This window comes from Coffea arabica, chromosome 9e (genome assembly GCF_036785885.1).
Source record: "Coffea arabica cultivar ET-39 chromosome 9e, Coffea Arabica ET-39 HiFi, whole genome shotgun sequence".
Taxonomy (NCBI): domain Eukaryota; kingdom Viridiplantae; phylum Streptophyta; class Magnoliopsida; order Gentianales; family Rubiaceae; genus Coffea; species Coffea arabica.
This window is the reverse complement of record NC_092327.1, coordinates 34511918-34581253: the sequence shown is the minus strand read 5'-3', so window position 1 is coordinate 34581253 and position 69336 is coordinate 34511918. Positions and strand designations below refer to the sequence as shown.

The window sequence follows — 69336 nt, the reverse complement described above, 5'->3', positions numbered from 1 at the left end:
GTAACACACTATTTTGCCTTTGTTTTCTACCCCGTGTAAAATGGGACACAAGTTTTTTTTGTTATTTATGATGTCATTTTTAAAATTTTTTGGATTCCTCATTTTTTCAAAAACAAATTTTTCATATATAATGTTACAATAATACATAAATAAAAACAATCTAAAAGCAATACATCTATACAATATATCAAAAACAATTTCAAATATACAAAAAAAAAAATACATTACCACCACCACCATCACCAACCACCAAAAGCACACCACTACCCGCCGCCCCTTCCCCCTCTCTCCTCCCTCTCCTTCTTCCTCATCCTCCTTCATCTCCTTCCCTTTTTCCTCTCTTTCTTCCTCCACCTTCTTCCTCCACCCTTCTCTTCCCTCCTCCTCCCCTCCCCTCCTCCTTCCTCTCCATGTGTTTCTCGCTGTCCCCTCCCCCTCTCCCATCGAGACCAAATTTGGTCGCGGGCGGCATCCATCTTCTGGTTGCGACTCACGATTAGAGAGGACTGGAGGGGGGGGGGTGGTGGGAGAGGGTGGGGAGGAGGGAGGAGAGAAGGGATGGTGGGTAGTGATGGATAGTTGTAAGATTTTATAAAATTTTAAAAATATCACATTAAAATTTTTAATTTTAAAAATATCTCAAATTATATTTTCAAACACACCTCAAAAACCCCATTAAAAACATCTATAATAAAAGTTTTTCAATTATATTATTCCAGCAAAATATTTCAAAAACACCTTCAAAACAGTTAATTCAAACGAAGTCTTAATTTCTATCGTCATGAAATACTTCTCACAACAATATAATGTAACAAAATTAAACCGTAAATTCATAGTAACTTCTATATTGACTTTCACACTGTTTTAATTATTAATTCTTTGTCTCGTTTGCAATTTGAATTATTTTTATTTTTTGACAATATTTAGAAAAAAATTAAACCATCATAGTAACTTCTATATTGACTTTCATACTTTTTTTAATTATTAGCTCTTTCTCTCTTTTGCAATTTGAATTATTTTTTATTTTTTGACAATATTCAAGACAAATTAAACACTTATAATTTTCAGTGCTCAGTTGCTTTTTTAGCAGTTTTTTGAACCGTTACTTATAACTGAAATTCAACATTCCATTTCATCACCACTGCCGCCACCAGCAGAGTCACATGCTCCGCCAACGGCGGCGCCACCGCTACGGTGCCCACATTTGTGCCTTATTAGCAGCCGTCCTTCTCCTCCTCTCCGTCACTCTCCTCTACAGTCGGATCAACTTCTTCCAGTCCCACTCCACTGGTCCACACCAGCACTCCTATTCCCAGTACGACGGCGTCTCGCTAACCGACAACCCCCTCGTCGAAGATTCCACCGACTCTCTTGATCATGCCTCGAATTCTGACGACCTCATCGACGAGCAGGATGACGCCGTTTTGAACACCAAATATAGCAACAGTAATGGTGATGATTTCCTCTTAGGTGGAGAATCGGAAGAAGATGTGGAGGACGAGGACGACGACGTCGTTTCAGGTCAAAATGATAAGTCTAAGTCTTCTTCTTCTTCTTCTTCTTCATCTTCGCTTTACTATTTTGATCATCAGAACGGCGTCGTTAGGAGAGGGTTTAATAAGAAATCAATTGAGGAATGGGAAGATTATGTTAGTTTTGAATCTAAGCTGGGGTTAGAATTAGGGTTTAGTAATCGGGGATCTAAGACTGCATTTGGATCGGATGATATTCCTGTTGATGAAAAAACGAGGAAAAAGTTAACTGAGGTTAAGGGAATTGAGGATGCATTATTGTTGAAGGGCTCAAAGTTGAGGGAAGGGTGGGGTGAATGGTTTGATAAAAAGAGTGATTTCTTGAGGAGGGATCGGATGTTTAAGTCAAATTTGGAGGCCGTAAATCCGATGAATAATCCGATTTTGCAGGACCCGGATATGCCAGGGGTAACAGTGTTAACTAGAGGGGATAAGCTTGTACAGAAGGGTATGTTGAATGAGTTCAAAAGAGTGCCATTTTTGGTTAAGAAGCCATTGGCATTTGAGAACAAGCAGACCGTTGAGAAAGACGAGAATGTTGAGGTACAGAAAGATGAAATGAAGAAAATCAAGATGAACAAGCGAAAAACTTTGGATAATGCTAATAGTCAGAGTAGTTATACACGGAAGAACGAGATTAAGAATAATGGTAGCGGTAATCATGGTTACATTGTGAAAAAAGTTGATAATAGGAAGGATTTGAATGGGAACGGTGAGAAGAGGGAGGGAAAGAATGTGAAAAATGAGTTTTCAGGGCTGGTGTTTGCGGATGGAAGAAGATGGGGGTACTATCCGGGGTTGGATTCTAGATTGTCGTTTAATAATTTTATGGATGCCTTTTTTAGGAAAGGGAAGTGTAATTTGAGAGTTTTTATGGTATGGAATTCTCCCCCTTGGATGTTTAGTATACGTTACCAGAGGGGGCTTGAGAGCGTTTTGTATCATCATCCAGATGCATGCGTGGTAGTGTTTTCTGAGACGCTTGAGTTGAATTTCTTCAGTAGCTTTGTGGAGGATGGGTAAGTCTTTTTTGTTTTCTCTTTTTCCTTTAGTGGGATGAGGATGTTGCTTTTGTTCTCTAATTGGAAGAATCAGTTCATTTGCTTGGTTTTTGACAGGCCTCTTTCTTTTGCAGCTCTGGTTAACCATGTTTTGTCCTTTTTTTTTATGTTCTTTGTAGTTTTTAGAGAACACACTTGATTATATGACTCTATAAAGCATATTTCGTTGCGTCATGATTGCTCTTGGTTTTGAAAGATTTTGTTTTGGTGCACATTTGTCATATGCCTTGTACCATTTGAGGTGAAAACAAAAGATGCTTGACAACTTTGCTATCCCCTGTTTTGCAGTTTCAAGGTGGCTGTCGTCTTGCCAAATCTTGATGAGCTACTTCAAGATACACCAACACATATATTTGCCTCTGTCTGGTATGAATGGAAGAAGACAAAATATTATCCTATACATTACAGTGAACTCATCAGGCTTGCTGCTCTGTACAAGTAAGCAAAATTTAGTAGCAGAATATTTTCAAGGCCAAAGCAGTATGAATCATTTGAAATACTTATTCTGGAACCAAATTTTTTAAAAAACAAGAATTGATTGGAGAATAACTCATGACAAGTGTTACAGGTAAGAAAGTTTGGTCTGAATTTAAGAAAATTCAGAAAGAGAAACATCCAGTGAAGTTAATCTGATACACTGACTATATTCTAAACTATGAAATTTTAGTCTTTTTTGGAAAATTAACTGTGCTAAAGCATCAGTGAGCGTACAATCAAAGTGGCAGAAAGTTTGACCTCTGCAAAATGAAACAATAAATTTATCTTTGTGATTGCTTTTACATAATACACTGACAATTTTCTATTAGTGTAAAGTTTCTCTAATTCAACCTTTGTGTATTGCAGGTATGGTGGTATTTATCTTGACTCTGATGTTATAGTGCTGAAAAAGTTATCATTACTTAATTGTACTGTTGGCCTGGAAGACGAGCAAAAGGAGAACACTTTGAGTGGTGCAGTAATGGCCTTCAGAAAGCACAGGTACATCAGTATTATTACAAAGCTTTTTACTACATTTTTAATGATATAGTTTTTTTTAAACTATATGGCATCTTTTAAGGAAATTTTTTTGTAGCAATTATAAATATAACTAAGTGCATCTAGGTTTTAAAAAAAATACCATTCATAAAGTTTTCCTTCTTAGCCTGTGGATGTTCAATAGTTAGATTTTGTGCTCCTACAGTGCTTAATAAGCTGGAAGGAAACTATTAAGAACATTTGCTATCTTGATTCCATAAACTGTGTCTCAGAACTAGCTAGGACTCACTTATACAGGGTTGCACTTTCTGATCCAGGATTGAGTATTGATGTGTAGAAAGATGAAGGAAGAAATTAATCAAAATCTTTTTGGTATATAATCAGTAGGCATGTAGTAAGTCTTAGATAAACTGCGTAGAGCTTCAAAGAAATCACTCCATGTATTTATTGTCCCACTGAAGGCATTCTGTTTATGGGCTAAGGTGGATAAAGATGCTTGTTTGAATACTGGTATTGGGAGAACTCTGAAGTTAGCAGAAAACTGATTGCCAGGAAAATTGTTTTTTATTAGTAGCTCAATGTTGTTTGGCATGAAATACCATTGGAGTACACGATTAAGAAGTCTTTTTTCAAACTTGGAGAATGATATTAAAGATGATCACCTTATATATGATTTTATACCTTAATTTAGAATGTTGATGTGAGGACCAAAGAGTGCTCGAGTACAAAGGTAGACTTGGAAGAAAATGACTTATCATGAGTTTCTAGGACTTAGTTTGCGTAGTTTCTTATAAATCTGACTTGTATATCTCATAGAAGTTACATTTGATTTATGTCTATTTGGATGTGAACTTGGAATGCTTTGACATTATATCTTTGCATGTTGTGGATGTTAGAAAATTTACATTTCTATAATTTTCTGTGTATCCTGTTTTAGTGTTGACTCTCTTTGTTTCTTTTGATTTTGTGCTTATTTGCAGTCCATTTATAATGGAGTGCTTGACAGAGTTCTATGCATCATATGATGATACCCAGTTGAGATGGAATGGAGCTGATCTTTTAACTAGAGTTGCTCTCAACTTTTCTAGTAACAAGAATCCCCTTGATAAAAGGATGGAGCTCAGAGTGCTACCTTCTTTTGTTTTCTTTCCTATCAGTCGAAGTAACATTTCAAGGTAAAAATTTATGAAAAGCTCTATGCTTGTTACGTTTGCAGGTAACCTGTCTTTCATTTGAAATATCATTGCTCAGAGTACTCTGGTGGTTCGGGCATCATATCTTACCAATTTGTTTTTGAAGCACTCATGCCAAGTTGTGCTAGACTGTTTTGGGTACACCTTTTTCAGTGCAATTCTCTTACAATCAATTTGCAAACCTATCCTTTTGTGCTTGGATTTCAACTTGAAGATTCAGGGCCTCTTTCTTATTGCTTAAAATGAGCTGATTCTAGCTCTTTCTAAGCTAGAGGGTTTTTAATTTGACTGTTGACTTCTATTCGTCATGATTCTAAGCTGAAATAAGCAGCTCTAAAGGTGCTTTTAAAGCAGCTTTTGGCTTTTAAAACTTTTATAGGGGAATATTTTTTTAGGTGGCTTTGAGGTTGCTTAAGCAAGCAAGATCAAGAACAGATGTGTTTCTTTTAAAGTTTTGTGGGTTTAAAGGATCTTGATGCTTAATCGCTAAGTTGAATTTAGTACCTTGAGGGGAATTGGAATTATCTTAAACACTTAAAATGGGGGAAAGAAAATGAAGTTTGTATTTGGTTTTGCTGTGACCGCCAGAGTATATGCATGCATATCTAAACATTTGCCACTTGTAAGTTATGTAAGTTTATATAATCAGCTGATATTAATGAGATTTGAAAGTGTTTTTGCAAGTAAATACTTTCAATACCAAAGTCAAAATTCAGCCGAGTGTGAGTCTAGTATTTTATACCAGTTAAACTCCATTCTACATGTCAATCTGATAACTAACACTATTGTGATAAAAATATCAGCATACCAGTAATCTTCTCGAGAAAAAAGGAAAGAAGAGAAAACCCAGGTAATGAGAAAGGGAAAAAAGGAAAAAATAAAAGAGAAGAGATGATACCTTTCTGTTATGTTGAGAAATAGATAGGGATTTTTTTTTTCAAATGTGCCTTTTACCCTCAAAATCCACAAAATCTTGATGTTTGTATTTTGACCAAATGTGTAAACAGAAGAAGGTCTCGTTTATTTCCCCTCCCTCTCATGTGAAGGGAAGGGAAGAAGGATAAGAAGTAGTTGATGGTTTTAGATGTCTCCATTTCTTTCCTTTTGTAGTTCATCTAAAACTCAAAATAAGTTTTATTTTTCTCTTTAAATCTTTATTTTTCTTCCCATCCAAATCAAGCAAAAAGGCTGGAAATGGTATTCATAAATAATGATCTGCTACTTTATATGATGGATTTCCAGTTACTGATATTTTTTTGGAACAAAAGAAGTAAAATTTGGTGAGCTATTTATTGTTAAATAATATGATGATGATCTGCCGCAAATATTCAAGTATTAGAGGTTCAACGGTCTGTCTTGGGGTCTTGTTACTTTACTAATATCTGAGTGATGATGTCTATAGACTATAGCTATTGTATATGGCCTACAAATCATGGATTCATGGGATATTTCCACCACCACAAATGGTGGCAGGAGAATCCTGGAAATTAATCTCTGAGAAGTTGACCTGAATTGGAATTACCAGTCAATTGTCTCACTACTACCAGTCAAATTTGTGGGCACTGTATATGGTGCCCTGAAAGTCATCTTTCAGGAAAATCTGCTGATTGCCAGATCCAAATCACTTTCTTAATCTATTCTTTTTCATTGCCCCCACTTTTCTCTTTTCTGCTTTCATTGTCTGAAACTTAACAATAGACAGTCTAACTCTTTCTTCTTCAAGGTAAGGTCTGTGTAGATTCTAAAACCATATTTATTGTAACTTTTCTTGAATAGGTACTTTTCTGCTCCAGCAACAGATACGGAAAGAACTGAACAAGATTTTCTGTTGAACAAGATTTTGGACAAGTCAGTTACAGTACATTATTGGAATAGTTTGACTTCTTCTCTGATTCCAGAGCCTGAGAGCCTTGTTTCCAGGCTAATTAATCAGCCTTGTATCCGTTGCTCTGATGTATTATAGTTTTATATACAAGATCACATGTTTCCAAGAACTGCCCTTCCAACTGAAACTGATATGAAGAAGCTTAGTTCTGCACTTGCTGACCCTCTCTTTACATGGAAAATGGAGGAACCGAGAAGAGTTTGATCAATGAGATTATGCATTTGGTTGTGCATTGGGGTTGCTTGCTGCTATGGGTATGGACTGGGTCACAAGCTTATACTGCAGATTGATTTTGAAGATTGAAGAACGCGGATCTCTACTAGGAATCAGAAATTTCTCACTGTTGAGGTTCGGAGGGCATGCAGTTTTTTATTGCAGTTTCTTGGTTAAGATATACAGAAGCCGTGCTTGCAGATCCGAGCGCCTAATGTCTTGTGGTATGAGGAATCTCTCATTTATTCTTTTAAATTAGAAACTATTAGTTGGCTCTGCATGTTAGTCATTTTTCTTTTTCATTATATTCAAATGGTCCTCTGACCTCCAGATGGCAAGAAAGTTGATTTCTTGATATTCTTTTGCAAATAAAGTAGATGTCTAAACATGAATGTGATGTAGTTTGTTACACAAACACGCAACGAAGGGACCTAATACAGTTGGTCTCATCAATTCTCATGCTATAATAACCAAGGAAAAGTGCCAAATTAAGTGCTTACTTTACCACATAATTACCATGAGAACTTTGAAGCTGCATCCTAATTCTTTTGAGCGTGGAAAGAACATCTTGCATGTTCTTTCTAGCATTGGGTGATGTTTCTGTGCAGTCCAAAGCCAACTCCATAAGTGATGACACAGAACGCATCTTAGCATCAAAATTTTCTTCTTCTGGTTTTAGCATGTTAGAGTCTAAAACCTGCAAAAGTCCACTTGGAAAAGAATCTATGATCCATTGCCTCAGGGTTATAGCTCCAGCAAACATGTCATCACTAGGTTTTACTCGAGTGAAAGTCTCCATCAACATGATACCATAACTATAAACATCACATTTAGTGGACACTAACCCTTCCAATCCATGCTCTGCAAAATCCAATTTCAATGTTAAGAGCAAATATATAATCTTTTTGTCAAGAATGTCGTATTCTGAGCAAAGAAGAAAAGATTTTTGTCGAAGGAACGAGTAAATTTGAAGCGCGGAAGAAGATGAATCGCAAAAAAAAAAAAAGGGTTTTACCCGGTGCAATGTATCCTATTGTCGCGATTGTTTTGGTATGTGTGATTCCATCTTCTGCACCCAATAATTTTGCAATACCAAAATCACATACATGTCCTACCATATCTTCATCAAGCAAAACATTGCTAGGCTTCACATCACAGTGCACCACTGAGGTAGAATAACCATTATGGAGGTAATCCAATGCAGATGCCACATCTATCATTATATCTAGCCTCTGAAAGATGTCTAGGAAGTAGTTGTGAGAATACAACCATTTTTCAAGGCTGCCATTAGGCATGTACTCCAGTACTAGGGCTTTGAAGTCCATGTCCTGGTTGGAGCAACTAGTGATGACTTTTGTTAAATTTCGGTGACGAATGTTGCGTACTACTTCACATTCTGTATCAAAGGTCTTGAGTGCTCCTGCTAGTTTCATGTTAAATACTTTTACAGCCACAGGAGTACCATCAGGCAGTGTACCTTTGTAGACAGAGCTGTAACCCCCAATACCAAGCAGGTTGCTTTCACTGAATCCGTCAGTAATTTTTTCAAGTTCATAATAGGAAATCCTTTGATGTGCTGTTGCAGGTGATGGATCAGTTTCAACTGCTTTTTCCTTTTTCTTTTGCCATCTTGCAATTAGAAATCCCAGAGCTGATACAAGAATTAGAGATGAAATCCCAAGGATGATATATATGATCGAAAAGAATCTTTTCCTTCTCCTGTGGGGAGAAATCATAGGGCAGGGAAGCACTTGAAACTGAGGAGCACCACATAGTGCACCATTAGACAAAAAAGACTGATTTGTGAAGTTTTGGAAAGGACCACCTGTAGGAATTTGCCCACTTAGTTGATTGAAGGAGATATTAAATTGTCTGAGGTACTTGAGATCCTCGAGTGACTGGGGAATCATTCCAGTAAGCTTGTTATGAGACAAATCTAATCCTTCCAAGCTTACCACCTTACCTAGTGTATTTGGAATAGGCCCTTCCAGGTTATTCTGGGCTAAGGAGAGATTGATCAGGTTCTGAAGGACACCTATAGATTGTGGAATATTTCCAGAGAAGTTATTGCTGGACAAATCAATTTCTATTACAGCCTTTAAGTTTCCAATTTCAGGAGGTAGAAATCCGCTAAGTGAATTTGAGGATGCATCAAATCTCAGAAGATCTTTAAGCCTCCATAATCTTGGAGGCAAACTTGAGCTGAAACTGTTAGAAGCTAGAGTAAGATGTCTCAAGGAAGAAATATTTCCTATACAGGATGGCACAGCACCCGAGATTTGATTCCCTCTGAGACCTATTGCGCCAAGCTTTTGTAAGCTGCAGATATTGTCTGGCACTGATCCTGTTATCTTCTTGTTGTCTAAATACAACTGTTGAAGGCTTTGTAAACCATCAATGGTACTCGGAATGGTACCAACCAAATTGTTGTCAGATAGACTTAACAAGGAAACCCTAGTCAGATTACCGATTTGGTCTGGAATAGTACCCCTGATATTACATCCAGAGGAATAAAAAATTTGGAGAGAGGTAGAAAAATTACCAATGGAGGCTGGAAGTGTACCATTTAAAGGATTCTCGCCAATCACAAGTTCTGTCAGATTTCTGCATTTTGTCAAAGAAGTAAGAAATACGAGTTCTGAAGATGAAGATTCAATCATCAAATTGTTACCCCCCAAGCTCAGAAGATTAAGTGATCCTAAATTTCCAAGTGCATTGGGTATAGGACCACTGAAAATGTTATTTGAGAGGTCCAAAATGGTGAGCTTTGAAGCATTTGAGATGGAAACAGGTATATTTCCACTAAGGTTATTCATTCCAAAGTGAAGTGTTTCAAGATTTGGCACTTTTTTGCCCATATCTGAAGGAAGATTACCAGATAGGGAATTTGCCACACATGTGAAGTCCTGAAGTGTTGAAATGTTGAAGACACTTGCCGGAATGGAACCACTTAAATTATCCCCATCTAATCCAAACACTTCTAGTCTTTGAAGGTTACCAATCTCAGTTGGTATTGTACCTGCCAGATTATCACAGTGCATAAACAGAAATAATTAACTACTCTGAAATTGTTCAAGCTCCAAGACCAAGAAAAAATGGATAATACTAGTAAAATAAAGCTGTCCCAGAGTGACATATTGTCATAATTCTTTATCTGACTACTCACATCAAGAATTAGCTGTTAAATAGAGTAAGAAAACTATATAAAAGAAACGATTACATGAGGAGAAAGTGAAAACTTTCAAGCATGCAAATGTCGCAAACTGAAATCGGGCAGGGGGAAGCAAAATTACCTTCCAAATTGTTACCCCCAAGATGTAACAGTGTCAGCAGAGTTAAATTCCCAATTTCTCTTGGTATGGTTCCACTAAATTCATTGCGGGACAGTGATAGAACTTGAAGCTGTGAACATTTTCCTATACTAGGTGGTATGAGGCCTTCTAGTTCATTGCTTGAAAGATAAAGCCCTTCAAGCTTTGGAAGATTATAGCAAAAATCTACTGGAAGATCACCGGACAGATCATTGCCCGAAAGGGCCAAGTTTTCCAGCAAGGAAAGATTGAACACATGTGGTGGTATAGGACCTGTAAACTGGTTACCTTCCAGGTTTAAAAATGTTAAGGAATGAAGATCACCTATTTCTTCTGGAATGCTCCCTTGTAGGAAATTCCTGTTCAAGGCTAGCTCCTCAATTTTAGTTAGATTAGAGAGTGAGGCTGGTATGCTACCTGAAAAGCTGTTACGCGAGAGGTGCAAGAATTGAAGTTCAGGCAAGGAACTGAAGACAGATGGTGGAATCTTCCCACTAAAATTGTTACGCCTTAAATCAAGAAGCTTCAACCTGCGCAACAAAGCTAGCTGTCCAGGCAGATTTCCCGAAAAACTGTTGTTACTGAGATCAAGATAACTGAGAAAAGAGAGGTTTCCCAGGTCTGCGGGGATGCTTCCAGTGAGGCCCATGTTGGAAATATCCAGGGATGTGACTCTGGAATGCCTTGAACCGCAAGTGACACCAATCCAGCTGCAGACAGATGATGCTGCAGACCAGTTTTTCTCTAGGAAAACATTGTTAGAGCTAAAAGAAATATGCGATTTTAACACCAGAAGTGCAGATTGATCAGAGGTATTTGTTAAAGCAGATGTAACACAATGAACAGACAAGAATGCAGCAAACAAGAGGATTCTGGCTCTACCCATTGAAGATTTTTAGTTGGAATGTGCGGCTTCTCTAAACCTAACAAAGTGGGCATGACAGAAATATGAATGGGAAATGAAGAAACTCTGAATCAATGATCAATCTTTTTTGTTTTGTAGTATAATAAAGTTGCTTTTCTGGGATTTGTTTAGTGGATATTTAGCTCATCAGCTTTGTCCTTTGCAGTGAAAGTCCATTCTTGAAACAAGATTGCTTCCCCATCCCGCCCACCACAGGCCCCCGCCCCTCCCCCAAGGGGCCGCCGCCTGCAGAGGTACGTACATTAAAGAAGCAACCTTTGGATAAAGTTTAATCTTCAAACTCTTTTAACAAAAACTTATGCATTGGCATTGAAAGAGACCATGCATGTTAATGTTTTCACCAAATTTCCCTCGAATTTGGGGCGAAAGAGGCAAATTCATCCATAACTCCGTAGACAAGTAGATTAAAGCATAAAAAATCAAAATACATGTCCACAGGCAGACACGGTTCAGTTGAATGCAGATGTATTTGTTACATAATCTAGTGTATATTTATATCACTTTGTTATAAGCCAGAATTATGCTTTTATATACTGAACCTCATAAGAAATATTACTAAATATATAAGCATACACTAATTTCTATAAGAAGTACCATCTAAAACAGATTGGTTTTAACCATATGCACCTTTACAGGTATGCTTATTTTTCACCATTTTGCTGCTAAAAGTGTACAAGCTGCATTGTTCTTCACTTTTAGTTCTCCAAATAATCAGTGATCATATCCCTCCTTCAATCTCAGTCCACTGAGGCTGCACAAGTTGATAGTAAACAAGTTTACCAGGGTATAATCATGATAAAGCATTTGGCTTTTAACAAATGGACAGGAATCTTAAAACCAAAGCCATGAGGTCATCTTAATCCGATTAATATTTATGAGGTAGCTGTTGGTCCTCTTTGCACACAATCATTGAGTTATCAAATGTCTTTCAACTTGTTATGCTTCGTTTTCATTGTGATGTCAAAGTTTTCGGTTTTGTGGTTCATAAGCTGCCAGTCTTATTGTGTATGGTCAATGCTGGTGATAACTTATAACATTGGAATCCATACCCCAGGCGTATTGCTACATTAAAGTTTGGTCCCATATTTACCAGTCTTTTTCTTTTTTTGGGGATAATTTCAAAAACCTTTCTTGAGGCTTTTGATGATTGTGACCACCTCCTCTATGGTTTGAAAATTTACACTTACCTCAGTTGATGCTATGAAAAAATTATGATAGCCTTCACAAATTTTAAGTGAAAATGAGTTTAAATGAGAAAAGTGAAAATTCTTTTTTGGTAATACTTCTTTATCCTAAAACTCTAACGTCATCTAGTCTACTACATTATGCTTCGCTCTCAATTTTTCTGACTAGAGTTATTAATCAATTTATAAAATTTCGACCAACCAATTAGGGAGGTATTTGTTAAAATAAGTATCATAAAAAATTACTTAACCAAAAAATATTTCCAAAGTGCCAAAAAGAATGCTTTCAAAACATAGCTTAAATTTTCCTACAAAAAACTAACTTGAAATTTTCACCTAAAGGATAATGGTGGCAGTTGACTTTTTAACATTTAATTTGTTTTACATATGAGAGAGGAGCAATATTGGATATTCATTGGATTTTTTTTTTTGCTTACACCATCAACGGTTAAGGGAGGTTTCAGTAATTTTTCAAACCTCAGAAGAGGTGGTTACAATTATCAGGAACTTCAAAGGAGGTTTCTGAAATTATCCCTATATTTTTTTTTTCCCTAGAAAAGATCATGCATACATTATGTGCTAATAAGTTGTCATGTAAAATACATGTAATTTCTCAGAAAAGGTACAAATGTACATTATATGTTCATTTTGGGAGAAAATTATTTTATTTTGGATATGTTGAGAATCAAAATGCATTATGTCATGCATGGGGAAGTAAAAAAAAAAAAAGGACAAACTCAAAAGTATAAGTACCTTAGTGCAATTTTCCCTTGTTTTATCATTGCAGAATGCTAGTTGGATTAATACCTAATCTTTGTCACTTTTGGCTTTATCCTTAGCAAGAAGTTTTGGTCCACTGTTCCACACAATCTACAAATGCATGCGCATGGGCATGGTAGTATAATATAGAGGGGCTAATCTTTAGGTAACAACTAGCAATGTTCTTAAATTATTAAAACAGAAGTTATAATTGATACATCAACTAGCAGTAGGACTACTTTGGTATAAAGAAAAATGTTTTGGGACAATGGAGTTTACAAAAAAGTTTGAGGGATTTCCATGAGACTATGACAATTTAGTTTAGGATCCAAATTAAGAAATTTTAAAATAAAACTTGAGGGACCTCCATGAGAATTTAAAATTAATTTAGGTATTAGATGTACAAATTTTTATATAGTTATCACTAAAGGCAAAATATTGAAGTGAATTGATTATAGTTTTTTAGGAAAAGCAAAAACTTTAGACAATCAAGAATACAAAGGAGAAAAATATTAGCTAAATCATCTACACCATGTGGCAATATACTAATATCAATCAAAACCCACTAAATAATGTGGCGGGCCACTTCTTTTCTAACATTTATTAGACAAGACAAGAAATGGTCCATCGATATTAATTGGTATTGGGTGGTTGATACTAATGTATAATGTGACATGTATCACATGAGGTATGTGGTGCACCATAGGAGTGTAATCAAGTCGAGCCGCTCACGAGTAGCTTGCGAGCGGCTTGGTAAAAAGCTTGGCTCGAGCTCGAGCTACTCGTTACATTCAACGAGTCGAGTTCGAGCTCCAAAAATAAATACTTGAGTGCTCGACGAGCTTAATCGAGTTTTTATATTATATTTATATTATATATTTTGAAAAAAAAAATTTAGGTTTATTCCAAAACTCGAGTTCGAGCTCGAGTAGATCGGGCTTGATATTTACTCGAGCTCAAACGAGTCGAGTTCGAGTTTTATTTTATTTTATCGAGTCGGCTCGATAGTATCTCAAGTGCACCATATACTTTTTCAATTCAATACAAAGACTCGGACCTATTATGCATCCACTCCATACGCTCTCAACACGAAGTTTCGGAAAAAACAGGTGTGTGAATTCGAAAATTATATATATTTAAAAAACCTTATAAGTTATCTTACAAAAAAAATTTTAATCCAAGATTTGAACCTTGAACTTGAATGTAGGTTCTCTCCTGACCACTAAACTAAGAAGAATGTTAATTAAGAAGTAAAAGCCCCTGTTATAATTACTACAAGTGGAAAAATAATTGAATCAATTGTATCCAAGCACAAAGGACAAAAAGTAAAAAGGTTTTGGCATAATGATATGCATGGTTAAGAGAGGAAATTAATCTTACATATGGACAAAGTAATATCACAAAGAACCATAAAATTCAATCAAAAATAAATATGAAGAGTAGAAAGAACTATAATTTGTGATGGAAAAGTCAGGAGAGGGGTGGGGGGATAAAAATTTCTAGAGCTGAGACAAGATAAGGAGTTAAAGTAATTTTTTATATAAGGGAAGTGATATTTGCACTCCCTAATTAGCCTCTAGCAGTTCTTGAAGGCATATTATTTATTGAAGGAATTGGAGTGACAGAGATAATTAAGGAATGCGAATATCAGTTCCCTTTATAAAATTGTACAAGTCACGATGCAATATCTCAAAATTCGCCCTCCAACCCTCTTTAGATTGATCTATGAAAACTAACTTTGAAACTAGTACTCAATGAAAAAAAAAATTACAAAAAGGAATGAAAGTATGCAAAATCAGTCACTGTCAAAATGTTTCTAGAAAAGCTTCATTAGTGCGTAGAATTGTCTGTGGCATGGAAGATACTCAGGATGCAACAAGTTTTCCTACTTCAAACTCCTACCACAACTTCTTTTAAACTGGATTCTTATTTTTTTGAGCGCAGAAACGACATCTTGCATGTTAGTTCTTGCATCAGGTGATGTTTCAGTGCAGGCCAATGCTAGCTTCATCAGAGATATCACACACTCCAGCATCTTCTGGTTTCAGCAAATTGGAGTCTACAACCTGCATAATTGCACTTGGAAATGATGACTTAATCCAATGCCTGAGGGCCATGTCTCCAGAAAAAATGTCATCACTAGGTGGTCCCCTTCTGGTGAAAGTTTCCATCAACATGATTCCATAGCTATAAACATCACATTTGGTGGAAATCAGTCCTTCTAATCCAAACTCTGCATTAATGATTTCGAGTTTTCTTCAGACAATATATAACCTTAGAGCCCAGGAATAATGCTAAACCTATGGAAGACAACGAAAGATTTTTCAAAGCTGAGAAGGCAAAGGGAAGTTGGAAGTGAGGGAAGGTATTACCTGGTGCCATATAACCCATTGTGGCCAGAGTTTTTGTATGTGCAGTTCCATCTGGTTCTGCACCTAATAATTTGGCAATACCAAAATCAGAGACATGCCCTACCATATCTTCATCAAGCAGGACGTTGCTAGGCGTCACATCGCAATGCACCACTGGTGCATCATAACCGTTGTGAAGATAATCCAATGCAGAAGCTACATCCATCATTATATCTAGCCTTTGCAAGTTATCTAGGAAGTGGTCTTCCAAATATTACCATTTTTGGAGGCTTCCATTATGCATGTATTCCATCACCAATGCTCCAAACTTCATGTCTGGGGTGGAGCAACTAGTAATGACTTTGGATTGGTTCCGGTGGCAAAGATGGCCTAATACTTCACATTCTGTATCAAAAGTTTTAAGAGCTCCTCCAGATTTCAGGTTGAAAACGTTTACAGCCGAAACAGTCCATCTCTGAGAATACCTTTGTAAACCAAGCTATAGCTCCCAATGCCAAGCAAGTTGCTCTTACTGAATCCCTGCGTTATTTTCTCAAGTTCATTATAGGAGTTCGTTGCATGATTTATTGAAGGAATTGGCACAGTTTGAAGTGTAGTTCGCCTTCTCATTTTCCATCGTATCAAAAATATCCCATAGCTGATACAAGAACTAGGGAGGAAATCCCAAGAAGAATAAACGCGACCAAAAGCAAACTTTTCTTTCTTCTGTGGGGAGGAACAATAGGGCATGGGGGCATTTGAAATTGAGGAGCACAACATAGTGCAGCATTAGACATAAAAGATTCGCCTGTAAAGTCCAGGAAAGGACCACTGCTGGGAATTCGCCCACTTTAATTTGTTGAAGGAGAGATTTTGTTTGAGGTACAGCAGAGCTTCAAATCATTTCCCGGCCAGGGAGGGGGGGGGGGGGGGCGGGGGATGACTCCAGTTAGACCATTATGTGACAAATCCAGTGACTCCAAACTTAGCAACTGGCCAAATGACGGTGGAATAGGCCCCTCTAGTTCATTTTGGGCTAAGGAAAGATTAATCAGGTTCTGCAAACCATCTACAGAAGTAGCATTATTCCAGAAAAGTTATTTTTGGAGAGATCAATCAATATTGCAGCTTTCAGATTTCCAATTTCAGGAGGTACATGGCCAAGTAACATGTTTGAGGATGCATCAAATCTCAGAAGATCTTTCAACCCCCATAAGCTCGATGGTAAACTGGAGCTGAAATTGTTGGAACCTAGATAAAGATTTCTCAGGGAAGTAATGTTTCCTATGCAGGATGGAACAGGACCAGAAATTTGACTCCCTGTCAAATTCAGATCACCAAGGTTTTGCAAATTGCAGATGTTTTCTGGGAGTGATCCACTTATCTTCTTGCTGTCAAAGTGCAACCTCTGGAGACTTTGTAAACCTTCAGCCGTCTTGGGTATGAATCCAGTCAAGTCATTGTCAGTTAAAATTAGATCAACAAGTTTACTTAAGTTTCCAATTTCTTCTGGAATATAGCCACTGATTTTACATTTGATTGCATCAAATATCACGAGAGAGGTCAAGTTACCAATGGAAGCTGGAAGTATACCATTTAAAGGATTCTCACTGATATAAATTTTTGCTGGATTTCTGCATTTTGTCAAAGAAGCAAGGAACCTGAATTCTGAAGATGAAAATTCAACCACCAAACTGTTGTCACGTAGGCTCAGTATTTCAAGGGATCCTAAATTTCCAAGTGAATTGGGTATTGGACCTCCGAAACTGTTATAAGAAAGGTATAATATAGTAACTTTTGATGCATTTGAGATAGAATATGGGATATTTCCACTAAGAGCATTATTTCCTAAGTAAAGGGCTTCAAGAATTGGCACCCCTTGACCGATGTTGAAAGGAAGACCTCCTGATAGAAGATTCTGAGCTCCTGAAAACAGTTGCAGTGTTGAAATGTTAAAGATACTTTTGGGAATGGAACCACTTAACCTGCTGTCATGGATTCCAAATACTTCCAATCTGCGAAGATTCCCAATCTCATTCGGGACTGAACCTGCACAATTGTCACAATGCACAAAAAGAATTATTAAAGACTATGGCACTGACCAAATATCCGGATCAAGTTCAAAATATTCGCAGAAACTAATGGGCACATTCTAATTGTGATTAGTTGAACTATTCAGCCATAACTGATCTTCATTTTTCTTGTCAAAAAATATTTAAAAAAATACAGAAAACAACAATTAAGTACACAAACAGACGTCAGTTTCCTTTTAGGGAAGGAAATGTACCTTCCAAATTGTTGGTACCAAGTAATAACAGTGTTAGCTAAGTTCCCAATTTCTCTTGGTATGCCTCCAAAAAATCCATTCAAAGACAAGGATAGAACTTGAAGTTGTGTACATTTTTCTAAGCTTGGGGGGATTAGGCCATCTAATGCATTTTTGGAAAGATAAAGCCCTTTAAGCTCTGGAAGATTAAAGCATACATCTTCTGGAAGATTTCCGGATAGGTGATTGCCTGTCAATGCGATATACTGCAACAAAGAAAGGTTGAAGATACTGGGTGGTATAGGACCTGTAAGCTGATTAGCTTGCACGTTTAGCAAGGTCAAAAAACGAAGATCCCCTATTTCCCTTGGAATGCTTCCTTCTAGGGAATTCAGGTCCAAAGCCAGCTCCTGCAGTTTGGACATATTGGAAAGAGAGGATGGAATGCTACCTGAAAACGTGTTCTGTGAAAAGGTACAAAACTAGAGTTCTAGTATGGAACTGAAGATTGCTGGTGGAATTTTCCCAGTAAAGTTGTTCTGTGACAAATCAAGTAACTTCAATCTGCTCAATTGAGCTAGCTCTTCCGGCAGATTCAGTAAAATTGGTTGTTATTGATATTGAGAGAAAAAGAAATGAGAGATTTCCCAAGTGTGGAGGGATGCTACCGGTAAGGCTCATGCCGGAAATATCCAAGGTTATGACTCCATTATTGCCAGAACTGCAAAGCACACCCATCCAGCTGCAAACAGATGGTGCTGGGGACCAGTTCTTCTCTAATTAAAAAGTTATTAGAGCTGAAAGAAATGTCAGACTTAAGTGTGAAAAGAGCTGATTGATCAGCAGTGTCTGCTAAAGCAGATGTAAGACAGTAAACAAACAATAATGCAGCAATGTAGACACACTTTCCATCCATTGAAATTCTTTGTTGAATATACAATATGTGTCCCTAACAAAGTAGGTAAGTGGACAAACAAATAGCCAAGTTTGCAAAGACAAGGACTCTATCTTTATATTTTCATTGTCTTGGATTGGAAAATGGCAAGCATTTGCCCTCAATGTCAACAAATTGGGATAACAGTTGGATCCTTGCTCCTATAACTGAAATTGCATAAGGAAATGGCAAAAGCAAAGACAAGGAAAACAAGTTGAGATTGCTCATTGTTTAGGATTTTGAAAGAAGTGTTGATAAAAGTAGTTTACGGGCATCTTCTGATAAATTACTAAAAATGACACTCATTTCCTTCCCATTCAAAGAAAACGGAGCAAGAATGCCAATTTGTAGCATGAAATTAACCAATTACAGTTGGTTCTTCTGATCACCATTTGGCACTTCTACAAATCTTTGTTCTTCTGATAGACAATGTTTAGCTAGCATCCTTGCAGACCTTGGAATGTTTTTATGGGACGATTGGATTATCATATGTGATCGAAGAGAACAGGAATTAATGCACAACAAGAACCAAAATAGATGTGTTTATCTGTTCCTCTTGGCATTTTTTTAACAGTTTATACTCTAGCTACATTATCAAATGCCCACAATTATTATACTCTTAAAAAAAATATCCCTTCGACATTTCCATCAAACCAAGACAAGTATTTAAAGGGTTAATTACACCATCAATATTCATATATCGGGTGTGCTCCTTCAACTGAAATTGCATGAGCAAATGGCAAAAGTACAGATGAGGAACAAGGGAAATTTCTCATTGTTTTGGATTGTGGGGTACTTTCTGATAAATTCACTAAAAAGGGCACATGTTTGCTTCCCATTCAAGAAAAATGGAAGAGTGCCAATCTGTAGGTTCTTACCATTTGGCATCCCTTTAAACTTTTGTTCTTCTGATGTGAAATGTTTAGTTAGCGAACTTGAAAAATAATTAAGAAGCGGCTGTCGTGTTCCTGTGGGACGAAAAGCTTTTCAAGTATGATCGAAGCGAATAGAAATGCACGACAAGAACCAAAAACTAGATGCAACTATCTTCATCTACTAGGCATTTTCTTGCAGATTTTCTACTACAAACTTCTGTTTTTCTGATATGAAATGTTTAATCAGCAATCATCCTTGCAAACCTTATCAAAATCAAATAGTTAAGCAGCTATCAACGTTCTTACTGGGACGACTAGCCATCCATGTATGATCAGAGAGGACAGGAATGCAGGGCAAGAACCAAAAAACTAGATAGGGTCAATCTTGATGCTCTTCGAAATTTAGCAGTTTGTCCTCTAGCTATATTATCCAGTATCTTTACTTATTATAAACTTCGAATATCCTTCGACTTCTCCAATAAACAAAGACAAGTTTTACGCGGAATCCCCAGTAGCTTTCTAGTCTTAAGACTTTGCCCCGCTTGATTTTCCACTCTAAAGTAGGAATCCACGAACCAACTTATGTGGAGAAAATTTTAGGACATCTCATGTTGTGGGAGAAAATAGATATTGATTGCATGTAGATGTATTAATTGTTGAATACTGTCAAACTAGTTGCTTCATTTCACCTAAATACATCCACCTACCAGCTTTCCTCTGCCGCCCCAGCTTTTGTTTCCACATTGCTTCAAGAAGCTGGAACTTGGTTACCTCATGTGGTCATAAATTACATGGTAGGAAAAGCTTTGGGTGGATTCGATTCCGATCACCATCACATGTCAAAGTATGTCTCTAGATTCATAGATCGCAACCCTATACACTTAAAATTACGTGTTTGTTTTTAATTACACAATAATTCATTTTCTCATGAACGATACTTAATCTAGAACAAAGTTAGTAAATTTGCGTTCACTAAGTAAATTTACCCTGTATGGAAAAATTTCAATTGAAATCTATTGAAAGAAATAAAATTGTTAGAAGATAGAAAAAAATTTCAAGAAATTGAACATAGGAGAGAGTTCGATACATTGGCCCCAAAGGATAGTACCGATAAAGCCAAGACCAGCTCGCATCATATCTCTTAGCTATTTGGATTGTTTTCTTAACAGTATGTTGGTTCATTTTGCCCGTTTACTTTCCAACTTTGAAGTACAAGTTCCTACTACAACGTTAATTTTTCCTCATTATCTCCCAGTCTATCTTTTTCATCCTTTTGACCAAAATTATGTAATGATGAACCTTAAGCCATAGGTCAACAATCAATAAATATATTTTTGGGTGGGTGGGGTTGGGGGGGGGGGGAGGGGTGGAAGGTGAAGTGAATTTGGGATGTAGGATTTGGGCCTCACAAGTTCCATTTCTGGGATAAAATGATCATTTCAATTTTTTTTTTACACTACGCTGTAATTTATTTATATTCTACTTATAACTTTTATATATCCTTATACTATATAAGAACGAGTTTAGGGTAAAGATAGTTTTTAGATTTCAACCGCAAGGGGTGTGGTTATTTTGAGAATGTGAGAGTGTTTGAAGTACAATTAGAGTATTAAGTACAAGTTATTACAGCTTTAATTTTGCTATAATTACTTATATAACCATTCAGACATTTAAGGCTAGGGGCAAGTTCGGTAAGTGACAATGTTTGGTGCTAAGTTGAGTATCAGGTACAACTGAATTAAGCTTGTGTTTTGATAGAATTACATAAAAGGCCTTTTAATCATTTATTATACTAACACCCAAACCTTTCAATTTCCTAAAGTCTTTCTCATCCATTAAGGAATTAATTGGATGTTTACATAATTGGATTTTAATTACAATTAATTAACCTAATTATTACCTGAACAACCATTATCATAGTTATGCCCCATGTTCAGCCGATTGTCCTAAACAACCATCACCATAGTTATGCATCCATGTTCAGCCGATAGCCTTTCTTCTTTTTTTGTTTCACCTCTTTGGTTTTATTATGGCTATTAAATATTTGGTGGAAGGCATAGCTTTTCCTTTAAATTGAGGTGAGCTCTTTGGGTTTGAGGTGGCTTTTTTTGATGATTGGTTTATTCAAGAACTCCATATAGTTTGCTTTTTGATAATTCTAATTTCAAAAACTAACTAATTGTACTATTTTTCGGGTTCTTGTATTTGTGGAATAGGTTGAAGTTGGTATCAAAATCGGGCTTTGTTGCATATATCTTGAATAAGGTTAGCAATTTTATCACCTTGCTTATAATTCATTGAATGAAGTTGTGTAGAACTAATTTTTAAAGTAACGGAACTTATTTGTTCTTATAAATTTATTACTTATAAGTTATAGATATTAAGTCAAAGTTTAATTAGAACAGGGTATAACATGAGGGCATTGCAAAAGCAAGTAGGACGACGATCTTGAAGAAGTCCCTCCAAGCCTGAAGAAGATCGATTTGCTTTTGGAAGCATTGAAGCTCGTGCCACACTGGATCCAACACATGCTTAGTTTCATATCCCATCTTCTCCTCCTCGGCCAAGTTGCTAACGTCAAATATTGCATTCATTAGACTTTCTGGTATGCCGTGATTTACCACTTACACGCGTCGTCACATACTAGGTATCACTTAAACTATGTATTTTGACAGTTCTAGAAAGAAGGGAGTCTGAATTTCTAGAATTCCCGGTGTCGTGTTGCTACTAAATTGGTAGCAATCCAAATTCCCAAATGAAAATGAAAAAAAAAAAAGAAAAAGGAATGATCTGGTAGTTACCATGAAGAAGCCCCAATCTTGACATCTTCTTCCAAAGTCTCATAGCTTGAAGATGCTAATCAGTATTGTTCAAAGTAAGGTATGAAAAAATAATGTTAGGGATTAAAGCTTGAGGTTCTGAGGCAATAGGCTTATGGGCGTAGGTGTTGCAGTAAGCATAGCAAGAAGGGATGGAATCGAGGCCTGGTGATTCTGCCAGTAGTTTAATGCTTGACAAAATTTTTGACGGTTGAATAGAATTATTATGGCATTTTATATTATGGATAAAGTATGGTTCAAGTAGTTATTTTTATTTAGTTTTTCATGTAATATGATTTGGAATTCAGCTTGTGTTTATTTTAATTGGAAATTTTATGATTGTAAAATTTATTAACTTAGAATTTTGTCCTTCATTGAACTAAAAAAGAAAATTAATCATGCTACATAGTACTAAGATGTAATTTGCACTCTATTTGCTTTCCATGTTATGATCTCATTCTTGTACTCTGTTGTTTATATAATTCCAAATACAAAAAATTTGCTTTTGTACTTTGACAACTCGTTTTGCGATATTATTTAACATGCTATTTAAAAGAATTGTAGTGGAACTTGATGAGTTTAAATGCTTTAGCTACAGCACCATTTTGATTGCATTGTATTAATTCATTTACTCATAATTTTATACTATACACTGATAAATAATATTTCTTGATTTGATTGAAACAACTATTATTCATAGTTCAAATGAGTCAATTACGCAGAGTTGCTATATTGGATAATTATACAAGTAAACATTGGAAAATATCATTAAGCAGATTCAACCATAGCTTGCAATTCGAATTCATATAAGCAATTTCTTTTGATTTTAGTTACCATTTCCTATAATTTCAAATTTAGAAAATATTATTTGCACCAATTTTTTATAATCAAGGTAATTTCAAATTAGATATTTAACAATTATGCAGATTTGAACTTATTTATAAGATTATGAAGAAATGTCCCTAGCAAAAAAACCAAATCTGAATCGTTTCTACAAAACTTTAAAGAGACCACTTAAGTTTCTTATCTCTCTATCATTTTTTGGCATTATTATCTCTATTAGAAACATGTAATTAAGTCGTATTATGTCTACCAATTATATAAATAGTTAGTCTAAAATAAAATTATTTTAGATTAGATTGGACATAAAGTGATTGATGGATAAACTTAACTTGATAACTCAAGTTGAGCTTAAGTCGAGGGAGAAATTAGAAGCATTACTTGAGGGATCTTTCACGAATATATATAGATTCAGGAGATGAGGGGTCCAATTGATACTTTTAAATGTTTTATCTTCTTGGATAAGTTTTAGAAAAAAATTTTGGATACTTTTCAATTGCACTTCACACATTCTTACATTTTCAAACTACCTTTATCTTTGCGTTCGAAATTCAAACGTAACCTTTGATTATAACTGATTCTTATATAGTATAGGGATAAGGATATTTCATTGCACATTATTTTATTGACTCACTATGTAACTTATAAATTTTCTGTTAAAATCACATGATAAAATCATCATACTTCAGTTATTATACTACAAAATATTAAACAATAATTATTAATTATCTTCAATCACAAGTACCAAATTCCCACGCGTTGCGGGGGTTCTTCCTCCCTAGTATATATATATATATAAATAAGTCGGAAGTTTCGATCCTGAAACCTTTCATTTATACTTTCCCTGTATTCTACTTATAACTTATTTACACCCTATTTCTACTCATTTGCTACATGGCAAATTTGTTTCAAATGGAACTTGTGAGGCCCCATTCCTGTTATACAAATAATATATGTGGATGTCAAAATTGTCTCTTACTGCATAGAATTCAACAACTCCCGCCACAGCCTCTTAGAAACTGGATTCTGACTTTTTTGAGTTCTGAAAGAACATCTTGCATGTCAATTCTTGCATCAAGTGATGTTGCTGTACAGTCCAATGCTAGCTCCATGATAGATGACAAACATTCCTCCTTTGCATCAAGATATTTTTCCTCTGGTTTTAGCAAATTAGAGTCTGCAATCTGCATAATTGCACTTGGAAATGATGACTTAATCCAATGCCTGAGAGTCATGTCTCCAGAGAAAATATCATCAGTAGGTCTCCTTCTGGTGAAAGTTTCCATCAACATAATGCCATAGCTATAAACATCACACTTTGTGGTAACTACTCCTTCCGATCCAAACTCTGCACGAGTAAATCCAAATATTTTTAAAACAACGTGTAGCCTTAGAGCCAAGAATTGATGCTAAACATTTAGGAGACAATAAAAGGTTTTCCAAATTGGAGAAGGCAGAAGGCAAATTAAAAGTGGAGGTGATGGCATTACCTGGTGCAATATAACCAATTGTCGCCAGGGTTTTTGTCTCTGCAACTCCTCCTACACCTAGTAATTTCGCAATGCCAAAATCACAGAGATGTCCGACCATATTTTCATCAAGCAAGACGTTGCTAGGTTTCACATCACAATGCACCACTGTTGCAGTATAACCGGTATGGAGATAATCCAATGCATATGCCACATCTACCATTATATCTAGCCTCTGCAGGATGTCTAGAAAGTAGTTGTGAGAATACAACCATTTCTCGAGGCTGCCATTAGGCATGTGCTCCAGTACTAAGGCTCTGAAGTCCATGGCCATGTTGGAGCAAGTAGTGATGATTTTTGTTAGATTCCGGTGACGAACATTACGAAGTACTTCACATTCTGTATCAAAACTTTTCAATCCTCCAGTAAATTTTGAGTTAAACACTTTCACTGCCACGAGAGTGCCACCGGGGAGTATGCCTTCATAGACAGAGCTGTAGCTCCCAACACCAAGCAGGTTGCTTTCACTGAATCCATTAGTTGCATTTTCCAGCTCCTCATATGAAATCCTTTCATATGTTACCACAGGTGATGGATCAGTTTGAACTGTAACTTCCGTTTTCTTTCGCCATCTTATGAATACAAATCCAAGAGCTGATGCAAGAATTAGTGATGACATCCCAAGAAGAATGTAAAGGAGTAGAAGTGATCTTTTCTTTCTTCTGTGGGGAGAATTAGTTATGGGGCATGGGAGCACTTGAAATCGAGGATCACCACATAGTGCAGCATTAGACATAAAGGATTGCTCTGAGAAGTTCAGGAAAGGGCCACTGTTGGGAATTTGTCCACTTAGTTGGTTGAAGGAGACGTTAAATTGTTTGAGGTACACCAGAGACTCTAGCGACTGGGGAATCACTCCACTTAGCCTATTATGAGACAAATCTACTGCTTCCAAGCTTATCAATTTGCCAAATGAATCTGGAATAGGCCCTTCTAGAGCATTATGAGCTAAGGAAAGGTCAATCAAGTTTTCCAGACCGTCAACAGAGCTTGGAATATTTCCTGAAAAATTATTACGCGACAAATCAATCAGTGTTATAGCCTTTAGATTTCCTAGTTCAGGAGGTAGAAGGCCACTAAGTGAATTTGAAAATGCCTCAAACCTCAGAAGATTTTTCATGGTCCATAAGCTTGGAGGTAAATTGGAGCTGAAATTGTTGGAAGATAGAAACAGATTCTGCATAGAAGTGAGGTAACCTATGCAGGAAGGGACAGAACCTGAGATTTGATTTCTGCTCAGTTCCATTTCACCAAGTTTTGGTAAGTTGCATATATTGTTTGGGAGTGATCCACTTATTTTGTTGTTGTCCAGATACAACCGTTGAAGGCTCTGTAAACCATCAACTGTTGTTGGAATGAATCCAGTCAAGTCATTTTCAGATAGGTTTATCAGGGCAAGACTACTGAGGTTGCCTATTTCTTCTGGAATCTTGCCACTGATATTGCACCTACGTGCTGAAAAACTCTGGAGAGAGTTTGAGAAATTAGCAACGGAAGCTGGAATTGTACCACCTAAAGGATTACCAGAAACTGAAAGTTCTTTAAGGTTTCTGCTATTTGTCAAAGAAGTGAGGAATTTAGATAATGAAGATGAAGATTCAAGTACCAAACTGTTAACTGCTAGGTTCAGGATGCTTAGGGATACTAAATTTGCAACTGAACTGGGTATAGGACCATTGAAATTGTTATGAGAAAGGTCTAAAACAGTGAGCTTTGTAGCATTTGAGATTGAAGCAGGTATATTTCCACTGAGGTTATTGGTTCCAATGTAGATTTCTTCAAGATTTGGCATCCCTTTGCCCATTGTTGAGGGAAGGTTACCACTTAGAAGGTTCTCCACACATGTAAAGATTCGGAGTGTTGAAATGTTAAAAATGCTTGCAGGAATAGAGCCACTTAATCTGCCCGAATCTAATCCAAACACTGCCAATCTCTGAAGATTACCAATCTCATTTGGTATTGAACCTGCAAAATTGTCACAAAGTATAAACAGAAGGATTAAATCTGTTATTAATATGATATATCTCATTTGAATTCCTGGGCAAAGTCAGTGAGTTCCAACACCAAATAAGTATGCAAAATTATGTAACATCCTCCTGCTGCAGGAGTGTGTACCTTCGAATCCAGGACCACCAAGAAACAACTGTTGAAGCTGAGTTAAGTTCCCAATTTCTCTTGGTATGGTTCCACTAAGTCTATTAGCCGTCAAGGACAAAACTTGAAGCTGTGAACATTTCCCTATACTTGGAGGAATTCGGCCAACTAGCTCACCAATGGAAAGATAAAGCCCTTTGAGCTTAGGAAGGTTGGAGCAGATATCTGTCGGAAGACTACCAGACAGTTTATTGTTTGTAAAAGCAATGAATTCCAGCGACCTCATATTGAAGATACTAGCTGGTATTGGACCTGTAAGCTGGTTAATTTCCAGGACTAACGATGTCAAGTAACGAAGATCACCTAATTCTTCTGGAATGCTCCCCTGTAGGAAATTCATCCGCAAATCTAGCTTCTCTAATCTGGATATATTGGAAAGTGAGGATGGAATCCCACCTGAAAGTTGGTTGTAAGATAGGTACAAGAAATGGAGTTTGGCCAAGGAACCAAAAGTTGTTGGAATCGGCCCAGTGAAATTATTCTGCCTTAAATCAAGTAGCCTCAATCTGCGCAACTGAGCTAGCTCTTTGGGCAGATTACCATGGAAACTGTTGTCACTAAGATCGAGGGAAATGAGGAAAGAGAGATTTCCTATGTGCGGAGGGATGACACCATCTAGGCCCAAGCCAGAAATGTTTAAGGCTGCAACTCTATTGTGGCGTGGATTGCAAGTGATTCCCATCCAGCTGCAGACGGAGGACGATGCAGACCAGTTCTTCTCAAGGAAAACATTTTCAGAGCTAAATGAAATATGCGACTTAAACTCAAGAAGCGCAGAGTGATCAGAATTGTTTGATAATGCAGATGTAGTAGCATAGTGAAGAGACAAGAACAAAACAGAATAAAGGATGCAAGCTCTATCCATCCCCAAATTTTAGTTCAAAATAGATTTTTGACTCGCTAAAAGTTTGTTCTGACAGCCCACAAAAGTAGTAATAACGAAGGCTATAATAAAATACGGAGCAAAATAATAAAAGACAATGACACAAAGATTTACAGGAGAAGGTGAGCAAAATCCACCGTAACGAAGAAGAACACAAAATTTAGGAATAAGAAAATGCTATACAAAAGGGAGAGAATTCCCCAAATGAATTTATGTCTCTAGTGGCTATGGAATTGCTTTGTGATGCTAAGCCTCTGCAAATGCCTCTATTTATAGGCAATTCCAGCTGTGCATTTTTGTACAGCGTGAAAAATAGAAATGCCGTCAAGTCTGACTAACAAATGCATAACGTAATCAAGTACTAAATAGTTAAAGACTAGTACGTGAAAATGGCTTCACAGGCCATTCATCCTGATCAAGAAAGAATACATGCATGGTAGAGCTATTAAGTATGATGGCAACGATGACTTGGCCAACAACTGTGAAACCGAAGAAAGAATGCAGGAGGACGGAAAGCCAATTGCACAGCATTTAATGCTAACAAAGTTGGCCTCCTGAAGAAATTAATACAGGAAGAATATGCCCAGAGTCAAATGGTGTCCAGTTCTGCCGCTGTATGGACTCGTTCACCGCCTACAGGGTGGTGATCCAGGTGCGAAATGACGTACCATTTTCAGGCCTCCACAATTTTCAGAGGTAGTTGTAGACTACGATGGAGACTCGTTATCAGTTGCCTTTTGCGAAATGTAGCCAATCATCAGCATACACAAAATGAATTTGGACAGTTCATTTGGAAACTAAATCAATCCAATTGTGAAATGGTATACCATTTCATTTTGTCTATTGAAAAATCGTCGGTTACAGCAATTTTCTTAACATCGGCTCGATCAATAGTTTTGGCACAAAAGTCCCACCTTGGTTGAATGGCTGATACCTTAGATGTGTAAACGCAGAAAGTTGCTAGTTCTTCAGAAAGCGGCTTAGAGTGTTGAGTGTTTGACTGGTAGTATTCCTTAGTAAAATGTGTTAACATCCCTCGAGTCGAGGTATTAAAAATTACACGTAACTCCCTTGTCATTTGAAATGACAATACTGCCCTTAACTATTTTAATGAAATTATCTTGTTTTGTATGCTTATACTTAGAATGACTTTTAAAATTATTTTTTTCATTCTTTTTCCTTCTTGTTTTGCCAATAAAACTATAACACTACCACTATTGCCTCTAGTTTCTATTGTAACCAAATATCGAACTATTGATTTTTTTATGAGTTAACTTTATATGCAATCTAATGTTTTTGCTAATCTTTGTCTTCTATTTTTTGGTATTAAAATTAAAAAGAAATGGCCCAAAAATCACTATTAAATGATAATAATCCCACTACTAAAAAAATTCATAAATTCTAAATGAATTATTTCAACATTTTCTTTTCTATCTTATAAATATAAATCCATAATAAAATACCATCAAAAGTATCCTATTATAGTGATAAAATTATTATTATAGTTGTTTATCAAATAATAGGTATGAACATTAAAATTTTGGCACCTTTTCCTTATAATTATACTAGATAATCTTATAATTGTATAAGGAAGTAAATTAAAACTCATTACATAAGGGCATTTTTGGGTATTCATTTAAAATTTTGACCAATTCAATATTATTTTAAGGTTTTGTTACTAAAGCTAGGGGTGGCAATTTTCGACACGACCTGAAAACACGACACGAACCTAACACGAAATTAATGGGTTTGGGTTGAGATTTCGGGAATTCGGGTCAGAATCGTGTTGGACCCAATGAACCCGAAAAGAAAACAGATCGATTTCGGGTCAACCCGTGGTGACCTGATATGACCCAATATGACCCGTTTACGAAATAAAAATAATTTAATAAACATAAAAATAATTTTATCTAACTAAACTAAGTTATTCTTTTTTTCAAAGGCATTAATTACTTAATCCTAAATGAATTTATTTAATTTGTGTGAAGTTGAAATTATTATATTTGGATAAATAATATATTATATTATTTTTTACTTTTATACTGTTTTAATTTATTTTATATTTTGTTTGGGATAAAACACTTTTACGGTGTTTAATTTATTTTAGATTTGGTTTGGAATTATTTATTTAAATTTTTATTACTTGATTATGTAATTAGTTTTGTGAGAAATTGATTTTATTAGAAATTACAGTGATAAATTAATAAATTAAAATTAAGTTTCGGGTCATTTCGGGTCAACCCGTCAACCCGTCAACCTGAAATTTTCGGATTCGGGTCAACAGATTTTCTGACGGGTTGACCCGAACCCGACCCGCCAACCTGATTTGGACCCGAATTGCCACCCCTGACTAAAACTATCACATCAAGGAAGGTAAGTGTAATTTTTCAAACCTCAGAAGAGCTCAGTGAAATTGTTTGAAACCTCACGGGAGGTTTCTAAAAGATTCACATGTAATGTTAAGGAGAAAACAGATTGATAGGAACTTCTCCGCTTAATTGGTTGGAGGAGACGTTGAATTGTTTGAGATACACGAGTCTCCCAGAAATGATGAATTACTCCAGTTTAACTTGTTATGAAAAAAAAATCTAATGCTTCCAAGCTTAACAGTTTGCTAAGTTGGTTTTTGCGTAATGGTTTCAAAATTGTTACAAAGCACACTACATAGTGTGTGTGTGTGTGTTTTTTTTCAGTTTCAATTCAGATAAGATTTCAAACTTTTTCAAAACTGTTACAAAGCACATTACATAGTGTGCGTGTATGTTTTTTTAATTTCAGTTCAAATAAAATTTCAAATTTTTTTACATTGAAGAAAAGTTGAGAAGTAAGTTATTCCAATTTCGTTACCATAATTATTGACACAGTAACATTGTCCAACTTTATGAGGAAAAAAGTTGAGAATTGAGCTATAGAGGTTATGAGGGTAGAGATGAATTGAGTGATATGACATATGAGTGGAGGGACTAGCAAAAATAAAAATAAAAATAAATAAATAAATAAATAAATATAAATATATATATATAGAGAGAGAGAGAGAGAGAGAGAGAGAGAGAGAGAGTTGAGAAGCAAGTGAAAATTTGAGAATCGAGCCGTAAAGGTCGTGGATCGAGCTGCTCTAGACGTCCGCAGAGTGTTGAATATGCCTTAAAATTTGGGCTTTCTAGGAAAATAGATCTTTGGGGGCCTATATGGACACTTCAGTTTAGCCTTTTTTTTTTTTACGGACAGAATTGAACGTCCTTCTACGGCCCGGCTTAAACTATAAAGTACCCACGCTCATTTTTTCTTTTCTTTTCTTTTTTCTCCCTTTCCCTTGTTTTTTATTTTTTTTAAATTACATCTTTTGCCCGGCTAAGTAATAAAGTACCCATCTTCAGTTTTTTTTCCCTCCAAAATCAAAAGAAAACGAGATATATTCAACGAAACAAGAGTTGCAATCTACAACCATGCACAAGTAAATTAACTTAGGAGCAATTTCTCAAATTATTATAAGGATTAATTTTTTATACACTGACAGTGTAGTGATTTTTTTTTAAACTAATAATTTGGGATATATGTCATATGTGTGTGTTTTGAATTTCAAATTTAAATTCATGTTATGTAGCATGATCTAAATTTACAGTGTAAAAAAAAAAAAATTTACACTAGCAATATATAAAAAAGTTATCTTTATTATAAATCCCTGATTTTAGCTTTCAACTCTCAAAAGGATACTTTTCTCTTTTTTTTTTTCCTTTTTGGTCTCTTTGGCTTTGGTGACTTTTCAAAACATGATTTTAGGTTTTGTAGATGCTAAAAATTTACAAGTCAAAAGCAGCAAGATAGAGTGTTTTTAGATTCTGATTCTAAAAATAAAAATAGTTAAAAACAAACACATAATTGATTGTAATTTGTTGTTTTAACTTCTTGAGACGATCAAAGAAGTACCAATATCAATTAAATGGCCCCAACTATTTTTTTTCCTTTCAGTTTCTCATTGAAATTTTTTTTAAAAAAAAAATAAAGAAAAGAAAGAGGGGAAAAATGGCTGTGTTTGTGTGTGATTGACTTTTTAAACACCAATAAAACATAAGAAGATTCTTTCTCACCTAACCCCGCAAACGTGGCTCTTTAAGCTTTAATTCAATTTTTTTTTCGAAGACGATAACTGTTGACCTAAAGAGGTTTAGGGGTAACTCGGAGGAGATTGAACCACTATCGGATCAGACGAGGCCAAGTCACTTTAAATGTAGCATTTGGTGGAAGAAAAGATTTGAACCTTGCCTCCTACCCTTTGTGCTGGTGGTTAAGCTTTAATTCTACCTGCCAGACCCTTTTCTGTTGGAATTGTTCAGAGTCCTTTGTTCGTTCTTTTGTCTCTCTTTCTTTCTGATTTTTCTTTTACTTTTCTTCAATTTTTTGTTTATCTCCATAGTTCAGAGACAAGCTACGAATTGACCAGGGAAAAATATCATCATATCTTGTCGAGTTAATGTTTAACACTGCCAAAGCAAAAGCAGTCAGGCGAAGATGGTCCTAGTCAAAAAGTTATAATATTACCATAACATTTTTTCCTTAATTCAATTCTAGATTTTTACAGTTAAAACCCTATTAAAATCAGCTTTGCCCCTCAAAACTTCTATAAAAATCATGAAATGTACCCTCCAAGTATTCAACTTTACAAGCTATCGAGACACACTCGATGCATATGCAATTTGTCAAAAAATATTTTTAATTGAAATAATCACATAAATGATGCGAGTGAATATAACTATTTTATGTAATACAAAATCAAAAGTGTATCATACAGAAATATGTCCAATGTACCATATGAAGTAGCATTAAAATTTGGGACAAAAGGTTGATTGACCGGAAAAGAATGGAGACTTTTAGAAAATGGTTTGGGAAGTAAAAAAAATCGTTAATTAGGGAGAACGTAAGAATTGGAGAGAGGTAGTTTTGGTTCAGTAGGATTTGTGTGTCATTTGATAATAGAGATAATGATAAATTTATAAACACATAAAATTAACACCAAATTAAGTACCTACACATATTTTATTATTGTAAAGATGATAGCACCAGTGAACCAATTAGAGTCCTGCAAATTGTGAGGTTGATTTCAATTCCTTCATTTAAAAAAAAAAAAATCACTAACTGTATTCCATTATCAATGAAAATTTTTTAGTACAACATTCTAGGAAAAAAACAAACAATAAAAAAAATTTAAAAGCATGCCATGTTTATTATCAAATCACTAGAGATTAAAAATATGTACATGATAGAATAATGACAACCCCATACTTGCTTAATTAATTAATTAATTAATCCAAGGCGTTGGGACCAAAGCATCTTCTCCTAACAGGATTCCAAACCCACTGCACGAGAAATTTCCTGCCTTTGACTCCATTGACATTGAATCCATTCCCCCATGAATCCTTATACACAACTCCCACAAATCCACCACCAGCACCGGTCCCATAAACTCCCAAGCACAAATCAGCAATTTCAGTAGGGGCAGTTGGATCATCCCCAGCATACCAAGCATTCACCAGAGGATTACTCGAGACCTCAGCTAACTCATGAGCAATCACACTGATCATCCCATCAACACCAGCATCCCCATTTGGTGCTTTCATCAGGTCGTTCCCTCCGTTGCCGCTCGGCGGCGGCTTGCCGGAGTATTCAGGCCATGCAAAAGGGTAAGCACACATGCCTGGACATTGTGTGCCACTGTACCCTACCCATGCATAAGGCACAGTGACTCCAACAATGGATGGGAATGTGAAGTAGTGAAAGCCACAAACAGCTCTACAGAATTCTTGAACTTTAACATTTGAAGATGTTAAGATCAAATAAAGCCCGTTATTGTAATTCAGTGGCAGTGCATTGGGATGAGAGGATAATGCTGTTTTGATGATGGATTGCATTGACAAGCGAGTCAAGTACGTACCATGAGAGTATTTCCAGTCGAAAAATTCTCCTTTGAGGATGATGTTGCTTGTGATATTTGAGCCGGTTTGGTCGGTGTATAGCTGGACAACTCGCCACCAGTCTGCTACAGAAGGGGATGGAGCTGGAGAAGAGAAGGAATAGAGGAAATCCCTGATGGTGGCTTGATGGGCTGGATTCCAATGGCCATACCATATAACGTAGAGATTGATAGGTGAGGTTAGGACAGGTCCCATGTGATATTGAAGGTTCACAAGGTTAGAAGATCCTTCAAAGTTCTTGGCTTGGTTAAAATCTTGCTGGTCTTGGCTGAATGAAAATGCCAGTGAACCAAAGCAAAGTGAAGTGAGCAAGAGAAAAGCCAAGTGTAGATTCTGCATTTTGGGACTGAAAAATTGCTTTTGTTGTAAACTGTGAAAGAACCATATATATACTACTATAAATTTTCACACACAAAGACACAGTAATATAAACAGATACTATATAGGAGAGAGTAATGGGAGTTACGGAGTAGGATGGATTGGACCCAAAAAAAAAAGAAAGAAAAAAGCTTGGATTCTTCCATTCTTGCTTTTTGGAAGGTGGGACTAAGGCCAGCATGTTAACATGATTGATTTTCATCATTACGTGGCTTTGAATTGATGAGCCATGTTCCCTCTTCTTTATTTATTGCATTTGTTGCAGTAAACTATGGACCTTAGTCTAACTAATCTTCTGATGTATTTTGTGCCACCGCAAGTTCTATGACACCGTCGATTTCGCCGAGAAACACTGTAGTTATTTTCTAGTCCAAAGTCCCAAATGACTTTCTCCCCCAAATAAGTTATGTTGTCGGCCGACTTTCCTGTTCAAATTTGAGCAGTATCCATCTCTTGATAAAGGTAGAAGTAGAACCCGTGGGCCGTGAAGTCTACTGGAAGAAACAAAGACAGAGCAAATCAAGCCAAGTAACTGATTTAACGGGTGGTATGTGTAAAGTAGAGTTTTAGTGGTTGTAAAAGACAAATGTTGGCTCAAGACTTTGATTAGTTGAAAAAAGAAAAAACTTTTGGTAGACATTGACATACCACTTGTACATTGAACTTTCTTATTTAGATTCATTTGATTTCTGCCCCATGGATAAAGGTCAAAAAAATCCCTAAAAAAAATTTAAAGCATTAACTGAACGTATTAATAGCTTGGCAAATTGTAATTAACTAAATTGCATTTGTTTCTCTCAATTTGTATATTTACCTGAAAGTTACTTAGATATACATTTGGTTTGTTTGTTTACATTCATTTATAAGTGAGTAGATGAAGAGCATGGCATAGTTGCTCTATGTGCAAAACATGACTTGAATGTGTGTACTGCTTAAATGATTAATTTTTCATATACTGACAGTGTATATACTTTTACCATTAGATGCATAACACACAATTTGAATTTGAATTTGAAACCTAGATTTTACACAAGTGTCGTGCATCCAACCGTAATAATATATACATTGTTAATATATATAAAATTTACTCTTAATTAAGTAGTTGCTTTATCTACAAAATATTTATAAGGGTTCTATTAAGAGCATGGCAAGAAAATTTTCACTTTCCTCGTGACACTAGCATCTTTTTGCCCTTGCACTAATGATAGAAGGGGCATGCAGACTTTTAATTTGCCTTTTTATAGGTTTCTTGGGTTCCCTTTTATACATCGATGGTTGGATCAGGACCATCATTCCTTTCAACCATTTTCATTTTTCACCGTTGGCAAAGATGAGCAAAGTTGGGTCATAATCTCTTACTGATGTCAAGGCACAGTGCTTAACTGTGTAACAAAAGAATCATATGATCAACTTACCATGCTGTGGCCCATTAGCTCTCAAAGGGGTAATATCCAAGTCAATGGCTTTGAGCTAGACCATTCTTTTTCATTTTCCCTTTTTTTCAACTTTCTAAGAACCGTAAAAGTTACAAAACAAAAAACAAAAAAGCCTAAACTAGCTAAGACAAAACTAAAGCAAATTACATAATGATGGTTAATTTTGGAAAAGTGTGGTCAAAATCATGTTGTAATATCAAAATAATGATGGATGTGCCCATAGTAGTAAGGCAAAGCATGTGACATCCTTTTTGCAATTAATCCACCAACTTTTTGCTGCAATTAAGGCCCTTTTCAAGATCTTTGACTATTCCTACGTCTCTTCATTGATTAAAGTCCTATTCACATTAATCCGTGGACTAATATATTGGAAGTTGACACTTACAAGTTACGAATACTTTTCTGTTCAAAGCTTACTTAATCTGTGAATGTTGAACCACTGAAATCAACCTGGTGATTCAGAGAGGACTGTTTGGATCTTTTTCACTCTCAAATTCAAGATTCGAGTCTTTGACCTGACAGTTAGAGGTGAGAAAATGTGGAGAGGGGTAGAAGGGTAAAAAAAAAATCTGTGAATGTTGCACAAAACAAAGATTAAAAACGGCGGACACAAAGGTTCAAAGTTAACTCAAAGGGATTAATTCAGATGATCAAAGTTTCAAAGTTACATGTACATGGACATTTGAAATTGGCTTAACATGACTTCTGAAATTGGCCTTATTACGTGAAGTATATGTATCAATAGATTTGTGCCACATGTTTAATCAAAATATAGTTCAACAAGGTAAATGTTGATAGCATTAAGTTGCGTGTGAAGCTAAGGATAATGTGAATCATGGAACGAAAGTTTTGAAAGCTAATGACATATAGTTTACCCCACGGATAATACAAAAAGTTTAAAAAAGAAACTCCTCTTGACCAAATTCTTAGAATCTTTCATGGTTAAGTGCAAATAGAGATTATTAATAATGAGCAGCAAGGATAATATATGTGATACAGTTTCTGTTTTTATTATGCAAGTTTTATACTATTATGTGCTAGTGCTTAATGCACTTTTTGTGTCTCTTTCCGACATAAAGAATCGAGGTGGTTGAATAGCTCTTGAGAAAGATCTAATGAGCTTAATGGTAACCTAAATGAGTTAGTTAATCAGTCACAAGATTCTAATCTTTCAAGTAAACACAATAATGTTCACAGTTCACATGCAAAGACGAGAATCTATATAGTATAGTATAACTCAAGTAGCCTTAGATTACTGAGAAAGGGTTTGCAGATTACAAGATTTTAAGTTAATAATCTAACTAAGTCGAAGAATATCAACTCTATATATATATATATTTGTCATTCGGCACTTGTCTACGTTACACCTACTCTTACTGTAACTTATTCTAAGGGAGAGGGCTCAATTGGGATTATTGCAGAACTGACAGGAACTGAACTACCATCGGATTAGAAGAATATCAGCTCCGTATATTGTTGCAAAAAGGACATTCGGAATTCGGTTACCTGCTAATTGTTGATTACATTATTAAAGTAGGATTCCCTGTCGGGCTGTCCCATTTGATTTTACTTTATATTTCCCTGCTCTATTTTCAATTTTAGTGGAGACAGAGAGCACATTTGACACCCCTGCAACCAAGGATGCCAATAAACTTTTTTGTGCTTATTAGGTGACACAACTTGCTTAATTCTCTGCTTAATTTTTTGTGAGGGAATCTTTGATTCGAGGGTTGTCTCTGTATTGTCAATCTCCAAACTGCGAACCATTCGTTGCTGAAGAAAAGATGAAGATGTCTTGGTGCAGATTCTTTGCCAGAGATAAAGAGATATTCTGGCAAAAGTTGAAGCATGAGAAGTGGGCAAAAGAATGGGCAGAAGGTAATAAAATCAGTCGACGATAGAATGGGCAGAAGGTAATAAAGCCAGTCGATAATAGAAAAAGATAAGAAGTGCTATTATAAGTTTTGGGATTGCCATCATCAGTTGCTTTTCTGCAATAGGTTTTCAGGAATCAGTATTTTTCTGTGCCTGAGCATCATCAGTTGACTTAAATGTATTGGCTTCACGCCAAAGCCATATTAATTCAACTATAGATCCTGCCATTGAGAACAAAACAAAGCTTCTTCAGTGGAACAATTGACTTGCTGATCTGAATTCTGAAATCTGAGAAGCACAAACTACAAAAAAAAAAAAAAATCCAATTCCTATCTAGTTCTTCAGTGAAAGCTTCTCATTTTGTCCGCAATATGGGCAGTCATCCTACCTATCCGCTGTCTATAACAATCAGACCCATAATGTTGGTGCTGGAGCGGTATGCAGCCATTCAGGTGCTTCACCATCATCATAAATGTGAATCGCCTCTTAAAACACTAAAGAGGTGCTGCCAAAGAAGAATCAACTTGGCATGAAACAATGATGCTCTTCAAAACAATGATGTGGTATTTTGTACATTAAGCCCTGTTCTTATGGTAAAGCTAATGATGTGAACTGGTTTCCAAATCATAAGACAGCTTCTTATCCTCCATTCAGACGAAATGGTACAGCCCAATTCTCAGCAGTTCCATACCATCTTTTCCTTGTGAACTGAGAAAATGATCATAAGCCCTGAAATCAAATAGTTCATATGATTAATGAACATACAAAATGCAAGTCCGCTGTTGCTGACAAGTGTCTACACATCGAATGAAGAACTTAAAAGCTTTAACTCTTTCCATGTTGCTTCATGCAAACTACAATCTTTCTAAATTTGAAAATGCTGACCAGTAACTCACCGTTCACTTCTGCAAAATATCTAATGAAGATGTTTTGCAATAAGCAGAATACCTCAAAAGGATCAAAGCGTGGCCTTCAAAATTCTCGACATTTTATTGACTAGGGTTTAATCAGTGGTAGCTATGGTCATCTTACCTTATCTGATGCAGATTTCATGATGAGGTCCAATTATTTGTATTACACATGCTTTCAACAGTTTTCAAGCGGGTGCAGTTCACTACCTTCATCAGGTTTTGTTGTTTTGTCAGGATAAAACAAGCAGCGAGCTGGCTACACTCAAATGATCAGCCCTACAGGGGACTGAGACATGGAGGATTCAAAACTTCTTACTGTCACTGTAATTTTTACTTGCACAAGTGAATCAAATTTAATCCACATGTAAAAAGGTCACTAAGGAGTTTTATTTATTTATTTACTTATTTTGGCTCAGGAAATCTTAGAAGCTTATTATTGATGATATGACATCAAACTATACCTTCTTGCAATGGCTATATGCACATTTGATGACCACGTGTAATTTTTTACGTACAAAAGGGAATAGTTATATGCCACATGCATAAGATTAGCCATACAATCTTATTAGTCGAGTGACATTAATCTAGACCTCCATTTAAGAGTTATATCCAATGTTTTAAGAGGCAGAGGGTATTGGTCAAGGCGAAAACCCTGCAATTTGGGGCATCAGGTCCATGAAGTTTAAATGATTTCTTCGTTGATCTAATAAATGAATATTATATTATACAGTATGATATGTAATCAAGACCCGCTAAAAGTGCAAAATCTTAATATACTTACAGAATAAAAAAGTAACTAAACTTAAAGGAACACTAAATTACTCAAGATTCCCAACCATGAGGGGAGTTCAAATTTTTGGCAATATTGAAAACAAGCTACAGATCACAACAGAAAAAAATTAGATACGGTAAAAATGAGAAAACTTGTCAAAACATGGGGGGTCAATCATTCAAACTTCACCTGTCAAAACTATCTTTAGCCTAAATGTCTCAATATACGCACTCTGGCATTGACTGACCAGGAATGACAACTATAAATTAGAGAGATCACACCACAGTAGTTGAACCCATGCATAAAGAAGATGAATTTTCTTACGTACTCCCATAGCAATTCTTATGCTACCCCAACACCCTGAGGCATTTTCACGCCTTGCCTCTAGACATGCCTTAGAATGCCCTTTAAATCACTGATCATGTGTGTGCACTAGCATCAAAGTATATGGATACATCTGTGTGTGTGATCCCACATATGTATCACACATGATCCATTGAAGAATAATTTGATAACCAGAAATGAAAACAATCAGAAGCTCAGGTGACTGTTTCAATAAGCTAGAGATGACAAAAACCATTTTTCTTGGCCAACTAGAATGCTACTACAGTTGAATCATTAAAGATTCAATAAGTAATGAATCTATGATGACTTCATATAACTAACACAACCACAAACAAGACAAGAAGAGGTAGTTACAAGGACATCTGGAGAAGCATCTCATTTCTGATTTCAGCTCTGACATTTGTTTCAAGGACAGTGAAAAAAAAGAAGCTTCACAGCTTCCATACATTATGCTAAATTTTCATACATATACTTAAATATACAAATCTGTACATCTATATATGAAACGAGTGACAACTGTTAAAAGCAAAGGAAAAATGCACCACAAGAAGTTTTAAGTACAAACCTCAACGAAGTCCAAATATCTCTTCAGGAGGATCATAAATATGTCTGTCAGGAAATATTTCCTCAAAATCTTGCTTGACTCTGTTCCGCAAGAGGGGATGCGGCAGCAGCCCTTTCAACAAAATCCTGAAAGGCAATTCTTCTGGTGGCTCTGGAGACTTCTTCATGTCCTCATAAATGTTCATTGCATCTGCAGGAGATCCATATCTCAAGAAACCTCGAATGACTTCAGTGTATGTCTGAGAATCAGGAAACAGGTCCTCCTTTCTCATGCTTTCCCATAGCTCCATTGCTTCGTCCATTTTTCTGCCTCTAGCCAATGCAATGATTAAATCCTTGTACAGATAGACATCAGGCTTATACCAGTCTTGCTTCTGAATCGCCCTAAATATCTGAAAAATGGTATGGATCATATTTAATCATATTTGACAAATATAACAAGCAAGCGTTCAGAAAAATACCCAAGACTGCATTTAGCTGAAACAGTTTCTCATGCTTTCACCACTAAATGATAAAACCAGGATCAATTATGAGGAAAATCAATTTCTTTTTCCTTTATAAAAAAGCAATTAAAGCTTTTCTACCCAAAACAGGTAGCTGATAAAACACAATGTGCAGTGGGTTTCTTATTTATGACACTCAATTAAACTTCACAACAAACCCTGGTCCCGAAATTCTAAGAGTCGTCCTTAGAAGAAATATTGACCAAAATATTATTAGGTGTCAAATGCTCCTAGTTTTTCTTTGAATCTTTAAAAACCACTTTAACCCCAAAGATAAATAACTTTGTTTGTCTCTTACCATTGTTTTGTTTCATATTCCTTAAAGATTTTTGCCACCATTGCATGACTCACTACTTTGCAGACTTGGACCAACAGAAAGAATGAGACCAAGGCGGTATCATATTAAAAATTCATGTGGTCAAAGCAATTTAAGAGAAGCTCAATGTGCAGAAAACCATATTTATTCCTGTCCACAAATGCATTGTACAGCTGCAATATGCATGCAAGAACAATTAGGTGAATCAAATGAATGATTTCCAAATAAAAGCTTCACAATATCTAGGTCAAAACCTTACTGCTAAAACCAAGGACATACTTGTAGTCGAAAAAGAATCTAAAAGCTTTTGGATGGTTTTTGATATCTGCAATGAAAGTTAATTAGTTTTATTTAGGGTGAGAAAATCTTTAAATAAATAATTAATCTTTTATACTACAAGTGATTTGAATTTGTGTAACCTTGGTGAGGAAGTTAATCTCAAAGTATGATAGCCACGCAAAACAATTTGTGTGCAGCAAGACAATGCATGCAATTCCAAAACCCTTTGAGATAACATGAAATGGGTTCTACTCCATGAAACACTCCAATGCAGAAGCATGGCAACTATGGACGGCTGAGGAATATGCGAGCATATGTATTGCAGGCTACAGATGTGAAATATTTGGTGAATTTTCTCAACTTAAGCACCGAATGGATAATACATCCCAAAGCACGTTTCTTATCGATACAACATTTGAGAATAAGCTTTTCAACCTCTCGCTTTAATGTATCTATTCTCTTAAGGTATATAGTCACCTTCAAATCCAAATCTGCTTTTACTTAATCTCTTTTACTTACTAAATGCTTCAATATTTTCAAAAATATCTTAACGGTATTCAAGGTTGCTATACAATCACTCTTAACGAACATCTATCTCAGATGATTTTGACAAATCACATCTTTCTTCCACCATTTCAAGTATACTGTTTGATTGTTTTCCAAGAATAAGCCAAAGTACACAAGTCATGTAAACTTTTACCACTTCAGCTTAATGACCTATATATTCTTTACTGCGGACAAATCAGCAAAACACCACCAATTAAATTTGGAGAGATATTATCCGAATAACCAAAACAGTCAACCACTGCTCGTGATTAGGGAAACTACAATCCTGCAGGAAAGCTGCAATGTACAGCTGCTAAAGCAACAAGTACCACTACTACACAAACTTAGTTCCAAAAAGGCATCATTGCAATGTATATTCAGAATTCCAAATAAACGTTACAAACTACATTGGAGCAATTAATCAAATACCTTGATTGCTAGAGAGACCTCTTGCTGGCGTTCCAGTTCATTGAGAACAGCGACCATGTCCATCTTCAGAAGCCTCAGGACGTGATTTTTGACGAACCTTTCAAGCTTTTCATCGTCCTCCTTGAATTTCTTCAAGCCCAATATCACAAACAGAGCTTCTTTGCCGATCATTTTCTTGCCTCTCCAAAGAGGCCCTCTTGGCCTACCGTCGTGGGTGAACCTTACAAATTGCTGGGCCATCTGGGTTCTCCTGACCCCGCCCAGAAACATCTGCCGTTGCGATAGTAGCGGAGCTGCAGGAGAAAGAGGGTGAAAAAGGGACGAGAGGTGCCTTCTTAGAAGTGGTGATATTGAGTGTGTTTTTGCACCTGAAACTATGGCTGCCATAGCCGCCATTTTAGAAAGAGACATGGCCGGGAGATGGAGCGGAACAGAAGCAAATTTCACCGCTGAAAACGTGACAAGATTTCTCCGGCCACGCTAGAGGGAAATGTGGCAGCGAAGGTTGTGTACACTGATGCGAAAGAGCAATTTGTCTGACTAAAATCTCACAAATTTTCATTATTTATATTTTTGTGTGAGCAACTAATAACAAAATATATTTGTGTAGAATTCAAATTACGTTTAGGGTTAAATGCAAAACGCACCTCGAAACTATGTTCGGTAAGTGATTTGCCCCCTATATTATCAAGGGATAATTGCAGAAACCTCCCCTGAGGTTTCTAACACTTGCATTGACCTCCCCTGTGACTTGAAAAATTGCACTGACCTCCCCTGAACTTACTACTACTTTGCAAATTCAGTCCAAACGATTAAAATATTGTTTTAGGGAGTAAAATTAGAATTTTGTACCAGATTTGCCCTTTATGCTACATATCCAATGAATGACAAAGTATTACAAATCAATTAACAATTAATAAACTTTAAGGAGTGTAGTTTTCCTGCAAATACGCATTACCTATTTAAAGTACCAGCTCTTTATGGGTATCTTACTTTCAAACATTTAATTTGCAAATACGTATTATCCATTTAAAGTATCGGTTCTTTATGGATATTTTACTTTCAACATTTAATTTATGATAAATATATCAATGTTTGTAAGTAAAATTCAAAACGTGTTACAGTAATATTCTTACAAAAAGGAAATCGGTAGTATTTGCAAATATTTGTATAGTGAAAAATAATTTTCCAAAATCAGCAGTATTTTCCAAAAAATATTTAAGTACAATCAAATCTTTGTACTCTCAAGTATTTAATTTTTAATAAATACAATACCTACCAATTTTTCTTCCGTAAAAATATTAATGTAATTTTTTTCAATTTTAGTTACAAACATTTATGGTTTTAACATAAATTAAATGATTCAAAATAAAATGTCCATAAAGAGCCAATACTTTACTCATCTAATGAATGAAAGTCATAAAGAATTAATACTTTATGAGCCATTTATTTTTTTAAAAAAATATTTAATTTATATTAAATAGATAACCTACCGATTTTCTTTTTATAAGAATATTACTGTAACACTTTTTGAATTTTACTTATAAATATTGATATATTTATCATAAATTAAATGTTTGAAAGTAAAATATCCATAAAGAGCCGGTACTTTAAATGGGTAATGCGTATTTGTCTATAAACTACACCCCTTAAAGTTTATTAATTGTTAATTAATTTGTAGTACTTTGTCATTCATTGGACATGTAGCACAAAGGGCAAATCTGATACAAAATTCTAATTTCACTTCTTAAAACAATATTTTAATCGGTTGGACTAAATTTGCAAAGGACTAGTAAGTTTAGGGGAGGTCAGTGCAATTTTTTAAACTACAGGGGAGGTCAATGCAAGTGTTAGAAACCTCAGGGGAGGTTTCTGCAATTATCCCTAATATCAATTGTCACAATTTCACAACCTCATGTGGTTATACAACAATTTTTGGCACATTAATCCAATTTAAATTAATGTGACAAGTAGTTTTTGATTAACCCTACAAATAATTGTGTTACATGAGTTGCAAACGAGCCGAACTAAATTGAGTTTCAACCTAATCGAATCGATCCTCAATATAATTTTACGAAACTTGAACTCGACAAGTTCAAAATGTCTAGTTCGAACTCAAGCTCGACTCAAATTCGAGATCAAACTCGAGTTTAAAAAAATAAAAAATTTTATTTTTTAAAAATAAATAAAATAATAATTTTTTTAACAAATAATAAAATATTAGAAATATATATATGTAATTTTACTATTAAAATAAAAAATAAAAAATATATATAATCGAGCTCGATTTGACTCGTGAGCTAACGAGTTTAGTATTCTTAACCTTGAGTTCGAATTCGAGTCGAGTTTGGATCCGATCACGAGCAATTCGATTTATTTGCGGTCCTAGTTACCTCCAATGCCTTTTAATACCTTCTATTTTTATCTTATTCTCAAATTTTTCTACTTCAATTATGAACCATCATGCACCTCCAGTGAGTGGCATTGCACTAGGGGTGGCAATTCGGGTCCAAATCAGGTTGGCGGGTCGAGTTCGGGTCAACCCGTCAAAAAATCTGTCGACCCGAGCCCGACCCGCCAACCCGTGACGGGTCAGGTATGCTGACCCGAACCCGAAAATTTCAGGTTGGCGGGTTGGCGGGTCGATCCGAAATGACCCGAAACTTAATTTTAATTTATTAATTTATCACTGTAATTTCTAATAAAATCAATTTCTCATAAAACTAATTACATAATCAAGTAATAAAAATTTAAATAAATAATTCCAAACCAAATCTAAAATAAATTAAACACCGTAAAAGTGTTTTATCCCAAACAAAATATAAAATAAATTAAAACAGCATAAAAGTAAAAAATAATATAATATATTATTTGTCCAAATATAATAATTTCAACTTCACACAAATTAAATAAATTCATTTAGAATTAAGTAATTAATGCCTTTGAAAAAAAGAATAACTTAGTTTAGTTAGATAAAATTATTTTTATGTTTATTAAATTATTTTTAATTCGTTAATGGGTCATATTGGGTCATATCAGGTCACCACGGGTTGACCCGAAATCGACCTGTTTTCTTTTCGGGTTCATCGGGTCCAACCCGATTCTGACCCGAATTCCCGAAACCTTAACCCAAACCCATTAATTTCGTGTTAGGTTCATGTCGTGTTTTCAGGTCGTGTCGAAAATTGCCACCCCTACATTGCACCATGACAACTACCATCGAACTACACAAAAGAAGAAGAAAAAAATCATAACTAACTTATATGGTAATGAAGCAAAATCATAGTTTTCTATCAAAGTTGGAAACCATCATTAACCTATGCAAGAAATTGAAAATGTACCTTATAAATTTACAACAAATGTTCAATTTGTGAAACCTATAACATAACCTTATCATATTGTAAAACCAATACCAAACCAAGGCAAAAACTTATATGTAGCAAACAAAAAGTAGAAATACCTAATAACATCAGTTCACAAAATTAGAGTGTAAGGGGATAATAGGATTGGGCCTCTTAGACACAAAAGTGATAGTGATGGAGAGATTAGCAGTATCAATCGAGGTTGATAAATGCAAGGTTCATTTGGACAAAGGAAATTGTTATTGAATTTGGAATCTAGAGAATGATATAAATTCAAAAAAAGGCACCCAAAAGAAGCGGGTGCTCATGGTTCTGTTAGTTTAGGGGGCTTGAAGTGGTTAATTTTGAGTGGGAAAAGAGGAGAGAAGAGTCTTAAGAAGTTTAAGTGTTACTCGAATTTCACTTGAACTAAAATAATTGAGTTTGAGCTTGATTTAGATTTAGATTACGAGAACTTGAATTCGTACTTGATCTCATATAATGTAATTGAATTCAATCAAACTTGATTAACATAAATTAGTGTTTTATGTGCTCAAATGTCCCGCGAAAATTAGTAACCATCATTAGTCTACACAGTGAAGTTGACGACTGAATTAGAACGGTTTTGCCACTTTGAAGTACTCCATTAGATTGATACATTTTTTGGCTTTGGGGTACTCAATTGAGATTTTCTATTAATTTGGATGACTAAATTAGAATTACTCCTTTCTTTTGTAGAGAGGAGAAACTAGAATAACATTTTTACAAAACTCCCTCCAATATATACACCACTGGTTTGAAAATTTTCATTTTGATTTTATCACAAAAAAAAGAGTTTTGGTAGAAAGCATGTTTATTTTCAGTCGAAAACCACCATTATTAGACTAGTTAAATTTTCGTTGGTGGTGTGAGGTGGCTGTGTACTATCCAACTGTGGTGGTGGCGGTGGCGGTGGCTGCAATGTCTCCCCGGTGGTGGAGATATCGTGCTTTCCTCACCAAACCCCTCTATTCTTTACTCAAATTAAGACACTTCTGCCAATCTGCCACCGATCCCATTTCGAATTCCCAGTCAGTTGTGAAAACAGTCAGCTCATTAGTCCAGGAATCATTTTTTCAACAGAAGCAAAAATCCCATTTCGGGCCAGTACTTGCCAACCTTAACATGCCTATAAGTCCCGAATCTTTAACCCAAGAAGAGGCCATTACTATAGCTGCATCTTTGGCTAATGAGTCAGGCTCAATGGTTGCACTGAGTTTCTTTTACTGGGCAATTGGTTTCTCGAAATTCAGGCATTTTATGAGGTTTTACATTGTTTTAGCTATGTGTTTGATGAAAAATGGGAACTTTGTGAGAGCCAATGAAGTGATGCATTGTATGGTCAAGAATTTTGGTGAGATCGGGATGCTAAAGGAGTCTGTCGACATGGTGCTTGAGATGCAAAATCAAGGCTTGGTTCTCAGTGTTCATACTCTGAATTGTGTCCTAGGTGTTGCTGTTGAGATGGGGTGCGATGAGGTGGCTGAGGATGTGTTTGATGAAATGTCTGAAAGAGGGGTTTGTCCTAATGCTTGCACTTTTGAAACCATGGTTGTTGGTTATTGCAGGATGGGCAGAGTTCTGGAAGCGAATAGGTGGCTGGTTTCAATGCTGGACAGGGGTTGTCTTGTGGACAATGCAACTTGTACTTTGATTACGAGTGTGTTCTGTGAAAAGGGTTATGTGAGTAGAGCACTGTGGATTTTTAATAAGTTGGTTGATGTGGGATTTGCTCCAAATCTGATAAATTTTACTTGTTTGATCAATGGATTATGCAAGAGGGGCAGTATTAGGCAAGCATTTGAATTTTTGGAGGAAATGGTTCGAAAGGGTTGGAAACCAAATGTATATACCCATAGTATTTTGATTGATGGTCTTTGTAAAAAGGGCTGGACTGATAAAGCATTTAGGCTTTTCTTGAAGCTTGTTAGAAGTGATAATTACAAGCCCAATGTGCATACTTATACAGCTATGATTGCGGGGTACTGCAAAGAAGAAAAGTTAAACCGAGCTGAGATGCTGTTGAGCAGAATGCAAGAGCAGGGATTAACTCCTAATGTCAATACATACTCCACTCTTATTGATGGATACTGTAAGATGGGGAATATAGGCCGTGTGTATGAGTTGATGAACACAATTCGTAGAGCTGGTCTAGCTCCTAATATTTGCACCTATAATACAGTTATCAATTGTCTTATTAAGAAGGGAAAGGTTAGTAAGGCTCATAAATTGCTCAAAAGAGGTTTCAGAAATGGACTTTCTGCTGATATAGTTACATATACTATTCTCATTTCAGAAAGTTGCAAGCAAGCAGACTTAAGGCAAGCATTAGCACTGTTTAATAAGATGGTAAAAGCTGGTATAATGCCTGATGCGCATGTGTACACTACCTTGATTTCTGCTCTCTGCAAAGAAAACAGAATGGCAGAAAGTGAAAAGCTGTTCGATGATGCTTTCATCAAGCTTGGCCTGGTTCCGACTAAACAAACTTATACAACTATGATATCTGGATATTTCAGAGATAAAAATGCTAGCATGGCCTTGAAATGTTTTCAAAATATGAATGAACATGGTTGTGCTCCTGATAGTCTTACTTATGGTGCCATGATAAGTGGACTTTGCAAGGAGTCCAAATTGGATGAGGCTAGAAGACTCTATGAGACAATGATAGATATGGGGCTTTCCCCATGTGAAGTTACTCGGCTGACGATGGCTTATGAATTTTGCATGAAGGATGAATCGTCTGTTGCTATGGCCCTATTGGACAAACTAGAAAAAAAGCTATGGGTTCGCACTGTGAGCACCTTAGTCAGAAAGCTATGTGGTGAAAAGAAGGTGGACATAGCTGAGCAGTTTTTTGACAAGCTATTGAATAAACACCAGAATGTGGACCGTGTAACTCTTGCGGCATTCATGACTGCTTGTTATAATAGCAACAATTATGCCCTAGTTGCAAATGTCTCTGACAAGATATCAAAGCAAAAAGGTTACTTGTGTATATTTGCAGCATTTAATTAAGATGATTTTCATTGTTTTGCATTTCGGATTGCTTGTTCATTGTAACATGTGTGTCTGAAGATGGTTTACTCAAACTTATTGCAGGAGAATCTATTAGATGATGTTACCCATCTCTGGCAATTAAGAACAGCAAAACAGTGAAAAAGTCAAAAGTGGTTTTTTCGATTAAGCTGTTGCTTTCTCTAGCCATGGATTGGAATATCCAGCATGAAAGCTTCTGCTTTCCTTAGAGGGACTGAAACTACATACTGGAGTTTTTGGATGCCAGACACCTTTTGGATGACTGGAAAATGTAAGCAACATCCATAAGTTCTTTGAACCTTTCATTCTATGATTGCATCGATTGATGCGGTATGAACTTTCTGATATTTCCTTCATTTTGAAGCCTGTGAAACCTGGTTGTGGAACTTTAAAAGTTAGTGCCATGTTCAATCTAGTCGTGACTACTCTGATTTTGATGTAATTTCCATTTCATCTCTCGTCTTTCTTTTAGTTCTATGGAGAAATAGGACATAATAGAGGCTGTCTGTGATAAACCTGATTACTCTGCAGGTGGTTAAATTCTCTAATTTTTGTGGTTACAGGAAAATTGGGAGACAGTGCTAGTAACTAAGAAGTTTGATTCAAGAGTTCAATTCAGTTTTTTCAAATACTTGAATTGAATCAAATTATCGTGTGTACTTTTAAAAAGTTTACGCTCACATGAAGTTAAGGTTCCTCTCTCCCTCCCTCTCTCTCTCTCTGTTCCTTGTATCTTGTGTCCATCCTAAATAAAAATGCCATTCTCCCATTCTCCCAGGTTAACTTTTCACATCGAGGCGTCCTGCTTTATGAGGACTGTAATGGCTCCTTGGTGCTTCACAAGATTTTTGTTGTACATTCAACAATGCTTCATTCATTGTAGTTGACTGTGCAAAACAGATGTCTATGTTAGTAATTAACCACTAAGTATCTATTGCAGGCACTTTTCTTGTAAATATCAGGGTTTCAAGTCTTCTCGTTTTTTGATTTTGAGTTAATCCAAGTTTCAGACAGACCCACTCATAATATTGAGACTTGAAATCCTCGTTCTATGCAGGCTGAAGATGTTATTATTTGATCAACTGATGTGAGATTGATGGACCAGAAAAATGAGGTTTGCCTTTTCCACTTTGTTGCTAATTTCTTGAAATCTTTCTAAGAAAGGTTTAACATAATTTGATGTACTTCGTAAGCGTGTCTCAAATTGAGTTATTCTACCTGACTGACGGATTAAAACACTTGCCCTTCTTGGTTGTGCTGTTACCTTCGATGTTTGTCTGACATTTGTCTGCTTACCTTTGATAAGCAGGAATTTGAGCCCCATATACGAAGAGTCATACTGCTTCAAGTTTAAGATCCTCAAAAGGACTACAACTGTAGTTCTTGACATGCGAATGTTACGCCTTGAATCTTGAAAGATGGATGCAGTGGCAAAAGAAGAGGCAGCATGAGTTTGCCACAAAAGTTCCTGCGTCAATTTCATATCTATGGAAATATTTCAGTACCCTTTGAAATTGGTTGACAATGCTGAGTTTGCACGGAATCATGTTTCGGTTTTAGGCAGGATAATTGGAATGAGAAACTTGCATAAAGATGCTCCGTCGAAGCAATGACTGGTAGCATGTTCACAAATGGAAGTTAGTGTTGCTACTACATAATCTCCAAGGTATAGTGGCAACAATTTACATGAAGAGCAATCTGAAGTCTGCACTCGAGGATTATTTTAGTATTGTATCTGGAAACATAATTGCTGTAGCAAAGATCAGAGGATGAGACCTGTAATTCATAATTTATTTGAGCAAATAATAATAGAAATAAATATTAGTAAAGTTGATTCACATTAGTGTCTGCAGTTTGCATATTCGAACAGACAAAACATGAAATCTTAAGCCTTGACTTTGATTAAAGGAGATCATTTTTTCTTTTTTCGTTTCTTCTAATGTTGTAAGCATCTTTTTCTCCCTTGATCCTTCCAACCAAAGCAAACGTTCGTTTACTCACCATCTTATGGTTGGGCTAACGCAAGACAAATCAGTGGTTTAGAGTATTTGAGTGATGTAACTGAAAGCTCAATTTACAACTAGACAAGATATCAAGGGGCATCTACACATTGAAATTTTTTAAAAATGTAATAAAATTTGAATTAGACCCGTTTGAAGTTGCGGTGCATTTACAAAAAAAAAAAAAAACGCTTTCAAGCATTAAAAGTACTTTTAGAGTGTTTGGTAACTAATTTTCCGTAACTCAAAAAGCTCAACTTTTGGTAACCTAAAAGCGCTTTTATTAGTAGTACTTATGTGAAGAGTACTTCTTTATAAACCACAATAACTCCAAACAGAGCCTAATTTTTTACACTGACAATGTATATAATTAATGTCACCCTTGGATGCTTGATACCTAATTCGATTTTGGATTTGAAAAGATATAATTGAGCATATATTATTAGTGTTTATAAAATTTATTCATAAGATTATGTGCATATGAAATACTAGCATGCTGCATGCTGCTGTTCAAATAATATGAAGACATAAATTAGTACTATCATGTTGACTTTAACTCCGTTCTAACATCATATGAGAATCAAATGCAAATCATGACTAAAGACTAATAGACAAAAGCATGAAAGTACCCTTTATTTTTTTGTTCTTTTTTAATAACCCTCTTGATTCCATTCATATTGTCACAATTGATTTTCTTTTTTGATCCGTTGAACTTTCTAAATAGGGAAATTTGCCAAATTGGTCCCTAACATTTACCAAAAACACTTTTTTAGTCCTTTACATATAAAATCAGCCAAAATGGTCCTTCACATTTAAATTGTGAGCCAATGTGGTCCTATTGCTCGTTTTTGCTCATTTCTCCGGCTAAAAATAGCACGCCTCTCTCACGTGATCATATTTTTAGGGGCAAAACCGGAAACACATTTCATTACCTGTTAAAAGTAAAAGGTGTGGACAACCACCAAAATACACATTTCACCTTTGGCTCTCAAAGTTTCAAGAAACCCTAAATTGCATCCCACGGCCACGCCCTCAACTGACTCAGCCGCCTCCTCCCTCGCTATCCCTTCTCCTCTCTCCACTGTCCGTCCTCCCCCTCCCCCTCCTCATCGCCAGCATTTCTCCAACCTCCGGCGAGCTCTCTCCTTCGATGATGATATTGATGCGAGGGACTCGCAAGACGAGGGAGAGGATGAGGAAGAGCACCAAGAGGACGAGGAGGAGCTTCTCGAGCTGGAGCCCCGAATCGGATCTTGCCGAGTCCGGGAAGCTGCCGATGAGTTGTCTGTGGGAGGTGTTGAGGAGGCTCCCGCCTCCAACACTGTTGTCGGCGGCCAGGGTTTGCAAAGGATGGAGGGACACGAGTAAGCGGCTTTGGCGGGCGGCGGAGGAGCTGAGGCTTAGGGTTCCAGCTGAGGCCCAAATTGGATTCGTGGGATCGATGTTGCACAAATGTCCTGGACTTGTTAGACTCTCACTTAGAATGGAAAGGTTAGGACTTTCGGATATAAGTAAACAAGAACCAGATCTATGGATTCATCAAGCACATCACTTATACAGGAGAATTACAAAATAATTTTCGCCACCATTCGGGGATGCAATTCAGGTTTCTTGAAACTTTGAGGGCCAAAGGTGAAATGTGTATTTTGGTGGTTGTCCACACCTTTTACTTTTAACAGGTAATGAAATGTGTTTCCGGTTTTGCCCCTAAAAATATGACCACGTGAGAGAGGCGTGCTATTTTTAGCCGGAGAAATGAGCAAAAACGAGCAATAGGACCATATTGGCTCACAATTTAAACGTGAAGGACCATTTTGGCTGATTTTATATGTAAAGGACTAAAAAAGTGTTTTTGGTAAATGTTAGGGACCAATTTGGCAAATTTCCCTTCTAAATATATCATTTTGTATATGTTTCAAACTTGTGGAGATTTTGAGTCTTTCTATGATAAGAATTCATCGGACCACTTTTCCAAAAAATTAGCTAGATCATAGAAGTAGTTAATCATGAATAAGATTGGTTTAGCTAAACTTCCAAAATCCAAATGATCAACATTAAAGAACTTGTAAGAAGCAACCACCCATGTTAGACATGAACTCATTCCAACACTGAGGCTTTATCTTCATTGCCAAATCTTTGCCTTTCAAGAATAGCAGCAAGGAATTCACATTATTGTTTGGACAGTGTTTTATTTGTTAAAATTTATTTGCTAGCATCATCATACATTTTTCAACCATTTTTTTTATTTTAAATATATCACATCAAAAAAATATTACAGTATTTTTTTTTAAAAAAATTATTCCAAATAATTTACTATCCAGATACACTATCATTAGTATCCAAATTCTTCGTTGCAACTACAACTAATATACTTTTCTTTTTCTTTTTTTTGGTTGTAATTAGAATGAAAAATAAGAGTACTACTATTATAACTTATCACAAAATTAAAAATTCAACAAAAAAAGCCATCACAATCAAAGTGACAATATCAAAAAGAATCTCAACTAACCCCACGTTAGCAATTTGAAAAAAAAAAGGAAAGAAAGGAAAAGCCGCCACTGATTTGTTTTTTCTTTGGCAAATTTAAAAAAAGAAAAGAAAGGCCGGCACTTATCCGGTTTTTCTTTTGAATACTTGTTAAAAAGTCAAAAAGCAACAAAAGCAGTTTCTCAGCTATGTCTCTTTCCATTTACAAACTCCAAACGTTCCTGAACTCAGCAGTTGGAGTTGGAGGAGCTAAACAGCAGCGCCCATTTTGTCTTCTACAGCTTTCCTTCAAGGTACTTAAAACCCATCTTGATTTTAATCTTTTATCCCTCTCCACTTTCCTTTTTCTGTGTTTCTAGATTTTACTGGGTTATATCCATTTACTTCTGTTATTGTACTTGTCATTCAAAATTGTAGCTTTTGTTCCTCTTGTTGAGTTTGAATTGTATTTGCTGTTGTGGTGATCTGATCAGAGATGGTAAGGTTTTGTTAATATGAACTGAAAAATTGTCAACTATGAGAGATTGAGGAGATTACCATTTCCTTTTGTTATTGCAATCTTGATGAAATTTGCTTCCTACTGGGATTTCTAGCTTTTTCTCACAGATCATTTTGATTATTGGTACTCATGAAAAGGTAAAATACATGAAGAAAAAGCAAGGAAACAGCAATTGATGAATCAATTTTGTGCCATGCTGACTGCTACTTCAATTAAGTAGTAAAGTTTCAATCTTTTTTCCCTCCTTTTGTTGGTCCAATATTTAAAGTTGAAATGTCTTATCTGCTACTATCACTTTCGATATTGTGCAATGCCTAATTATTTGAGTCCCTCAAATTTTAAGAAAAGAAGTTGTTTTCTAAACAGGAGATTATAGCTGCATCAGCTCAACCTCCGATTAAAATTTAGTGTTGTGGCTGATAAAATCTGTTCGAAACTATTCTAGCAGGGAGATTGCTGATCCTAACTTGAGTAGCTTTCTGTACTTTGTCTTATTACGGAGTTGGATAGATTGACTAATCCCCCTGACCATTTGATGCGTTTCAGCAATATAGAAAATTTGTCTTTGGGAGCAGCAAAATTATCTATATGTTCTTTCTTGAATTTGAGATTTGTGACTCCATTGGCATAGGCATTTCTACTTGTTTTTGAGGAGTCATTGATCTCACAGCATAAGGAGGTGCTCTTACTTTTTTGTAATATGAATTTCACAATGTTTAAATTCCTAGGGGATTAACGTCTTAGCATATTGCATTTTAGCACGCAGTACCGATGGCTCGCTCTGCTCTAGATGAGATGTCAGCAACTGGTGCTTTTCTCAGAACTCCTTCAACCTTCCGCAATTTGATATCACAAGATCCAAACTCCCCTTTCCCTGCAGAAGCTGGAAGGTATCACCTACATATATCATACGCTTGCCCCTGGGCGTCCAGATGCCTGGCATACTTGATGATCAAAGGGCTGGACAAATGCATCAGCTTTACAGTAAGTGTTGTTTAAACTCTTGTTTCAAAAAACTTTCAAGTTTTAACCGTAATTATATTTTTACTACTCCATTATCAGTCTGTCAAACCAAAATGGGAAAGGACTAAGGAGACTGATGAGCACATGGGATGGGTTTTTCCTGCTTCAAGTTCTGAGGAACCAGGTGCTGATCCCGATCCTTTCAACGGGGCTAAAAGTGTCAGAGAGCTGTATGAGATTGCAAGCACAAACTACTCAGGCAAATATACTGTTCCAGTAAGTATTATCTATAAAATGTGAAATTCTTTCTGGGTTTTTCTCTGCCTGAATATCTCAGCTCAGACTGCAGGTTTGTGTTTTCCATTAGGTTCTTTGGGATAAGAAACTGAACACGATTGTGAATAATGAGAGTTCGGAGATTATCCGAATGTTAAATACAGAGTTCAACCATCTGGCTGAGAATCCAGAACTGGACCTTTACCCTTCTCATTTGCAAGATCAAATCAATGAGATAAATGGGTGGATATATGATGATATAAATAATGGAGTATATAAGTGTGGGTTTGCAAAGAAGCAAGAGCCTTACAATGAGGTAAGTTGTTAAGTTGCCATTTTCTTGTAGGTCCCAATTAACTATTTTGTGTCAAACCTAGTAAAATCAAAATCTGCATGTGTTCTGTTGATAATTTTTTCATAGCGTACCATTATGACCTTTGCAGGCAGTGAAAAAGTTATATGAAGCCTTGGACAAAGCCGAGGAGATACTCAATAAGCAGAGATACCTGTGTGGTGGGACTGTGACTGAAGCAGATGTTCGCCTGTTTGTCACATTAATAAGGTTTGATGAGGTATGGATCTTTGTATGAAAGAAGATTATCCTACTAACTTCAAATGCTTGCAGTTCGAGATATTCATCTGTTTGTCACATTAATAATGGTTGATGAGGTATGGATCTTTGTATTCAAATGCTTGCAGTTTTGAAGCTTAGGAAAGAATAACATTACCTCAAATGTCAGAAAGCATTCCACAAAATTTACACTTCCAATCTGTGATTTATCTTGTATGGTTCAGTCTGTATACATGCTAAAGCTTATTTATTTAGACATTAATTCATGAATCCAATTTGTCAAGGGTACCGAGTTAAACACACTTCTATCTTTAGAAGACACAAATCTTTTGAGTTTTCTTCCTTGGAAATGATTGTCAAAGTCTGCTTGTGTGGTATTCTGTTATTGTTATTGTTATTATGATTGTTATTATTGTTGTCGTCATCGTCATCATTCGTTTGTTATTTGTTGTTTGTTTGGCAAAATGAAAAAGCTAATGGTAGCTATTTTGCATCGTACCTTTTCCGGTGTAAGACCTTTGGCACAGGAACTATTCTTTTTTTTTTTCCCTTTGGCACATGACATGATCAGAGGTTGTACACTACTAGAATTCACTGTGAATCTTAATATCTAAAACTACCATTTGACTAAATTTCCAGTTTCACACAGAAAAACACATCCCCAATTTACTTTAAACTTCTCTAATCCTTCTTGTTCAACAAAGCTCTGACAGAATGATTTAGTGCTGAGTTACAATTCTGAATGTAGTTTAGTTCAATGACCACTACATCCCACAGAACTCTATTCAGCTTACCTATGCCTGGAACAACATGAAATCAACCAGTAATGTTGTAAAATCATTGTATTTCCAAGGGAACTTAAACCATTCTATTGAATATCAATAGAAAGGATGAAATTGGTTTTGCAGGAATAAGCCAAATCGTTGCTGCGTTGTAGTTTGTTTAGGCTGAAGCAGGACTTGTTTACTTGTACTAGAGGCCATTGTACACTTGACCATTTTATTATTCCAGATTGAGACAATCAAGTGCCACAACCATGTAACTAATGATATTGTTGGTATATAACAAATTACAGGTAAAATAAAGTTTTGCAAAGCTAGCAAACCTGAGTTTGGACGAAAGAATATCTGATGTTGTTAGACATGTTTTTTATCAAATCTTTTGTTGACCTTTTAGCTTTCAGTCATTAAAAGCTTTTGAGCATTCACATGCCTATATGATTTACTTAACCAAATCAAATTGTATACTTTATAGGTTTATGCAGTTCATTTCAAGTGCAACAAGAAGTTATTACGTGAATATCCAAATCTTTTCAACTACACCAAGGACATCTTTCAGATTCCTGGGGTGAGTAGCACAGTCAACATGGAACACATCAAGAAGCATTACTATGGAAGCCATCCTTCCATCAATCCGTTTGGAATCATCCCCCAGGGTCCAGATATTGACTATTCATCTCCACATGACAGAGCAAGATTCTCCAAGTAAAATAAGTGAAGAAAATGCGAATACTTCTGTATGCAGTGCATATCCAAAGCAATAAAAGTTTGTCCGAGATAGCAATGGAAGTTCGCGGCTACAATAGACGAATGCTAGTTTCCTTTCTTTTTTTTTTCGGGGAAGACAACGGTTGCTGAAGTTACTGTTTTAAGGTTTTTGAAGAAAGTGTTTGTGTTTTGATAAATCTCTTGAACTTAGTATCAGGTTTGAGGCTGCTTCCTGTGAATAGCCTGCTCTCATTGAGCTTGTATGTTCGAAGCAACGAATAAAAGCTGAGACCGTCTTTTGCTTGAAAGATGTTATTAATCGTGGTATAGAAGAAATGAAATCTTAATGCTCTCCCTTCTGAATTTATCAACCTTGGGAAGCTGGAGGTGGTTTTGGGAGGAGTGGAGGGGGGACTATGTATTTTTTGTTTTGCATAAATCCATTCTATGGAAATTGGTATCAGACAACTTTCTCTCATTTTTTTTGGGGAAGGGGGTATTGGGGGTTTGGTTTGATGCGTTTCGGAGTTGATCTACTGCATGCATGGCGTATGATTCTAAATTCTACTGTTGCATATAAGTGATTATGCTACTATGTCACATGATAGCTCTTTTGCTACTTGAATGAACTGATTCTTACAGATTTAGCTCCTGAAGTAGATACCAACTTTTCTCATACAGCATTATCTTCTCCTTGTGGCTGTTTAAACTTGGACAATATTAAACTCATCATTATCTAGAGCTCCTAGAATTTAACCAATCCCATTATGTGGTAGTATATTGACGCACCCCTCCTCTCCCTTCTCCCTGGCATGGAAGAATATGAATCAACCAGTGCTGCCTGTGTTTTTATTCCTTGTCAGAATTAAGATTCAACTACATTTGGAATTCATCCATGTAGAATGATGCGAAGGATTTGTTGTCCCATCATTGCTATTTTTTTCACAGTTATCGTAGTTTAATTCTTTTTTTTTTCTTTAAATTCTAATAACTAATACTAACAAGGATATCCAATAGTGCTACACCATTAAAATATTAAATCACAATTTGCTCAAGCACCTAATTTGTTTGCTTTGGCAATATCAGAGCTATAGACAAGTAAGTCATTACATTTAAAATTTTCCATTCACTTCTTCAGTCAATTCTTCATTGTTCAGTTCCAGACAAAGTCCTTTACCACAACTTTCGATGGATCAAAATAAGATCAACAACAGGAAGAGATTGATCAATGAGCTCAATCGCCAGGTTCGATCTGGGAAGAGCAGCTGCATCTGGGACACCCACTACCATTGCCAGTTCTTAGTCACAAGCTTCTTTTCTTTAAACAACATATTTCCATGAAACAAACAAATGTATCTCTAGTTCTTTATGCTACCTTTTGTCTTCCCTTCAGCTTCATCTTCCAATTTAAGCTGCTGTCCCCCTTAGTTAATCTCTGTCTTTGTCTCTGCTTGCGCCCCCAATAAAATATTCAGTCCTTTTCATTCCTCTGTAGTCTGGTTCTTGTCTTTTGGCTTGCTCCATGGCCTATCCAGATCATGGTTCGAAGTCTCGGCCGAGACTGAGACGACTCGGCCGAGTCGTCACCGTGTCGGCCCTTACCGATACGATACCGTGACGAAACGATACCGAGATACTTGACTCACCGAGAAATCGGCCGAGACGTTACCGCGACGGATTGACTCAGCCGAGTCACTCCGAGTTATCCCGAGTCAAGATGAGAAATCGGCCGAATTACACCGTGACGGATTGACTTGGCCATTTCTTTTGCTATTTTTTATTATTTTTGTTTAGCATACTTTTTTTATATTATTAATAATTTTTAGAATATTAAATACTTTAAAATTTGCGTCTCACCGAGACCGCGACCGATATGCCGAAACCGATGTGGAACGTTCCGGGCCGCGACCGTGACCGCGACCACGACTTTGAACCATGATCCAGATCGTTTTCATCAGTGTAGCTGGTCAGAAAGCAGTGGCTCAGAATACGACAGTGATTAATTACTCAGATGAAAGCAGTGACTGCATCTGGTGTACCTTCTACACCAAACAATTTGAGGTTTCGTCGAATGAGTCCTTTGGTTGATGGTCGGCATATCAAACCAGACATTAACAGGTTTGCTAATTGTCTTTTGGATATTTGGTAGACAAGAGCCATCTTAACATCCCTTTGATGAAAGAATATATTGACCACCATTGGAATCCCCTCGTGGAAGTTCTAGGCAGAGATAAACATTTCTATATGTTTCGGTTTCCCAATCAGGCTGATATGTTGTCACTTGTCAGTTCTTGGCGAAGGGCCTTATTCTGTCTATGGAGCATTGCTTGTTCTACGTCGTTGGGTTCCAGCAGAGACAGTTCTCAGGGATGTCTCCGTCACAGAAATTCTAGTATGGGTTCAGATTTCCTCCAGAATCTGTTAACGTTGTCTCTGGAAATATTTTTGCTTCAGTCATTGGCCCTGTTGAAGAGATTAATATCAGTAAAAATCCTCCATTCCATTTGCATGTTCGAGTCTGGATCCATCTCAATAAACCACTTCTCAGTGGTTTCTGTCTAAAACTTTTCTCAGGAAGTGTGATTCACGTATCGTGTAGGTATGAGCAGCTCTTCAATTTCTGCAGTAAAATGTGGAGTTATAACCACTCCTTCGATAGTTGTTCCATAACAAGTGAAGCAGATTTAGAGCAATTTTTAACACCTTGGCTAAGGGAAATCACAGAAAGATCGGATTTTGAAGTTTGCCTCGATCAGGACTCAGGAGGAGCTTTTTCCCAGCTCCTTTGGAACTTTCCAGGATGCATCTACCCCCAGAATCTCTGTTTCAAGGCCATCAAGAAAGCAATTCAGTTCAACCATCCCACAGGGTTCTTGATGGTTATAAATTTACCCAAAAATTCATCAGGCTAGAATGACTGAGGAGATTACAACTCAATGATCAAGATCCTACATTCCTTATATTCAAGCGCCAGTCTCTGCAAAATCCTTCTTCCAACCCTGCCCAATTTTCGCCAATGCAGGGGCCAACTCCTCATCAGAGATAAATGCAACGGTCAGTAATCGTTCTGGTTCACATGAACAGGATACATGGGTTGTCGTTTCAGAGTCGTTCCGAGATTCAAAGCCAGGAGTTTAGGTCATCAATACCGAAAGGAGCCTCAGTTCAACATCTTTTCAGCACCTTAATATTCTGACAAATGAAGGCCAACTACCATCTGAAGAATTTAAGTTGGGAGTTGACTTGGAAGTTGCAGAGTGCACATCTTATTCAATTTCTGAAGCTGGCATTTCTAGGGACAGGGGGTGTACCCAAGACTCTGGCACAGTAGGCTCTATTTCTCAAGCTCGCCCATCACAATTGATCCAGAGATGCAAAATGGAGATCCCATGCTCGAAGATTTCATAGTCGTAGAAAGAGATGACAGAAACCAAGGTATAATTATCAGAGATATTCCTTCCCAGGGCCAGGAGAAAGTGCTTGCTTTTTTTGATCAGAAAGTGCTTGTTTCAGAATCAGGTTCTGAGAAATGAAAAAATGCGTCTAAGGTAGCCTTGTGAGTAGTGGTGGCAATTTTCGACACGACCTGAAAACACGACACGAACCTAACACGAAATTAATGGGTTTGGGTTGAGGTTTTGGGAATTCGGGTCAGAATCGGCTTGAACCCGAAAAGAAAACAGGTCGATTTCGGATCAACCCGTGGTGACCTGATATGACCCGTTTATGAATTAAAAATAATTTAATAAACATAAAAATAATTTTATCTAACTAAACTAAGTTATTCTTTTTTTCAAAGGCATTAATTACTTAATCCTAAATGAATTTATTTAATTTGTGTGAAGTTGAAATTATTATATTTGGACAAATAATATATTATATTATTTTTTACTTTTATACTGTTTTAATTTATTTTATATTTTGTTTGAGATAAAACACTTTTACGGTGTTTAATTTATTTTAGATTTGATTTGGAATTATTTATTTAAATTTTTATTACTTGATTATGTAATTAGTTTTGTGAGAAATTGATTTTATTAGAAATTACAGTGATAAATTAATAAATTAAAATTAAGTTTCGGGTCATTTCGGGTCGACCCGCCAACCCGTCGACATGAAATTTTCGGGTTCGGGTCAGCAAACTTGACCCGTCACGGGTTGGCGGGTTCGGGTTCGGGTCAACAGATTTTCTGACAGGTCGGGTCAGACCCGACCCGCCAACCTGATTTGGACCCGAATTGCCACCCCTACTTGTGAGACACTTTTAGGCAGCCATGTTGGGGAGGGAGTAGTTTTGTGGTTTTTGCTTGGTTCTCTTCCCAACCAACCCCGCCACCCAACAACCCCGCCACGTAGGAGGTTAATTAAAATTTGTTATATAATTTTATTATAGTTAAATTTTAGCAAATAATCAAATACTAAAATATCAACACATCACCAAATTATTATCCATTGTAATTTCACAATTGAAACCTATAAAAACAATCAAACAAAAGTTATTTGAATATAATTCAACATGATGAAACAAATACAATTAAAGTAGTCAAGTTTTCACTTTTGACACAAATAAAATCACCAAGGCATTTTTTTTTTTTTTGAGAAAAAGTGTTATTGTGTTAAGTGTAATTAGGAATTTAGTATAAATATATTAGTAGATATCTATAATTATTAGTAAGTTTAGTATAACTAATTAATAATTTCTATTAGTATATATGTAAAATTATTAGTATAATTGATAATATCAATTATTTTACATATACTAATATACATTATATAATACTTATAACTAATCATATCATTATTATAAATTTGTAATTAATTAAATTAAATATTATATATATAATTATATACATATATTATTTATTTATTTAATTTTTTTAACGGGTGACGAGGCGGAGGATGGAGCGGGGTCATACTCCCATGCCTAGCTTCTAAACGAGGGGAAAAAATTCCCCCACCCCACCCTCGCCTCATCAGCCCTCGCAGGCACCCGTCCCAATTGCCATCCCTTAAAAAAGAAAGAAAAAAGACAACTTTATTTTATGTTGCTGGATGGATTGGCCTTGGGCGGTTTTCTTTTGTTTGCAGCTAATTAGGCCTTGTCTTTCTCTTTTGGTTTATGTACTCAAGAAGAGAGGGAGGAAAAAAAAATGGAAGAGAGACAAACACCTTCAATTTCCACAGCCCTTGATGGACTTGGGACAAGAACGATTATAATGTATCTAGTTCGTCCAATTCGTGTATTTGTTATAATATTTGAAGTATAATTAAAATAAGTAATATTTTTGTTTCTAATTTTTGTCAAGTATTGTATATATATATACAAAAACTTTTTCACCAATAAGATATAACGTAATTGTGCATTAAATAACGAAGCACATACAATAACACAGAACTGAATGACAGAACAAACCTACACAGGGATGGCAACTGGAGCAACATTAATGGGGTAGGGGTTTGGGCGGGTCATTTTCTTCCCTCTTTAAAAAATAGGGCTGGGGATGGGGTAGCCCCTGCATTGTTACTTCCTATACACACACAAATAGGGGTGCGTTCGAGTACTACTCGAGCTCGACTTGAAGTAAAATAACTAAGCTCGAGATCGAGTTCGAGCTTGTCGAGCTTTTAGAATTCAAGTTCGAGCTCGAACTCGATGTTAATTTACGTTTCTCGAGCTCAAGTTTAATTAAATCTAATCAATTCAAATCAAGATCAATCGAGCATATTCAAGCTCAATCGAGCCTATTCGAGCTCACGTAATAAAAATTAATATTTTATGTATAATTTTAAATAAAGGATATTATTGACATTTCACAATAATAAAAATTAAAATATATATTTAAAAAAAACTCGATTAGGCTCGTCGAGCTTTCGAGTGTAAAATATTAAAACTCGAACTCGACTCGCTGCTTCCTTCAAAACCGAGTAGCTTGCGAGCTCGAGTCAAGTTACTCGATCCAGCATTAGCCCTAACCTACACAAATATACATATAAGTTGCAATAAGTATATTATTAGTCATCAATATTGAATTATGTATATGTAATATAATTAATATAATTATTATATTAATAATTATATATTTATACTAATACAAATTATTGATTAATTTTACTAATACGTTTGTACTAAATTATTTATTACATTTTTTTACTAATTAAATACTTTTTTCCTTGCTCGTGCAAGCTGGGAGGGCAGCTGCAATTAAATGTTTGGTTGCCCGCTGCAGCCCGCCTCGCTGCTATTCCTAATCTTACTGTCCTAAGTTTCCTTTGAATAGCCCACATCGACCCTAAACACAAATTCTAGAGTTTTTATAGCCATTATCACACACCTAATGAGTAAGAAAAGTACCTCTATAAGTTACTAATGATCTTTTTTTTGGTTTGCTGTAAATTTTCCACAAGATAATTAATTATATAAAAAGTGATTATAGAAAAAATTCTAGATTTTAGATACTTGGCTATTAAAAATTTTAAACTCTAAATACAAAAGTAAATGAAAACAACAAGCAGATATCATAAAATAATCAAACTAGAACGAGCCCTAACTCCCATATTATTCCCACATATAACACGCTTGGCACCTCAATTTTGTGTATTGATCATTTGGCTTAAATTCATACACCTTTGATATGAATGATAAGTTTTGTTTCTGTGTACTAATTTTAATTTAAAAAAAAGAGTAAATTTTATATAAATTATTAATATATACACTATCACAGTTGAATGAATGATACATGAACAAATTTTAAATTTTAAATTAAAATTTTATACATGTATCATATATTTAATTTAATGGTGATAGCGTATAGATTGTATATAAGATTAATCCTAAAAAATTACATCAAATTTTTTAAGAGTTGCATCTCTAAAAGTCTTGTTTTGAATACACGTGGCACCCAGTTCAGCCTCCGCTGCCGGCAGGCCCAGGAGCTATTCGCGGTCAAATTCTATTTGTTTGGACACAGGATGTCATGAGACGGCAATAAACCCCTTTTGGAGATTCTGTAATTCTGACAACTATTCTTTAAAAGAGCAAAATAATCTCTGCATTTCCAAACTTCTGACTTTCTCTAAGCAGCAGGGGAAGAAAACAGAGCCATCCCTTTTGTCTCCTGCAACTTCCCTTCAAGGTATGTCAACCTCTTTCGTGGTTTACATTTACATTCATTTGCTTCTGTTGTTTCACTTGTTATCATTTCTTAGTACGGATATTTTTCAGAATTTTGTGATCCATTTGATTGATATGTTCGTTGATCAATTACTGGCAGGACCTTTCTGTTAAAATCTTGTCAACTATAATGGAGAGAATATTATCGCGGTTATAAGATTGAAATATGATTGATTTCTTGGAATTTTTAGCATCAGTAGGATTAATAGCGTAGATGGCTGATGAAAATATGGTTGAAAAATGAACCAAACTATTATATACTTGAATTGAGCTCGATTTGATAAGAACTCGTTCAAACTTGGTTCACCTACTAGTCAAGGCAAATTTGATCAGTAATTTATGTTTGATAATATTCAAATTCGATAAAAAGCTCGTTTAAATTTGGTTCAACATATAAACAAGTCAAGCTTGCAAAATTTCAAGTTCGTTAAAATAATTAAACAAGTTTGAACACTATAGTGTTTGGTTTGATTAGACTTGTTTAAACCCCTAGACGAAAACGTTAATAGAAAGCAAGAAAATGGAAGGGGGCCTTAATTAGTGGATTAAATTTGTGCTATGCTGATAAATCATCTATGAAATCATTTTGAAGTTACGAACATTAGTGGTAAAGTTTCTGTATTTTAAGTAATTATAGATAAAATAAAACATGATTTTCATCAATTTCCGATAATCTGCAACTATTATAGGTTCCTCAAGAAAAAAGGGAAAATTATTAAAGAAACTTGTTTTCTGATCTCCTGAAATGCTAAATATGAAAGATCTCCTGAAATCAGAAACTATGAAAGTTTGACTCAGATCGAATGCGATGGTACTGTGACCAAGAAATTCATTGGAAGATATTCTCTCAGGGAGTTTGCTGATCCCAACTTCAGCAATCTCCTTTACTTGGTTGCAATTATTGGATTTTAAGTCAATGATATAGAATGCGAAAAGATTGATTGGGAGTATTAATGTAATCCTGAGGAAGGTGGGTGTCGAAATGAATTAAAACCCACAAGGGAAGCTATTGTTTTATCAATAGATTGAAAGTCTTTTGGTTTGAGAATTAAGTCTTTCTCATGGATGTGGTCTGCTCCCAAAATACAGAATTTCCTTCAATAGCAGCTGACTTTTCATTCCAAATTGGCCGTGATACTTAATATCAAGAAAGGAGATAATTTTCTGTAGAATAATTGTTGAAATATAACAATCCATCTCCCTCCTCGCCCTTTCAATCATCCACTCATTTAGGATCATCGTCCCTATGAGACACTGCTAAACCTGCACCATGGTCCTAGATTACTGCATCTCCGCAGTGCTGAACTGCAGAGTTGAGCTACATAGAAAATCTTTCGTTCATTGGCAGCTACATTGTTCCCATGTTTCTTTCTTGAACTTAATATTTCTGATTTAATGATTCAAGACATTTATGTCTTTGATGAGTCATCTTCTTGTATCATGAGACGGTATTTCTTTTATTGAAATTTTAATTTTACAATGTTCAGAATCAAATACTTGTTACCCAGCATCTGTATATTTGGCATTTTACATTTTTTTAACATTCTCAAGATTCAAAATTGATGGCACCGTTGCTAATGTTTAACACAGTTCTAGCGCAACCTAAGAATGGCTGGCTCTTCTCTTGAAGATATTTCAGCATCCGGAGCATTTATGAGAAAGCCCTCAACCTTCCGGAATGCAATCTCACGAGATCCAAACTCTCCTTTCCCTGCAGAGGCTGGAAGGTATCACCTATATGTATCATATGGTTGCCCCTGGGCATCCAGGTGCCTGGCATGCTTTAAGATCAAAGGACTGGACAAAATCATCAGCTTTACAGTAAGGTTGCTGTAAATTGCTATGCTATTACTAGTTTTACCTGGAGTTAACTTCTATTTTTGACAACAAATCAGGCTGTTAAAATCAATTGGGCAAGGACCAAGGATACTGATGAGCACATGGGATGGGTTTTTCCTGCTTCAAGTACAGAAGAACCTGGTGCAGATCCTGATCCTTTAAATGGGGCTAAAAGTATCAGAGAACTGTACGAGATTGCGAGCTCAAACTACTCAGGAAGATATACGGTTCCTGTATGTTTTAACCATGAAATGTGATTTTTTTTCGCTAGACTAACCTGCTTGAATATTACAGTTCATACAGTAAGTTATGTTTTCTATTAGGTTCTTTGGGATAAGAAAACGAAAACCATTGTCAATAACGAGAGTGCAGAGATAATCCGGATGTTGAATACAGAGTTCAATGATCTCGCTGAGAATCCAGAGTTGGACCTCTACCCTTCCCATTTGCAATCTCAAATTGATGAGATAAATGGGTGGATTTATGAGGATATAAATAATGGAGTATACAAGTGTGGGTTTGCAAGGAAGCAAGAACCTTATGACGAGGTAAGTATTTTATATTTCCTTTTCCTCTAGATTCCGATAAACATTTTGGTTTCAAATTTTGTATATGGCAAAGGTTGAAGGTTTTCCTTTGATGACCTTTTTGCAGGCAGTGAAAAAGTTATACGTAGCCTTAGACAAATGTGAGGAGATACTCAGCAAGCAAAGATACTTGTGTGGTGGAACTGTGACTGAAGCAGACATTCGTTTGTTCGTCACCCTCATAAGGTTTGATGAGGTATGAGCCTTATCTGAAGGAAGATTAGGCTGCTAAAATTATATGTTTGAAGTATAACAACTCAATAAACAAAAGATTAGCTGTTTTTGCCTGTCTTTTTTCAGAAACTAATCTTGGATAATCACATCCCCTCTTCCTCAGTTTGTGCGAGTCCATTGGAGACTCAAACCATCTTAACTGGAAGATTTATGCATTGGGGATATTATCTTCCAAATGCAGTGAATCAAACACCATTTTAAAAATGAAATTTCATTGACACTTCTCTGAAGGTATTGAATTGTCTTGCATTTTACAGGCTTATGCAGTGTACTTCAAGTGCAACAAGAAGCTAATACGAGAATATCCAAATCTTTTCAATTACACCAAGGACATTTTCCAGTTACCTGGGATCAGTTCCACTGTCAAGATGGATTTCATCAAGAAGGGTTACGGAAGCCTTTCATCTAACAATCCTTCTGGAATCATCGCCTGCGGTCCAGATATCGACTACTCCTCTCCGCATGACAGATCAAGATTCTAAGCGTAAAAGCTGCATATTGTCTTCTGTCTGCACTGCTGTAGTCCATGTTTGTAAAATTCATCCAAGTTTCCTGGAGCTGAAAATGTACTACTTTTGAAGAGCAAATTTGCTACTGATTACTCATAAGATGATAGCCTGGGTGATAGTTAGAATTTTGCTACTGATTTGCTGCTACTACTACTACTACTACTACTTTTAAAAAAATAAAAAGTACTACTGATTTCCCATTTTGCTACTACTACTGATTTCCTATTTTGCTACTTTTTAAAAAAATTGTACTACTTTTGAAGAGCAAATTTGCCACTGATTATCTCTCTTTCTTATGAGTACTACTACTACTACTACTATTATAAATAAGAGCACAAGGGGAAAGAAAAAGAGAGAGGAACACTCTTGACTTTTTTTCTTAATATTAAAAAGGCAAAAAAATGAGAATAACAATTTCAAAGCTTTGATTGTTTAACTATACAAGTGATGAAGATACATTGTTTTAAAATATTTCAACATCTTAAATTAGTTGAATGGTGGGTGCAGAAAAAAAAAGAAGATGAATGGTAGGTTAAAGCGTCTAGAAAATATTAGAGTGTAAACTGATAATAAAGTTATCATAATTTTTGGGAATAGATTGATAATAACGTTAAAGATTAAACATGTCTTTTCATTTGAATTAATAACTTAAATCACGTTTGATTGTTAGTGTTGGAGACAAAGTGACTAAAGTGTAACATTAAAAATAAATAAATAAAACGTTAGGGCACAAAATGATAATAATCCAAAAGAAACCAACAAATGACATAATCCTAATCGTCCATTCCAATTACCATTCAGTTCAATGACTACCGTCAACGGCTGTTAGATATCCTAACCTTAGAAGTTAGAAGAGGAACCGATCAGCGTTGTAATTTTCAGAAGGGATAATTTCACAAACCTCCCCTGAGGGTTCCAACACTTGCACTGAGACCCCTCTAGGTTTTAAAAATTTCACCTAGCTCCCTTACTTTTCAAATTGGTAACAATTCAGTCCAATTAGGATTAAAATATTACTATCATGATAAAGATGACATTTATATTCCATTAATACCCTCTTCCTCCCTCTATTAGTACAAGATTGTTTGTTAATAAAAACCTACTAGTTTTCCTTTCGTAATAATATTAATGTAACACTTTTTGAATTTCACTTATAAACATTTATGTATTTAATATAAATTAAATGATTCAAAGTAAAATACTCATAAATAACTAGTACTTTATTCATATAATGAAAGAAACTCGTAAAGAACTGATATGTTATGGACAATTTTTTTTCTACTTTCAAATACTTCATTTATATTAAATACAAAACATACTAGTTTTCCTTTCGTAAAAATATTTGTGTAACGGCTTTTGAATTTTATTTGCAAATATTTATGTATTTAACATAAATTAAATGATTCAGAATAAAATGTCCATAAAAATTTGATACTTGGTTCATATAATAGACAAAGGCCATAAAAAGTTGGTACTTTATGGGATATTTCTTTTGCTCATAAATAGCTATTATTTTGTTCGTGTAATAGAGGAAACCCATAAAGAGTTGATATGTTATGGGCAATTTTTTTTTTTTTACTTTTACGTATTTAATTTATGTTAAATTCAAAACCTACTAGTTTTCCTTTCGTAAAAATATTAGTATATCACTTTTTAAATTTTACTTACAAACATTTATGTATTTAAAATAAATTATATGATTCAGAGTAAAATGCCTATAAATAGCTAGTATTTTATTCATATAATAGAAGAAACCCGTAAAGAGTTGGTAAAAAGTGGGTAATTTCTTTTTTTACTTTCACGTATTTAATTTATGTTAAATACAAAACCTACTAGTTTTCCTTTCGTAATAATATTAGTGTAACACTTTTTAAATTTCACTTATAAACATTTATGTATTTAATATAAATTAAATGATTCAAAGTAAAATACTCATAAATATCTAGTACTTTATTCATATAATGGAAGAAACTCGTAAAGAACTGGTATGTTATGGATATTTTTTTTTTACTTTCAAATACTTCATTTATATTAAATACAAAACTTGCTAGTTTTCCTTTCATAAAAATATTTGTGTAACGGCTTTTGAATTTTATTTGCAAATATTTATGTATTTAAAATAAATTAAATGATTCAGAATAAAATACCCATAATCATCTCTACCTTTTTATTAACAAGCAATCTTGTACTAATATAGGGAGGAAGAAGGTATTCATGGAATATAAATGTCATCTCTATCATGATAGTAATATTTTAATCCTAATTGGACTGAATTGTTACCA

At 35.7% G+C, this 69336-nt stretch overlaps 9 protein-coding genes across 21 annotated transcripts; 4 read left to right on the top strand and 5 right to left on the bottom strand.

Annotated features, from left to right (window-relative positions):
- The first annotated feature begins 937 nt into the window (after positions 1–937).
- Positions 938–7214, top strand: LOC113710254 (uncharacterized protein At4g19900-like). Its single transcript, XM_027233156.2, has 5 exons — positions 938–2551; positions 2882–3031; positions 3437–3571; positions 4549–4743; positions 6538–7214. The coding sequence occupies exons 1-5, from the start codon at positions 1164–1166 to the stop codon at positions 6722–6724; spliced, it is 2055 nt and encodes a 684-aa protein (XP_027088957.2). The 5' UTR covers positions 938–1163; the 3' UTR covers positions 6725–7214.
- On the bottom strand, positions 7192–11927 carry LOC113710253 (uncharacterized). Its single transcript, XM_072065554.1, has 3 exons — positions 10153–11927; positions 7875–9878; positions 7192–7720 (listed from the first exon to the last, which is right to left on the bottom strand). Exons 1-3 carry the CDS (start codon positions 11054–11056, stop codon positions 7356–7358), a joined length of 3273 nt encoding a protein of 1090 aa, XP_071921655.1. The 5' UTR covers positions 11057–11927; the 3' UTR covers positions 7192–7355.
- A 3096-nt stretch (positions 11928–15023) lies between these two features.
- LOC113708020 (probable LRR receptor-like serine/threonine-protein kinase At3g47570) lies at positions 15024–15615 on the bottom strand. Its single transcript, XM_072065793.1, has 2 exons — positions 15411–15615; positions 15024–15271 (listed from the first exon to the last, which is right to left on the bottom strand). Exons 1-2 carry the CDS (start codon positions 15613–15615, stop codon positions 15024–15026), a joined length of 453 nt encoding a protein of 150 aa, XP_071921894.1.
- Positions 15616–23934: 8319 nt separating this feature from the next.
- LOC140014808 (uncharacterized) lies at positions 23935–27944 on the bottom strand. Its single transcript, XM_072066294.1, has 3 exons — positions 26768–27944; positions 24614–26617; positions 23935–24471 (listed from the first exon to the last, which is right to left on the bottom strand). The coding sequence occupies exons 1-3, from the start codon at positions 27669–27671 to the stop codon at positions 24113–24115; spliced, it is 3267 nt and encodes a 1088-aa protein (XP_071922395.1). The 5' UTR covers positions 27672–27944; the 3' UTR covers positions 23935–24112.
- Positions 27945–32890: 4946 nt separating this feature from the next.
- On the bottom strand, positions 32891–34097 carry LOC140014799 (protein EXORDIUM-like 7). The gene has a single exon (XM_072066251.1). It carries the CDS (start codon positions 33995–33997, stop codon positions 32990–32992), a length of 1008 nt encoding a protein of 335 aa, XP_071922352.1. The 5' UTR covers positions 33998–34097; the 3' UTR covers positions 32891–32989.
- A 3774-nt stretch (positions 34098–37871) lies between these two features.
- LOC140003858 (protein THYLAKOID ASSEMBLY 8-like, chloroplastic) lies at positions 37872–42567 on the bottom strand. Its single transcript, XM_072066540.1, has 3 exons — positions 42013–42567; positions 39941–40331; positions 37872–38076 (listed from the first exon to the last, which is right to left on the bottom strand). Exons 1-2 carry the CDS (start codon positions 42421–42423, stop codon positions 39942–39944), a joined length of 801 nt encoding a protein of 266 aa, XP_071922641.1. The 5' UTR covers positions 42424–42567; the 3' UTR covers positions 37872–38076; position 39941.
- A 3539-nt stretch (positions 42568–46106) lies between these two features.
- Positions 46107–50269, top strand: LOC113707850 (uncharacterized). 7 transcript variants are annotated; one of them, XM_072066467.1, is made up of 6 exons: positions 46107–48378; positions 48495–48702; positions 48995–49123; positions 49210–49339; positions 49489–49545; positions 49741–50269. In XM_072066467.1, the coding sequence occupies exons 1-2, from the start codon at positions 46314–46316 to the stop codon at positions 48509–48511; spliced, it is 2082 nt and encodes a 693-aa protein (XP_071922568.1). In that variant the 5' UTR covers positions 46107–46313; the 3' UTR covers positions 48512–48702; positions 48995–49123; positions 49210–49339; positions 49489–49545; positions 49741–50269. The 7 variants fall into 7 exon arrangements, with proteins under 7 accessions (XP_071922568.1, XP_071922567.1, XP_071922569.1 ...); XM_072066466.1 differs by adding an exon at positions 48796–48869 and having other exon boundaries at positions 48995–49339; XM_072066468.1 differs by lacking the exon at positions 49210–49339 and having other exon boundaries at positions 48995–49117.
- Positions 50270–53050: 2781 nt separating this feature from the next.
- Positions 53051–57066, top strand: LOC113709584 (uncharacterized). 7 transcript variants are annotated; one of them, XM_072065409.1, is made up of 7 exons: positions 53091–53211; positions 53555–53636; positions 54184–54401; positions 54480–54656; positions 54748–54972; positions 55100–55228; positions 56482–57066. In XM_072065409.1, the coding sequence occupies exons 3-7, from the start codon at positions 54189–54191 to the stop codon at positions 56713–56715; spliced, it is 978 nt and encodes a 325-aa protein (XP_071921510.1). In that variant the 5' UTR covers positions 53091–53211; positions 53555–53636; positions 54184–54188; the 3' UTR covers positions 56716–57066. The 7 variants fall into 7 exon arrangements, with proteins under 7 accessions (XP_027088180.1, XP_027088183.1, XP_071921510.1 ...); XM_027232380.2 differs by having other exon boundaries at positions 53092–53211; positions 54177–54401; XM_072065408.1 differs by lacking the exon at positions 53091–53211 and adding an exon at positions 53235–53396.
- A 6632-nt stretch (positions 57067–63698) lies between these two features.
- Positions 63699–67153, top strand: LOC113709585 (uncharacterized). The gene is made up of 6 exons (XM_027232383.2): positions 63699–63847; positions 65476–65706; positions 65781–65957; positions 66048–66272; positions 66379–66507; positions 66803–67153. The coding sequence occupies exons 2-6, from the start codon at positions 65494–65496 to the stop codon at positions 67025–67027; spliced, it is 969 nt and encodes a 322-aa protein (XP_027088184.1). The 5' UTR covers positions 63699–63847; positions 65476–65493; the 3' UTR covers positions 67028–67153.
- The last annotated feature ends 2183 nt before the right edge of the window (positions 67154–69336 follow it).

Excerpts from the sequence above, each read along its gene's own strand:
- LOC113710254 (XM_027233156.2), top strand. The coding sequence starts at position 1,164 with ATGCTCCGCCAACGGCGGCGCCACCGCTACGGTGCCCACATTTGTGCC. Across the intron at positions 3,032-3,436 it reads AGGCTTGCTGCTCTGTACAA|GTATGGTGGTATTTATCTTG; the intron begins GTAAGCAAAATT and ends TGTGTATTGCAG. Across the intron at positions 4,744-6,537 it reads AGTCGAAGTAACATTTCAAG|GTACTTTTCTGCTCCAGCAA; the intron begins GTAAAAATTTAT and ends TTTCTTGAATAG.
- LOC113710253 (XM_072065554.1), bottom strand. The coding sequence starts at position 11,056 with ATGGGTAGAGCCAGAATCCTCTTGTTTGCTGCATTCTTGTCTGTTCAT. Across the intron at positions 9,879-10,152 it reads TGGGGGTAACAATTTGGAAG|GTACAATACCAACTGAGATT; the intron begins GTAATTTTGCTT and ends ATAATCTGGCAG. Across the intron at positions 7,721-7,874 it reads AATAGGATACATTGCACCGG|AGCATGGATTGGAAGGGTTA; the intron begins GTAAAACCCTTT and ends TGGATTTTGCAG.
- LOC113708020 (XM_072065793.1), bottom strand. The coding sequence starts at position 15,615 with ATGGATGTAGCTTCTGCATTGGATTATCTTCACAACGGTTATGATGCA. Across the intron at positions 15,272-15,410 it reads AATGGGTTATATGGCACCAG|AGTTTGGATTAGAAGGACTG; the intron begins GTAATACCTTCC and ends TCATTAATGCAG.
- LOC140014808 (XM_072066294.1), bottom strand. The coding sequence starts at position 27,671 with ATGGATAGAGCTTGCATCCTTTATTCTGTTTTGTTCTTGTCTCTTCAC. Across the intron at positions 26,618-26,767 it reads TGGTGGTCCTGGATTCGAAG|GTTCAATACCAAATGAGATT; the intron begins GTACACACTCCT and ends ACAATTTTGCAG. Across the intron at positions 24,472-24,613 it reads AATTGGTTATATTGCACCAG|AGTTTGGATCGGAAGGAGTA; the intron begins GTAATGCCATCA and ends TTACTCGTGCAG.
- LOC140014799 (XM_072066251.1), bottom strand. The coding sequence starts at position 33,997 with ATGCAGAATCTACACTTGGCTTTTCTCTTGCTCACTTCACTTTGCTTT.
- LOC140003858 (XM_072066540.1), bottom strand. The coding sequence starts at position 42,423 with ATGTCTCTTTCTAAAATGGCGGCTATGGCAGCCATAGTTTCAGGTGCA. Across the intron at positions 40,332-42,012 it reads AGGTCTCTCTAGCAATCAAG|ATATTTAGGGCGATTCAGAA; the intron begins GTATTTGATTAA and ends ACCATTTTTCAG.
- LOC113707850 (XM_027230196.2), top strand. The coding sequence starts at position 46,314 with ATGTCTCCCCGGTGGTGGAGATATCGTGCTTTCCTCACCAAACCCCTC.
- LOC113709584 (XM_027232379.2), top strand. The coding sequence starts at position 53,107 with ATGTCTCTTTCCATTTACAAACTCCAAACGTTCCTGAACTCAGCAGTT. Across the intron at positions 54,973-55,099 it reads AGCAAGAGCCTTACAATGAG|GCAGTGAAAAAGTTATATGA; the intron begins GTAAGTTGTTAA and ends TGACCTTTGCAG. Across the intron at positions 55,229-56,481 it reads CATTAATAAGGTTTGATGAG|GTTTATGCAGTTCATTTCAA; the intron begins GTATGGATCTTT and ends TATACTTTATAG.
- LOC113709585 (XM_027232383.2), top strand. The coding sequence starts at position 65,494 with ATGGCTGGCTCTTCTCTTGAAGATATTTCAGCATCCGGAGCATTTATG. Across the intron at positions 65,707-65,780 it reads ACAAAATCATCAGCTTTACA|GCTGTTAAAATCAATTGGGC; the intron begins GTAAGGTTGCTG and ends ACAACAAATCAG. Across the intron at positions 66,273-66,378 it reads AGCAAGAACCTTATGACGAG|GCAGTGAAAAAGTTATACGT; the intron begins GTAAGTATTTTA and ends ACCTTTTTGCAG.